The sequence below is a fragment of the Ipomoea nil genome, unplaced genomic scaffold (genome assembly GCF_001879475.1).
Source record: "Ipomoea nil cultivar Tokyo-kokei standard unplaced genomic scaffold, Asagao_1.1 scaffold2833, whole genome shotgun sequence".
Lineage (NCBI taxonomy): Eukaryota > Viridiplantae > Streptophyta > Magnoliopsida > Solanales > Convolvulaceae > Ipomoea > Ipomoea nil.
In genome coordinates, this window is record NW_017619261.1 from 695,477 (window position 1) to 767,565 (window position 72,089).

General features: G+C 39.2%; 4 protein-coding genes across 4 annotated transcripts; 3 read left to right on the top strand and 1 right to left on the bottom strand.

Annotated features, from left to right (window-relative positions):
• Window positions 1–20,961: 20,961 nt before the first annotated feature.
• On the top strand, window positions 20,962–21,625 carry LOC109159511 (40S ribosomal protein S16). The gene has a single exon (XM_019307613.1). The coding sequence runs from the start codon at window positions 21,034–21,036 to the stop codon at window positions 21,469–21,471; it is 438 nt and encodes a 145-aa protein (XP_019163158.1). The 5' UTR covers window positions 20,962–21,033; the 3' UTR covers window positions 21,472–21,625.
• A 16,930-nt stretch (window positions 21,626–38,555) lies between these two features.
• LOC109159529 lies at window positions 38,556–43,938 on the top strand. Its single transcript, XM_019307631.1, has 4 exons — window positions 38,556–39,524; window positions 39,644–40,080; window positions 42,597–42,780; window positions 42,934–43,938. Exons 1-4 carry the CDS (start codon window positions 38,556–38,558, stop codon window positions 43,936–43,938), a joined length of 2,595 nt encoding a protein of 864 aa, XP_019163176.1.
• A 12-nt stretch (window positions 43,939–43,950) lies between these two features.
• Window positions 43,951–45,018, top strand: LOC109159530. Its single transcript, XM_019307632.1, has one exon. The coding sequence runs from the start codon at window positions 43,951–43,953 to the stop codon at window positions 45,016–45,018; it is 1,068 nt and encodes a 355-aa protein (XP_019163177.1).
• A 16,254-nt stretch (window positions 45,019–61,272) lies between these two features.
• LOC109159531 lies at window positions 61,273–63,717 on the bottom strand. Its single transcript, XM_019307633.1, has one exon. It carries the CDS (start codon window positions 63,715–63,717, stop codon window positions 61,273–61,275), a length of 2,445 nt encoding a protein of 814 aa, XP_019163178.1.
• Between the last annotated feature and the right edge of the window lie 8,372 nt (window positions 63,718–72,089).

Genomic DNA, 72,089 nt, shown 5'->3' on the forward strand with positions numbered 1-72,089 from the left:
ATCGTGGTCCACCCAGGTCTGCCTGAATGTTGATCATGGATTCATGGATATCAAAAAGATAAAAAGAAACCCAGCGCATGGTTCGTTGGTGTGCTGGCTTCTCGGTAGGATGTCACCGGAGAGTAGCGTTACCGATCAGCTCCAATGACGGATGAAGGTCGGAAATAAAGGTCCGCTTCATCATAGCCTCTCGGGCAGTTGGGAGTCTTTTGAAAGAGCATAGTTATACATACACCGTTAATATAGCTATCCTAAATACAGAGCTATAGCTAAACAACTAGCACATACAATTTCAAATTTACATTCACAATTTACAACTTAAAATCCAACCACTATGCTGTAGCGTTTTGAGTTTAATTTTGCCTTTTCCTGCTGCAATGGTCAGATACGATAGGCGTCCGGTCAGATATTGACCTCCGGAACGCTTGCTTGATCAGATAATAGAGCAAGGGTCAGCGATCGGAACACGGGCAAGCCTTGTCCTTCCCGAACTGAAGCATGGAGTGCCATCGGATTAGGAATACGGATAAATCTGAGCGTTCATTGATCGGGAACCCGGGAAAACTGGTACAGTGCTCGGGTTGGCAGCTGGATGAGCCTGGGGCGATCATTGCCGCTCGGGAATGTGCTTGGCCATTAGAGGGATGGATTTGGAATCAGCGGATCGACACGCCAATTGACATCAGTATGGAGGGGTGAAGGCGGGAGTGATCACAGCTGCTCGGGCAGCCTGAAACTTCGACCGGTCTGATCTGTTAAGACTTAGTCTATCTGGTAGTTTGTTACTAGCCTAGTCTTATGGATTACTGTTATTAGCTTCCTTTTGTTATGCTCTGTATACTATTTATATGCTTGTTTTCACAGTGAATAAATCATTCCTGTTACCACTCTCACATGGTATCAGAGCCAGGTTCCGTAGCAGCAGTAGGTATATTCGCCGGAGTGGACACCACAGCCGTGGGAGGCAAAGCATCGGCTACAGCTGGCAGCTGATCTGGAACACCCACCGTCTCTTGGGGGCTTGCACACCTGTCCGTAACCTCTGGAACACCACCTGGCAGACTACACACAGAACTGGGCAAGAGATTTAACAGAGTAGTGCCTTCTCGGTTAGAAGTAGTATGAGGTGGCGTCGCCCACTGAATGTCATTGGCAAGCTGTGAAACGAATTTTGCGCTACTTGAAGGGAACTCTGTATTTCGGCTTACATTTTCGCCGCAGCTGCTCTCTTTCACTTTTGGCTTACTCGGACTCAGACTGGGGCGGTATCCGTGATGGGGGTCGTTCTACTACGGCGTACTGTGTGTTTTTCGGGTCTAATATTGTTGCCTGGAAATCTGCGAAACAACGCTCGGTGTCTCGGTCTTCCACGGAAGCCGAATTTCGAGCACTGGCCAATTCCGCTGCTGAAGTTATGTGGATCCAGAATTTGTTACTAGAGATTGGAGTTCGCATGCCGACTACACCGATTCTAGTCACTGATAATCTGAGTGCCACATATGTTTGCAAAAATCCTGTGTTTCATTCTCGGATGAAACACTTGGCTCTAGATTATTTCTTTGTTCGTGAACAGGTCACCTCGGGCTCCCTGCGATTTAGGCATGTTAAGTCGTCTGAGCAGGTTTCTGATCTCTTGACCAAACCATTGGGTCATCGTCTGTTTTCTGGGTTTCGTAACAAGCTTGGTCTCGCGGATGGAGACTCAATCTTGCGGGGGCGTGTTAAGACTTAGTCTATCTGGTAGTTTGTTACTAGCCTAGTCTTATGGATTACTGTTATTAGCTTCCTTTTGTTATGCTCTGTATACTATTTATATGCTTGTTTTCACAGTGAATAAATCATTCCTGTTACCACTCTCACATGATCATAGTTGTCTGACCAGTCAGGAAACTGTAAAAGGGGCCGGACAGCTCAAAATTCGTCGCGTTCGGTGGTGCGCGGGTGGTTGTTGCTGATAAGCCCGGGGAATGGTTTCACATGCCTGATTGCGTAGGTTTCAGATTGGGAAATGGTTATTACAGCTCAGCGGTCGTCAATTAGAGCATTGATCACTGAGTCGGTTTTCCAACTATAACTAAACGACTAATACAACTTACACTTCTATGTTTACATTCATAGTTTACAACTGAAATTTCGAACGACATGCTCGTAGCTATATCCAAAACGCACTAAGTTAGGTGTCCTGGAAATTCCTGATCGGTGCGAAATTCTCGATCGGCAGATTTGACTGGCTTCCCCGCTTGGTGGGTCGGGAACCAGGTAAGTGGTTCGTCACGATGTCAAACTCCGGGCACAAATATATGAAGCACGCAGTCCATCTCTATTCTATAAAAGTTTGATTGGTCATCAACTCAGAGATCGGTAGTGCTGCCTGATCATCCAATTTGCTTAACCCGATCGCGAATTTTGGAAACGGTGCGAAGCTCGAGGTGGATCACTGAAGTCGGGCATGGTCGGATTACAGTACAGTTTACGAGCGGTATGGACTGTGGCATCGAACACCGAGTGCATGCACGCATTTTTCCCTTTCTAGATATATTTTACATTTCTTTCCACTGTATTAGTCTCTGCGCACCGCCATCATCCACCAATGAGAAGAAGGCTTCAGCACTAAAATCTTTTTATTTTATTTTATTTTTTTTGTACCACCGCCACTGTCTTCCAATAGAATTACATGCAAATGTTTTATTTTTTTTTTACTTTTCTCTTTGTCAGCAGCAAGAACCAGTGATAGCTCAACACTCCAGGTTCAAGAAGTCTAAAATCAGAAGTGCTGCTCTATTAATTTTGCTACTGTAAATATCTTCTTATTTTTACGCATAATTTGTTCATAGCAGTTGCATCATCCTCCATCTATAAATAAGGATCAACTGCGTTTGTAATAAGAACTTGATTCAACACATTCTTTACATGAAATATTTCTCTTTTCTCTTTCTGCATCTGTTTACCTTCTTCTCCCTTTTTTTCTATTGTGCTCCGGTGGTGCCGCTGCTCTGAAATTGACATGGTATCAGAGCCTTGCTCTAGAGTACGAGCTTGGATCAATGGCGTGGCCTCCTCCAAATGCTAATTCTGCACGAACACAAGCTCCACCGCCAGTAGTTCCTGCTATGGCAACTGGATCAGTTCCGGCGGCGACTTCGACGGCGGCTCCGACGGCAGCAAATGCAAACAGTAATACTCAGGTTTCGATCATTGATTTTAATCCCTCCGATGCAGGTAATCCTTACTACTTGCATCCTAATGAGAGTCCGGCCTTGGTGCTTGTTTCGCCGGCCTTAGATGGTTCAAACTACTATCCTTGGGCAGGAGCTATGAAGATAGCTCTATCAACCAAAAATAAACTAGCATTTATTGATGGTAGAATACCTATACCTAGCAAAGATGAACAAAGGTACATGGTTTGGGAACGGTGTAATAACATAGTTGTTTCCTGGATTGTAAGATCCATCTCACCTGAGATTGCACAGAGTGTGCTTTGGTTACAATCTGCCATTGCTATATGGAAGCATTTAGAGGAGAGGTTCAGTGAGGGGGATATCTTTAGGATTTCACAGATTCAAGGACAAGCTTATCAGCTTAAACAGGGGATTTTAAGTGTGGATCAATATTTCACACAGATGAAATTGCTTTGGGATGAATTACTTGTGTTAAGACCTTTGCCTGTGTGTGCTTGTACTCCTAAGTGCAATTGTGGAAGATATGAGAAGTTCTAAACTTATGTAGAAAATGATCATTTGTCAATGTTTTTGAGAGGATTGAATGAAAACTATACAAGTACTAAATCGCAAATTATGTTGATGAGCCCTCTCCCTACAGTTGGAAGGGCATCTTCCTTGGTGAAACAGCAAGAAAGAGAGGTTTATGGTGGGATTCTCAGTGCTACTCCCACACCACAGATGCAGGGGCCCTCTCAGCAGATGAGTCCTACTGTTGGACATGCATTCCTGGCTAGTTTTCCTCAGAACAACAACTAACAATTGGAACAAGAAACCAGGACCAATTTGCAGCCATTGTGGATATACTGGCCACACAGTGGATAAATGCTACAAACTCCATGGTTACCCGCCGGGTTATGTACCCAGGTCTAAAGGTGCAGGAGCAGTAAACCAAGTCCAAGGTCCTTTGCTGCAATCCAGTGTCACACAATTTGGAGGTCAGAACCAATTTCAATCCCAAGGCTTTGTTGAACAAATCCAAAACACTGCAGGGAATTTTGTGACAATTTCTCAAGAGGAATATAGTAGGTTGCTTGGCCCTAAGCAGAATGAGACAAAGCAGAATACAGTCAATACACCTCTTGATTTCACTCCTCAAGCAAATATAGTTTCGGTCAGTGTTGTCTCACCTGCAAACTTTGAAGGTAAGCCTTCTTGTTCTAAAACCATTTGGATTCTTGAAACTGGTGCTACACACCATATTGTCTGCAGTATAGATCTTTTGTCTAATGTTAGAAGCACAACTGGTATGCATGTTGCATTGCCCAATGGTCAACAGGCACATATAACCCATGTTGGTACAGTTTTTCTATCTGATGACATTGTGTTGGAGAATGTTCTTTGTGTGCCTGTATTTCAATATAATTTGATTTCTGTCAGTGAGCTGGTCAAGAATTCCAAGTACAGTATATCCTTCCGATCTGACAAGTGTGTTATACAGGATCTGGACTGTGGGAAGACGATTGGGACAGCTAGAATTAATGGAGGCTTATATCATTTGTGTTTGTCAACTTCTACAACTCCTTCTTGCATGATTGTGAATAAGAGTAGTATTAGTCTGAATAATGTTTGGCATGCTAGACTTGGACATGCTTCTAATAACAAGATTAAGCTCTTGAAAGTGTTAAATCGTGATATTACTGTCAGTGATAATTTTGTATGTGACTGTTGCCATTTGGCCAAACAAAAGAGGTTACCTTTTGGAGTTAGTAAATCATACACAACTGCTTGTTTTGAACTTGTTCATTTTGACATTTAGGGGAGTTATGTTGTTCCCACAATATATGGCCATCATTATTTTTTAACAGTAGTTGATGATTATAGTAGAGCCACTTGGATCTACTTAATGAAAGGAAAACATGAAGCAAGAAAATTGGTTCAAGCTTTTTGCATTCTAATACAAACACAGTTTGGAAAATCCATTAAAATTGTTAGAACAGATAATGGGAAGGAGTTTGATATGCCAGAATTTTATCAAGACAGAGGAATAATTCATCAGAGATCATGTGTCTATACCCCGCAACAAAACAGCATAGTTGAGAGAAAACATGGTCATATCCTGTCCATAGCAAGAGCTTTGAAATTTCAGGCTAGCCTTCCTGATCCTTTTTGGGGTGATTGTGTTATGCAAGCTGTTCATATAATTAATAGACTACCTTCTGCAGCATTACAAGGCCAAGTTCCTTATCAATTGTTATTCTCAAAGGCTCCTCAATACGGGCATCTCAAAGTTTTTGGTTGCTTAGCTTTTGCTGCTGTACATGGGGTTCATATGACAAAATTTGCTCCAAGAGCAAGAAAGTGTGTGTTCATTGGCTATACAGGTGGCTTTAAAGGGTACAAGCTGTATGATCTGAAGACAAGGGAAGTGTTTATCTCTAGAGATGTGTCCTTCTATGAAGGTGTTTTCCCCTTTTCTCAAACCAAAGATGAAGAACTCATTGTCTCTGTACCGGTGTTACCTGCTAACAATACTATTTGTCCCGAAGAACCTGATCAGTTAGAGAATTCATATCAAAATGATATGCCACAGTTTGCGGATACTTACGATGGGGCAGAACCTCTTGTAGAGTCCCATAACCAATCTAGAAGATCTAGTAGAGAAAAAAGCAACCCAGCTTACTTAAATGATTATGTGTGTGCAGATAATATTCCCAGAACCAAGAGAACTTCTCCTCGTTCTCTCTCGGCTGTTTTGGATTATGGCAGGTTATCTACAAAACATAAGGCCTTTGCTGTCAATGTGTTGACAATTAAGGAACCTACTACATATGCAGAAGTAGTAAAGCATGAGTGTTGGAGACAAGCTATGGCAGCTGAATCTGCAGCCTTGCAAGCTAATCATACTTGGATGTTAACTGATCTTCCTGCCTCTAAACAACCAATTGGCTGCAAATGGGTTTTCAAAGTTAAGCATAGAGCGGACGGATCTGTGGAGAGGTATAAAGCTCGATTGGTAGCAAAGGGGTACACTCAAACTCCTGTGCTTGATTACCTAGATACTTTTAGCCCAGTAGTAAAAATCACTACTATTAGAGTATTACTTGCTTGTGCAGCTGCTAAAGGTTGGGAATTACATCAGCTTGATGTGAACAATGCTTTCCTACATGGTGATCTACAAGAGGAAGTTTATATGACTTTGCCTCCTGGGTTTACTCCACAAAGGCCTGGACAAGTGTGTAAGCTTCTCAAATCATTATATGGACTTAAACAAGCTAGTAGACAATGGAATGCAAAACTTACGACTGAGTTGTTAAGCATGGGTTTTAAACAGACTACGGCTGACCACTCCTTGTTTACTAGGGGTACTGGAGCCTCCTTTGTTGCATTACTCGTCTATGTTGATGATGTGGTTGTTGCTAGTAGTGATAGAACTCAAATCATGGATATCAAGTCCCATTTACATGCTAAGTTCCAGATTAAAGACTTGGGACACCTAAAGTATTTTTTGGGGTTGGAAGTGGCCAGAAACAGGTCTGGAATAAGTGTTTGTCAGCGAAAATATGTTTTGGAACTTTTAGAGCAGGCTGGTTTCATTGACAGTAAGCCAGTCAATAGTCCTATGGTGCCTTCCACTAAGCTCACTCATAGTGACAGTCCTTCTTTGAAAGATGTCACTTCATACAGGAGGATCATAGGTAAACTGTTATATCTTACTATTACTAGGCCGGACATCTCTTTCGCAACACAACAACTCTCTCAATTCTTGGATTGCCCCACTGAATTTCATCTAAGAGCTGCACATAGAGTTCTTAGATATCTCAAGGCATCACCTGGGCAGGGGCTGTTCTTCTCTGCCAATCCAACTCTTCATCTTAAGGGGTTTACTGACTCAGATTGGGCTTCTTGTCCTGAGACTAGGAAGTCAGTAACAGGCTATTGCATGTTTCTGGATAATGCCTTAGTATCTTGGAAATCCAAGAAACAAAACACAGTTACCAGGTCCTCTAGTGAAGCTGAGTATAGAGCTATTGCTACTGCTACGGCTGAGCTTCAATGGCTTACTTATTTGTTAACAGAGTTTGAAGTTCACTCTTCTACACCTGCTGTGTTGTATTCTGATAGTCAATCTGCTATAGCCATAGCCCAAAATCTGGTGTTTCATGAACGCACGAAACATATTGAAATAGACTGTCACTTTGTAAGGGAAAAATTACAAAAGAACTTGCTGAAATTACTCCATGTTCCCACTACACATCAATTGGCAGATGTTTTCACAAAGCCTCATGCTCCAGCTTCTCTCCCAGGTTTCGTCTCTAAGCTTGGTCTATACAATATGTATAGTCCAGCTTGCGGGGGGGTGTCAGCAGCAAGAACCAGTGATAGCTCAACACTCCAGGTTCAAGAAGTCTAAAATCAGAAGTGCTGCTCTATTAATTTTGCTACTGTAAATATCTTCCTATTTTTACGCATAATCTGTTCATAGCAGTTGCATCATCCTCCATCTATAAATAAGGATCAACTGCCTTTGTAATAAGAACTTGATTCAACACATTCTCTACATGAAATATTTCTCTTTTCTCTTTCTGCATCTGTTTACCTTCTTCTCCCTTTTTTTCTATTGTGCTCCGGTGGTGCCGCTGCTCTGAAAATTGACACTCTTTCCTCTGTGTCTGACCCACCTTCATTGTTGACTTCATCACTTAATTTGCATGCATTGAAATGTTGAGCGATGGGCAAATCTTCAAAAGATCCATCTTGAGATGGAAAAGGCTGAGTTGCTTTGCTATATCCCTCTACCCCACCTTCAAGTTGGGTGTTCTGCATCAAAAATAGGAAGGAACACACAAGACAGCATGCATGACATCTCGTTGACGGTGGAGAGTTTGTAGAACTGCAAACCGTGGTGTGGGCATGAGAGGAAGGAACGATGGCATGACTGGATCTGCCGTTGAAACCCATTTCTTGAAACTTTTTGCTGGAGTTCACACTGTTTTTATTAGGACTCTATTATCCATATTAGACTAGGACTATATTATTCGTGTTAGACTAGGATTCTATCTAGCATCTCTATATATTCGCTCCCTGTACTCTCAGACATTATTATTGAATACAACACAATTATATTCTCATCTGGTATCAGTTAGCCAGGGTCTTCTTTTCCAACATCCATGTTCCTCACTTCGTAGCAGTAGCCGATGGCATCAAACCAAGATACATCGTATCAAAAGCGGTCCGGTCAACGACGTGACGTTGATGATCCGTGTCAAATTTGTAAAGGTTTTGGCCACACGGGAGCCAATTGTTATTAGATGATACAAGTATATAAACTGCCAGGCTATTATGTAATAGGGGCTTTCTTGTACTTTCTCCTCCTGGCAGTTATAACCGCTAGCCAGCTTGCATTTATATTCTCAGTTGTATCTTCTTTGTTGATAACAATCATCAGAATAATAAATCCAGTTCTTCTTTCTTCTCTCTTCAATGTAATCCGTCATGGTATCAGAGCCGCGACACTCTTATGCCGCCGTCGTCACCGGCGCCGGCAGCTCCAGTCAGGGAGGACAGACAGCTACGCCTCTCGTCCAATCGCCGATTCAAACAACTCCTGAGGTGATTCCGCAGAGGAGTCCATCATCTCGAGCTCGGAGGAATTTCAATACGGAGGATCTGGAGAATCCTCTATTTCTCAGTGCAAATGACAGTCTGTCTCTCGTCCTTGTGAGTCCACCATTAACAGGCAGCTCGAATTACGGCACATGGAGCATATCGATGCGGAAAGCGCTCGAAGTCAAAAATAAATGGACCTTGGTGGACGGGAGCACCACGCCGCCGAACAGGGAGCAAGCTCAGTACGCCGCATAGAGGCGGTGCAACCTTATGATCTGTGCTTGGATCTTCAAGTCCGTCCACTCATCCATAGCACAGAGTATTATGCACCTCGACAGGGCTGATGACGTCTGGGAGGATTTGAGAAGAAGGTTCTCACAAAGGGACGCACAACGCATATCGATTTTGCAAAGTGAGATTAATAATCTACGCCAAGGTTCTCTCTCGGTTAATGAGTACTACACAAAATGCAGAACTCTATGGGAAGAAATGAACACCTTAAGGCCGATTCCTCTGTGTAAGTGCACTCCCAGATGTTCTTGTGATTTGGTTGAAACAATCCGGAAGGAAAAGGAGATTGATCAGGTAATCTTATTTCTGCAAGGCTTGAATGAGGACTATAACAACTTGAAATCGAGTGTTCTAGTGTTAGAGCCTCTACCTGAGGTCTATAAGGTGTTTGTGATGTCTGAAAAATTAGAAAGGCAGATTATGACATCTCATTTGAATTTAGGAAGCCTGGATATAAAGCAATCTAATGCTGTTCAAACATGCATGAATGAAGATACTGTTGCTGCTTTGAATTTCTATAATGGCAGGAAAAATAACAATGTGAAAGCCAAGTGTACCTATTGTGGTATGAACGGACACACAGTTGATAGATGCTACAAGAAACACGGGTATCCACCCGGTTGGGTGCAAGGTTTTAAATCGAAAGGGAAACAACAAGGAACAGCCGCACCTGTCAACAATCCTAATGATCTGGGAATGTCCTCTGAACAATTGCACAAATTAATCTCATTCCTTCAGACACAGGCGGACCAAACATCTGGACCTTCCAGTTCAAATAGCCCCCCTGGATCACATGTCACAGCTGCAACTGCCTTGATTCCAAAGTTTGAAAAATCCCACAGCCCTGAAGAAGGCAAGTTCTCTGTATGTTCATCAAATTTAAATTCATGCACCTGGATTCTTGATTCAGGGGCCACAAATCACATTGTGTGTTCCCTTGGTTCCCTAGTTAATCATCACACAGTTAACAATGTTGAAGTCAATCTCCCTACGGGGCAGTCCATTACAGTTGAAAATATAGGTGATGCTAGGCTATTCAATGGAAATCTATGGCTGAAAGAGGCATTACATATCCCTTCTTTCAAATTTAATATTATATCTGTGAGCAAGTTAATTCAAGATGATGCTTATAAGCTAACCTTCATGTCAAAGCAGTGCATGATTCAAGGGAGTCATGGTCAGATAGTTGGTTTAGCTAAGGAAGAAAAGGGGCTCTATCTAATGAAGGAACCACAAGAAGAGCAGAATGGACAGTTTGTTTTGCAGTGCAGTAAGTCTGAGGTCTGGCATCGAAGGCTGGGACATTTCCCAATCAACAAGTTGCATCTCATTTGTGATATTGATGTTACTAGAAACAATAATAACAAGGCTTGTGATGTATGTCATTTGGCTAAACACAAGCGTTCCCCCTTCCCAATAAGTGTTACTAGTTCACATTCCTGCTTTGAATTAATACACATTGATATTTGGGGGCCTTTCCCGGTTTGCTCCTTGAAAGGGGAATACTATTTTCTTATTGTGGTTGATGATTATTCGAGATTTACATGGCTTCATTTGATGAAAACCAAAGCTGAAACAAGGTCGTTTGTAAAAAGGTTTCATGCTTATGTTCTTACCCAATTTGGGATCTTGATTAAAACCATTCGCAGTGATAATGGTCCTGAGTTCAAGATGGATGACTTCTTCCTTGACAATGGTATCATCCATCAGCGCTCTTGTGTTAATACCCCACAACAAAACACAATAGTTGAACGTAAGCATCAACACATTTTAAACGTTGCTAGATCTCTTCGTTTTCAAGCCTGCCTTCCTCTAGAATTTTGGGGACATTGTGTCATGCATGCGGTGTTCATCATAAACAGGCTTCCCTCTCCTGTTATTGATCTCTCTAGTCCTTATGAAAGGCTATATGGAAGAGCTCCAGACATCAATAACCTAAAAGTTTTTGGTTGCTTATGCTATGCAGCAACTCTGTCAAATGCAAGAAATAAGATGGCACCAAGAGGAAGAAGATGCATGTTCATTGGTGTTCCAGCTAGGATTAAAGGTCATCTGCTGTATGATTTAGAAGATGGTTCGACATTTATATCACGAGATGTTACATTCTATGAATCTTAGTTTCCAATGGCAGTGGAGGATTATTCTAAACAGATTCAGTCTCTTACTGAACCTCCTTTACCTAACATCCCTATTTCTATGGACCAGGTGTTACTTGATCACTCTCCAGTTCACTCTGGACACAGAAGCCAAACTCACAGCCTAGCAGAAGACAGCATGCCATCATCACAAGAGGTTGATGATAACCAACCTCATAATTCTGAAGAAGAGTACCATTATGAACATGCAGAACACACTCAAGAACCTGTGGAGTCTGCCTTGCCCATAGAAGACGAAGATAATCCCAGTGATAATAGAAGCGTCCAGAATCAGCCCCGACGCTCTAATAGAAGCCGGATTATTCCAAACAAACTGCTCGATTATTACTGTGATACTGTGAGCAGAAAGGGATCATCTCCTCATTTGTTGACCAAGGTCATCTCTTATGAGCATCTTTCCACCCCTCACATGAAGTTCGCCATGGCAGTCAGCGCTCTCAACGAGCCACGCTCCTACAACCAAGCTATACAACATGACTGCTGGAAAGATGCAATGGCAGCAGAAATAAAGGCTTTACAAGACAACAAGACATGGGCCTTAGTTGATCTTCCACACGGAAAAGTGCCAATCAGTTGTAAGTGGGCATTCAAGACAAAACTGAGGGCGGATGGTACTATGGAACGGCATAAAGCTAGGCTAGTAGCCAAAGGCTACACCCAACAATTGGGAGTGGATTACATTGACACTTTCTCCCCAATTGCTAGAATCACCACCATTCGCACTCTTCTGGCCGTGGCTGCAACTCTGTCTTGGCACACTCATCAACTTGACGTGAATAACGCATTCCTCCATGGGGATTTAGACAAAGAAGTCTACATGGTCCTACCTCCAGGCTTTCAAGGGAAGAAACCGGGTCAAGTATGCAAGCTTTTGAGATCCCTATACGGCTTGAAACAAGCTAGCAGGCAGTGGAACTCCAAGTTAAGTACTGCCCTTCTCCGCAAAAGGCTTTACACAATCTCAGTCCGATCTCTCTTTATTCATTAAAGGCCGTGGCGCATCTTTTATTGCTCTACTTATATACATAGACGACATTCTAATAACTAGTCCGAATCTGCCTCTCATCCAAGAATTCAAGTCCTCTTTGAATGATATCTTTCGAATCAAAGATCTAGGATGCTTGGGGTATTTTTTGGGAATTGAGGTAAGGATAGATAACTCCGGTTTAAATCTCTGCCAACGTAAATATGCACTGGATATCTTGGCAGAAGCAGGCTTCCTTGATTGTAAGCCGATTAACACTCCTCTTGTTCCTGGACATCATCTAAGCAGAGACAGAGGAACTCCTCTTGATGACATCTCCAGTTACAGACGATTGGTAGGCCGGTTACTTTACCTTACTGCAACAAGGCCTGGCATTGCATATGCCACTCAACAACTCAGTCAATTCATAGATACCCCAACAACTGAACACATGATGGCAGCTCACAGGGTCCTTCGTTACATTAAGAAAGCTCCCGGCCAAGGACTATTCTATCCCAAACACAATGATATGCAGTTGAATGTGTTCTCCGATTCCGATTGGGCAGCCTACACTGAAACTCGACGGTCCATTACTGGCTTCTGTGTGTTCTTAGGGTCTGCTCTAATATCGTGGAAGTCGAAGAAACAAGTGACAGTTTCTCGCTCATCCTCCGAGGCCGAATATCGTGCCCTTGCTACTACTGCATGCGAACTTCAATGGATCACTTCTTTGATCCGAGAATTGCAGGTTCCACTGGACAAACCGGCAGCCCTGTTCTGTGATAGCAAGTCCACTATCGCCATAGCCGAGAATCCCGTCTTCCACGAACGAACAAAGCACATAGACATCGACTGTCATATTGTTCGAGAAAGGCTCAACCAAGGTTTATTCAAACTTTTGCCCGTATCCACTTCTGCACAAACAGCTGATGGCTTCACCAAAGCTCTTCCCACCTCAGCCTTTCAGCAATTCACATCTAAACTGGGCATTCAAGATCTCCATGCCCCAGTTTACGGGGGGGTATTAGATGATACAAGTATATAAACTGCCAGGCTATTATGTAATAGGGGCTTTCTTGTACTTTCTCCTCCTGGTAGTTATAACCGCTAGCCAGCTTGCATTTATATTCTCAGTTGTATCTTCTTCGTTGATAACAATCATCAGAATAATAAATCCAGTTCTTCTTTCTTCTCTCTTCAATGTAATCCGTCAATTGTGTTTGGCGTTATGATGATCCGTGTTAAATTTGTAACCGTTTTGGTCACACGGGAGCCAATTGTTTTTAACGCTATGATGATCCATGTCAAATTTGTAACCGTTTTGGTCACATGGGAGCCAACTGTTTTCGGCGTTATTCAGGGGCTCCGGGTTTTCAGGCTAATGTGGCCGTCTCTGGTGATAATGGTGATTCCAACGGTCCTCATCAGTGGTTCCCTGACACTGGTGCTACAAATCATGCTACGCCTGATTCTTCTTTGATGACTTCTGCGAAAAGTTATGATGGCCCGGAGACTCTGCGAGTCGGCAATGGTACAGGTTTGCCTATTGTTAATGTTGGTTCTGCTTCGTTAGCTACTGATTCTATGTCTTTTAAGTTACATGATGTTTTGCATGTCCCTGGTCTCTCTTCTTCTCTATTATCTGTCCAGCGTTTTGCAAAGGACAATAATGTTTTCTTTGAGTTCCACCCTCTTTGTTTCTATGTGAAAAACATTTTGACCAAGAAGGTTCTTTTTAAGGGACATGCGTCTGGGGGTCTCTACACATGGCCTGCGTCTTCTGCTTCCCCTGCTGCATTTGTTGCTGCACGGTCATCTTACGTTTGGCGCATGCGGTTGGGGCAGCCTCATTCTCGAGTCTTACGTAAAATTTTAGCAGCGTCTTCGTCTGTTGGTACATTTAATTCTAGTGATCTTCCCAATGTCTGTTCCTCTTGTCAATTAGGAAAATCTTCTCGTTTTCCTTTGTCTCGTGTCGAAACTACTAGTACGCATCCTTTGGAATTAATTTATTCAGATATTTGGGGCCCTGCGTCATTACTTTATGCGTCTGGCTTTAAATATTTTGTGTTGTTTGTGGATGATTACACTCGTTATATGTGGTATTATCCCATGCGTGCTAAATCCGATTTGTATGCTATATTTGATAAGTTTCGGTCACTAGTTGAACGTTCCTTTTCTCACAAGATTATTTCTTTTCAATATGATTTAGGGGGAGAATATAAAAAGCTTGGTTCCACTCTTGCGTCCTTAGGTATTCGTCACAGGCAATCCTGTGTGTATACTCATGAACAAAATGGCAGGGTAGAACGTAAGCATAGGCATGTTGTTGAAACAGGACTAGCATTAATGGCTCAATCATCTGTTCCGTCTCGTTTTTGGGATTATGCTTTTGAAACTGCGGTTTATCTAATCAATAATATGCCCACTCTTGTCTTATCTGATAAATCTCCTCATTATCTTTTGCATCGGTCTCCTCCATCTTATTCATATCTGCGTGTTTTTGGGTGTTTATGCTTTCCAAATCTGCGTCCCTATAATCGCAACAAACTACAATTTCGGTCATCCCCTTGTGTTTTTCTAGGATATCCTCCATCTTTTCGTGGCTATCGTTGTTTAGACACTAACACTAACAAGGTTTTTATCTGTCGCCATGTGTGATTCGATGAGGCTGTCTTTCCTTTTGTTGCTTCTGTGGATTCGCAGGTTCCAAAACCACGCCCGGAGCCGTGGGGTGTTACACCAATTGTTTCTGGTGGTGATCCGACTATTGTCACGGCTCGTGACCATCCTGCTGCGCCCATAGCCGCTTCTAACCACCACCACCAGCAGCCTGCTACTGCCGAGCCTGTGACTGAGTCCGAGCGGACAGTCACGGACCAGCCGGCTCCTCGGCCAAGAGGCCGGCCTCATGGTCGGTCTCGTCCCGCGCCCTCACCCGTTCGCTCTCATGGAATGAATACGAGAAGTTCGGGACCACATGATCATGTTGCTTTATCTGCTGCTGCTGTTACTCCTGAACCTACATGTTTTACTCAAGCGGTTAAATTTCCTGAATGGTGGGATGCAATGGATTTGGAATTTAATGCCTTGGTGCACAACAATATATGGAGGCTTGTTCCCTTTAAATTAGGTATGAATGTAGTTGGATGTAAGTGGGTGTTTAGAACCAAGAGAAAGGCTGATGGTTCGATTGAGCGTTACAAGGCTTAGTTAGTTGCCAAGGGATGCAATCAGATTGCCAATGAGGATTTCTTTGAGACCTTTAGTCCCGTTGTTAAACCGACTACGGTACGTCTTCTCTTATCCCTAGCTATTTCTCGTAGATGGACTATTCGACAGCTAGACATAGACAATGCTTTCCTAAACGGAAATCTCGCTGAGACAGTTTATATGCACCAGCCCCCTGGCTATGAAGACAAAACGATGCTCAAGCACGTTTGTCTCCTTCAACGTTCTTTGTATGGGCTTAAGCAAGCTCCCCGTGCTTGGTTCACTCGTTTTCATGATTTTCTGGTTTCTGCTGGTTTCTCACCTTCCAAGACGGATGTCTCTCTATTTATATATTCACATGGCAATACTTGTCTATATTTTCTGGTTTATGTGGATGATATTTCAGTTATGGGATCTGATCCGGCTCATGTGACTGCTCTTATTGACAAGTTGGCTCTTGAGTTTAAAGTTCGTGATATGGGTGTGCCCTCGTTCTTTCTGGGTATTGAGACCGTTCCGTTGTCTGATGGCATGTTTTTGTCTCAACAACGGTACATGAAGGATATTCTAAAACGGGCAGGTATGGTTGATTGTAAGCCCGTGGCTACTCTGGTTTCAACCACAAAGGCCGAGATTGATGCCATGGTACCATACACTGATCCCACTCAGTATCGCAGCTTTGCAGGTGCTCTGCAATATCTTACGGTAACTCGGCCTGATATTTCCTATGCAGACAATCGTTTGTGTCAACACATGCACTCTCCCTCTACTGCGGATTGGGCGACTCTCAAGAGGGTGTTACGGAAAGTAAATGGGACACTACATCTCGGTCTTAAGATTACTTCTTCTCCTTCTCTAGATATTCATGCATATTCTGATTCGGATTGGGCTGGCAATCCTGATGATCGAAAATCTACTAGTGGTTTTGCTGTATTTTTGAGGACCAATCTGGTCTCATGGGTTTGTCAAAAACAACGTACTGTGGCTCGTTCCTCAACTGAGGCTGAATACAAAGGACTGGCTGATTTCTCTGCAGAGGTTACTTGGCTCGTCTCTCTGATGAAGGAAATTGGGTTTGCGCCACCTTCTGTGCCCAAACTCTGGTGTGACAATCTGGGAGCTAATCTGTGTGATAATCCGATTTTTCATGCTCGCACCAAGCACATTGAGATCAACTACCACTTTGTTCGTGATAAAGTCGCGAAGAAGGAATTACAAGTCAATTTTATTTCTACCAAAGATCAGATAGCGAATATTTTTACTAAGTCTCTTTCGTCTGTACGTTTTAATTTACTCCGTTGCAAGCTCAATGTTTTGGCTGACCAACCTTGTGCTTGAGGGGGAGTATTAGAACTCTATTATCCATATTAGACTAGGACTATATTATTCGTGTTAGACTAGGATTCTATCTAGCATCTCTATATATTCACTCCCTGTACTCTCTAACATTATTATTGAATACAACACGATTATATTCTCATCGTTTTCTTGGGTAAATCTTGGAGCTCTCATCTTGATCATCTTGTGGGCCTCACGCAAGCTAACCGCGGTACTGCATCAGCATTTCTACTCCGAAAGTGGAGCTAGCACCCAGCGGGACCCTCCGGTGAGCAGCGTGGATTGCATGCAGGGCATTTCTTGAAGTGGTGATGAAGGTGACGATACTCCAGTATGCGCAGAGAAGTGTATGAGCGTGGAGTAAATGGATCCATTGCAAAGTGATCTGCAATAGACACAAAGAAGGGAACAAGAAGCAGAGTGGTAGAGTGGTTGGGGTACCAACCTAGCAGCTTGAACATCTGAGTTCAAATCTCTCTAACATTTATCCAATTTCCAGCATTTCTTCAAATTTTCCAGAATCTTTTCCATAGCCTTTGCGTAGATGGTAGGAGCGTAAATCGATTGTATGTACTAGAAGATGTATATATGTGTATATGAATGTATGAACAAGAAGGAAAAACACAAGAAATAGCTTAATCCTCTTTTTATTCATCTTTCTTCTTTGTGCTTGTATCATGTATGATTTAGAGAGAAGTAGGAGCTTAAGAGAGAGAGTCGAGAGATGGCCAAATGGCCTCCCCCAAGGCCAAGGGCTAGAGGCCCTTTTATAGGTTCAACCGAGGTGGCGGGTTTGACCCATCTCGGGTTTGACCCGCCACCTTTGACCCCGACCCATAGGCCAAGACCCGAACCGCGAGACCCCGACCCGACTGTAAGCGATGGCACGGACCCGGGGTATATAACTTATCAATGATTATGCTCTATTGATAAGAAAAGATTAAATGTTTAAAGGGTTTATGTTATATGCCAATTATCTGCTCCTATGTGCTATGTGCAAAAATGTTTTACGGGGTGAAGTAGATCTTACAAGCTTAATGTTGAATCTGTGTGTTTCTTTGTTTTCTATTCTTTAATTATTTTGCAGGTACATCTTGAATGACATTTGAAGCATGAGAGCGATTCACCATCCTAATTTTAAGTTTAGAAGGTTTATATCATTTTAGAAAAATTTAGAAGTTAATTTTTAGACAATTGTATTTGATGCTTTGTAATAGAATTAATTTTGGGTTGTTTTTAGTAGTATTGGTTTTAGCCTATGCGTTTAGATATGATATCTAAACGTGGCGGTAGCATCCCCTAATCCCTCTTTTTGTTTTTAGCTTCCGCAATTTAAACAATGTTTTATAATTAAATAAAAGAAAAAAATTAAAATTTTAAGGAAATTTCAGCTTTGAAAAATGGGGGTGTTACAGGTTCATTCACACTATGGTGAAGTTCCTACCTCCTCCATTTATAAAGAAAGAAGTGAGTCATTGCGACTCTAAGAAAAGAAAGAAGTGAGTCATTGCGACTCAAAAAAAAAGAAAGAAAGAAAGCAAGTCTGAATGATTAACCGAGTTTGTTTATTGAGTATGATTGCTTAGTTGCATTTTGAAATCTTAGATATCCAATTTGCATGATGAGAACTTGAAAGCATGAAGATAACTTTTGTATTGATTATTAGTATGAAATTACTTGTAAGCATGAGTTCGTTTTGATAAGTTTGTTGTGATATTTATGTGTTGGATTATTTATGTTGTTGAGTCATTTGTATTGAAGCATGCCTGTTGATATTATAGGTTGCAAGCATATAGAAAGTCAGTGATGTATCTACAGTTGTCTATGTGATGAGATTGTTGATTGTGAATGTGAACAAATGTTTTTCCAAAGTATATTCTATAGTACTTTACAGGGTTGAGTGTGGTTATACTTAGTTTCGTGCTAACGGGTGTTTTCCTATTTGTCTATGTGTTGTTTGAAAAACCCCTTTCAGGTGGGCCCAACGTGTGAGAGATGATCGAGTTAGACTAGTCTAGTAGATCTAGTAGTCTAAACTCTTAGTACTTTTATCATGATGTTATTTGTCGGATTTATAGACTTTTGTTGTTGATGAAGTTTGATGATTTAGACATTGGGGTGTGTTTTTCCCCCTTATGACTTTTGATTAAGTTTTGTGGATGTTAGTTATTTTATTTTTATTCTAGTTCCTTCCCTAGCCTGTGCAATCACCACGGAGTGGTGGTTGTGGCGGTGACATTCCCACTAGTTTACTTATTAAGTTGTTTATCCGCTGCTTAGTTTATGTTAATTGTGGTTTAGAATTGTAAATAAGATTTAGAAAAGTGGGGTGTTACATGTTGGCTTCCATTTTGTTGTATCCCCGAGTATTTGCGTGTATTTATTGATGTCTCGTAAGTCTAGAGCGGTGTATTATGAACCCTATGATTAGGTTATGAGTCTTGAATTGTGGTTATAATCCAATATTGTTATTCGTTGGATTTTGATGAAGTCTATGATATTCGTATGAACCCTAATGTTTACCTTGTTGGCTTGCATGCTAGTTACATTGTTTATTGGTACTAATGTGTGATTTCCTTGTGTTAACCTTCTTGATTCTTGATTGAATTGATACTTGAGCCTATTTATTCATTGTAACCATTCGATTGGAATCCTTTGATATCGTGGTATTGCCTTTGGGAATATCTTCTTCGTATCTCTTCTTCGTATTCCTTTAACTTGGATCTATCGTTGTGTGCTTGTACATCGTTGTACCTTATCTTGAGGATTCTTTGATTGAGCTATTGTTTGAGCTTATCCGTTGTTGTATACACTTCTTGTGGAATCTATGCCTTTGCTTTGTATCTTTAGATTCCTTGTGTATTGAACTCTTGTGGTGATGATTGAGTTGGTGTGATGGACAGTTGGGACTTTTCCTACCGGAATTCGAGATAATGGTATTATTGAATCGGGACTCAGTCCCCGCGGAATTATTGAATCGGGTCCTCTGACCCCGCTGAAACCATAATCAGGTCTTAGTGACCCCGCGGAATCCATGCTAGGGTCTTTGACCCCACCGTACATATTAATTTGAGGTCCCTCATACTGATCCACTATGATTCGAGTCGTTGCGATGACTCTGCGGTGAATGACTTGGTTTGGCTATGTCCTTTGAGGATTTAGAACCTTGTCGGTGATTGATTGTGTAAATATGATTAGAACCACCTTGTTGTTGATTGTGATTATCCTACCTTGCTTGTTATCCTTATTCCATTATCATCGTCTTGTTGGGTTTATTCTATTGATATTCTTGTCTATTGGTTGGTATTGTCGAGTACATCCCTCGAAGAGTAGTGTATTGCTTCTATTCCTCATGATTTATAAAGCTAGTGTTGCTTAGTGATATACTTATGTATCCCAAGACTCAAAATAGTTTTTCTATAAAGTATATGAATATGTATTTCAACGCGTTGGAGTTGGGTTACATAGCAATATTCGCTAACGGTTATTATATCATGTTTTTTAAGTATGGTTAGTCGGTCCAAGAACGCGATAGATGAAGCCCCGGTTTAGACTAGCGACCTTTCTAGCTTTAGATGTTTTGACCTGTGAGCCGTTATGGGACAAAGTAGATTTTAGTTATTGTTTTGTTTAAACCAGTGCATCTAGGTTTGGATGGCCTAGATGTGGCATGACATCCCCTTACGATTTTGTTAGCTTCCGCAACTTCTATATTATGATGATTAGACTTTGTCCTTATTTTGCTAAGTTTGAATGCTTTAAATTATGTCTAGTTTTAGGGGTGTTACAGTATGAGTTGGAAGCAATTATTTGACGAGTAATGTGTCTTGCTGGTTGTGTTGTTGTTGTCGCGAACTTGTTCTTCATGGAGTTTTCTAGTTTGAATTTCGAATTATGCGAATGAATGTAGTGTGGAAGAATATGACTTTGCTTTTATATTAAAAAAAAAAAAAATGTAACAAGATTTGGCAACGGAAGGAGTACCTATCCGGTCAAATTCCACTTAACTATCATCACAAAATGACGTCCTGTAGGACCACTGCGGACCCTGGTTTACGATATAAGCATTGGACTACTAACGTTACACGTATATGAGCCCAGCCCAAAAAAAAAAAAAAAAAAAAAAAAACAAAACAAAAAAACCTTTTTTTTGGAAAAAAAAAAAAAAAACCTTAGATGTCTATTTGGGCCAGACCAACCCTAATCAACCTTAACCCTATATGTTATATTTTGTTTTCCCTTCCCTATGTTCATTTAGTCTCGCTGCACTGAGTTTTAGAAGCTTAGGGTTTTTGGAGTAAACATGGCGACTGCGGCGGTAGAATCGGTTCAGTGTTTCGGACGGAAAAAGACTGCAGTTGCCGTTACCCACTGCAAACGCGGTCGTGGCCTCATAAAGATCAATGGCGTTCCAATCGAGCTCATCCAGCCGGAGATTCTCCGCTACAAGGCCTTCGAGCCCATCCTCCTTTTGGGGCGCCACAGATTCGCCGGAGTGGACATGCGAATCCGCGTCAAGGGCGGCGGTCACACCTCCCAAATATACGCCATCCGCCAGTCTATTGCCAAGGCCCTCGTCGCCTTTTACCAGAAGTACGTCGACGAACAGTCGAAGAAGGAGATAAAGGACATACTCGTGCGCTACGACAGGACGTTGCTCGTTGCCGACCCCAGGCGCTGCGAGCCCAAGAAGTTCGGTGGTCGCGGTGCTCGTGCCAGGTTCCAGAAGTCTTACCGTTGAAAATTTTTCTTTTTTTTTTTGCTCAATATTTTTATTTTTGCTACCTTAATTATTGAACTATTATGTGCTCTTCTCAATTTCCCATTTGGATTGAAGGATTATTTTGTCTCACTTGTTTTTTTATTAAATATAATTTCAGAAGCCTTCAATTCTTTCGTCCCCATAACTCGGCTTTATGATCATTTCTGAAATTAGCGATTTATCTTAGTTAATTTAGTATTAAAAGCTTTTACTTTCTGAGATTATGTGCGTTGCTGCATCTCTCTTGTGTTGAATAGATGTGGTTAGGTTTAACCTGTGGCAGGTATTCACAGAGTGATTTGTTGAAATTACTGTAGAGGTGCTTAAATGTACTTGGTACAATTTGGTTGTTAATCCGAAGGTAGGATTCCTCGCAAATGGTGGATGTGGCTTGTTGGTTTTTTGCCATGAAGGCACAATGCCTCCATTGATGTTTGAGTACTGAATATGCTTAAGTGCCCCCATGGTTGAGCTTTCTTGAAACATGGTTCCCTTTTTAAATTAAAAAGGGCCTAAGCGGCTAAGCCTTTGAATCTCCTGGGGAAAAAGGGGTGGGTCTGTTTATACATATAGTCCACTAGTCTTGTTTGGGCAGCGAAACACCAATTAAATTGGAGATTTAGTCTTTATACATAATGTTGAATTTGAGGATGTTTAGGCATTCTTAGAGTGGAATTTCAGTTGATTCTAGTGCTGCTGCAAGGTTGTTCAAATGTGCAGAAAAGAGAAATAAAGCAGGGATTTAGGACTTTGTGTGAAATGAGAGTGGGTGGTATGCATAATATTCTTCATTCAGATGTTCTTATGCATAGGAATACCCCAGCCCTTTCATTATAAAGTTGAAACTTGGAGCCTGGCAAGCAGGCTTTCAACACCCGCCTGCCATATGCTGTGCTCAACAAGTTCGCTAGCCGCCATATGCTGTGCTCAACAAGTTAGCTAGCAGTTGTAGGTCCAAGGCATTTATCTTAAGGTTGAACCCCAATCCCCAGTCTTGTACCCAAGGCATTTATCTTAAGGCTGAACCCCAATCCCCAGGCTTGTACCCAGGTTGGTCTTGTAAAACAATCGTTACCTTGTAAGGTGAATACAGTTCTATGTTCATAATTACTGAACTATATGTTCATAATTATAAAGCTGTATATTCATAATTTTTGAACTTCATATTCATAATTATTGAACTCTATATTCACAATTATTGAACTCTATGTTCAGAATTACTGAATTATATGTTCATAATTATAAAGCTATATATTCATAATTTTTGAACTTCATATTAACAATTATTGAATCTCTATATTCATAATTACATAACTATATGTTTATAATTATATTCACAACTCTATGTTCATAATTATAGAACTCTATGTTTATAATTTTTGAACTATATATTTATAATTATGAATAATTTTGGAACTGTGTCCACCTTGCAAGGTGGACACGGTTCCAAGCATAATTTGCCCTTGTAAAAGGGGTAAGCTTTTTATTCTTAAGGTAAGGTTGAAGCCCAATTCTTAGGGCACCACTAATCTATTCTCAGGGCCTAGAGTTGAGGACTTGAGGGGTGAACATGGTGAGATAATTTTTTTAGTGAACCAATTCAAAACTTTTACTAGTAGGAATTGAACATCACTCCTCACCTCATTCATTGTATGTTGGATCAAGGCATACCAAATAAGGTTGATTTAACCCAAAGCATGAGAAGAGAGCATACTTGTCATAAATCAGCTTCTGTTCTTAGTAGATTGGACACTATTAACTTCATCTATATAATTCTAATGCTTTATCTTAGATATGGTATTTTGAATTAAAAAAATATTGATATTGATTGGGTTAAATTTCTTGTCTTGTAGTCCATTGTTAATCCACTCCCAATTCATTTTTGGCCTTGAGGGATTACAATTCAACTAGTCCAGAATTTACTCCAGTCTTATAATAATAAATTAAAAAATTGACTGTAAATGTGAGGTTGTGTTTAGTTTAGTTATATTCGTAAACACACCCTAAATCACTAAGGGTGTGTTTGTTTTGCACATGGGAATTGGTATCAAATACTTGGTAATGGTAATGGGTTTTAGTGAAAGGATTTTTCATGTTTGGTAGTAGGGTGGAGTGGGAATGATCATCAATAATGTTGTTTGGTTATGTATGATCCAATAATGGGAATAAAGATTTTGAAAATACAAGAACATAAAATCAAGACAATTGATTCTAATATAAAGACATCCAAAACACCAATATGAACAAAAAAATAAAAACAAAAATTTAAAAGCACTAATCGAAGGGGATGAGAAGGAATAAGGGAATGAAAGAGGATGATACCTTTATTTTATTTGGGTATGGGTTTTTCAATTAAGGGGATATTTGAAACCCATAATAGTGTTCTAAAAACCTATCAACCAAACAATACCAATCACTTTGATACCCATTCCTTAGAGTTAAACCTGTCAACCAAACACACCCTAAGTATAAACACCCTCAAATTAAGACGAAATAGATCAGACCGGTGAGTGCATGAATACTATGATCTGATTGATGAGTTGTTTGCGCGACTTATGAAATACCTTCGCAATGGCTCTAGACAAATTATTGTATGGACCATGGTCCACACAATGTTATGTGGACCATAACAAAAAGTACATTTTTAATATACTAAATGTACATTATTTTTGTACTGAATGTACATTATACAATATAATGTACACTCAGAACAAAAATAATGTATATCCCCTGTATATAATATACATTATTTTTGTACTGAATGTACATTATTTTATAGTAGACAAAATATGATCCACACAACTTGTGTGGACCATGGTCTACACAATAATGATTGATGGCTCTATGGGTGGGGTCATGTGGGCTTTAATTTGGCAAAGTTGGGATTACTATTTATTTATTTACCAGCTAAAAAAAAAGGCGTAAATCTTCACATAGTAAATTGCAAATTTTTATACCCTACTTTCAATTTATCGATGATCATCTTTGATTTTTAATTTGATCATAAACTGGGCATTTGGTTGGAAGGACGGAATTAGTGGGAAAATGAATTGTAATTCCGTGAGAATTTAAATTACATTATTTGGTAGGATGGAATAAAATGATTACGAATTTAAAGGGAAGAAGTTTATAAAGACTAAAATACCCTTGTTTAATAATAATAATAATATAATAATAGAATGATAAAATGATAATTTATCATGGTATTACAATTGCACAAAGTGTGGAATTGCAATTCTTAGGGTCCTAGTAATTGTAATTCCATGGTTGGAAGAAATTGTAATTTTGTGAAATTGTAATTCTCTTATTAGGCAAATTATTGTGTGGATCATGGTCCATACAGTGATGTGTGGATCATAACAAAATGTACATTTTTAATATACTAAATATATATTATTTGTGTACTGAATGTACATTATATATTATAATTTAATGTACACTCAGTACACAAATAATGTACATCCCCTGAATACAATGTATATTTTTAATATATTAAAAGTACATTATTTTTGTACTGAATGTACATTATTTTACAGTATACAAAATATAGTCCACACAATTTCTGTGGACTATGATCAGCACAATAATGATTGCCCTTCAATCAAACCATGTAATTGCAATTTCATGGAGTTTGGTAGGAATGGAATTGCAATTCCATCCTACTAACCACTCCAAAATGGTTTATTGAATTTTGATTTTTATTCAAAATTTGTTCATCTAGTTAAATATCTATTTAGTAAACATTAAAATCATGACTTTTGTGGACTTTTAAAATGATAGATTTTAATAAACTTTAATTGATTTTTATAGAGCCGTTCGAAACTTTTTAAAACATTGTAAGAGTCTACAAAAGTTTATATAAAAAACATTCATAAACTTTTATAAAACTTTTTTATTTTAAAAAGTCTACAAAAATCATTGAAATTCTAAATTGAGTAAATTCTTACAAACTTTCAATGATTTCTATTCTTTATATTTATAATTTTCTTACAAGACATTTATAATATGTCATAAAATTCTTCTTATTATATAGTTCTTCATCAACATCAACATTCTCAACATTATTATTTTTATCCATAGTATGGTGAGACTTATATGCTAATTACTTGCACCGTCTGGTACTGCACCGGTTGATGTCACTCAGTTTCGACGTCTCCTTAGCTTGTTGCAGTACCTGGTCATCACTAGGCCAGATGTATCCTATGCGGTCAATCGTCTTTCGCATTTCACACCTACGGAGCTGCACTAATAGGCTGCTAAACGGTTGTTGTGCTATCTGAAGGGAACAGTTTGTCATGGCCTGTTCCTCCGTACTGGGCAACCACTATCGCTAAGTGTGTATACGGATGCTGATTGGGGTGGCTGCACTACTGATGGCCGTTCCACCAACGCGTACTTAGTGTATCTTAGTTCCAATCTCATCTCTTGGAAGTCTGCTCACCAGAAGTCCGTATCGTGCTCTTCCACGGAGTCTAAATACCGAGCCTTGGCAAACGCTGCTGTAGAAGTCCTGTGGGTAAAGAATTTGTTTCGCGGGCTTCGGTTGCAACTGGTGAAACCTTCGCTTCTGTTTTGCAACAATCTTAGCGCGACATATGTGTGCAAGAATCCGGTGTTCCATTTGTGTATGAAGCATCTGGCACTCGATTACTTCTTTGTTCGTGACTTGGTTGCTGATGGTTCACTGGTGGTTCGCCACATCCCTTCAAAAGATCAGCTAGCTGACTTCCTTACCAAGCCCTTGGGTCGTTTTATATTTCTTCTCTTCCGGTCCAAGATTGGAGTCTCCAACGGATCCTCAATCTTGCGGCGGGGGCGTATTAAGGACATATGTGGCTGACATATTCCATCTCTATTTGTTCTAGTTTAGCTCCTGTTGAATAGCTATGTATGATAGATTTTTTGTTGTAACTTCTTACTAGCTTCTCTCCTCTGAACACTATTTATACCTGCTTGGGTTTATATCAATATATTCATTAAGTTCATAATCTTCACATAATTCCTATTTGTTTGTCACTGTAACAAATACTGCATCATTTTCCCTACCTGGGAATGCTTTTTAAGGTGACAGCCCTGCATAATGTGCAACTTTTGTTAGACTAAATAATCAAATGCATCATATAATATGTGATAACAGGACCGACTAACCTCCAGCCATAGTTCTTGAGACGGTTGAGCGATCCGGACTGCTGCAGAGATAACGAGTATTTTGTCTCTCACTTTACTCAGTTCTCTCTAGATGGTGTATGAGGTATGTAGTGTGAGCAGTGAGAGGACTAGGGGCCATCATTGTGGTTGATTGTCTTTAGGTCTCCTAAACCCTAACCAGATTCCTAATCATAATGGTAGTCTAGCTATTAGGTTATTAGTGTTGCACCACATATCAAACACTGAATATTATCATAACTTATCCTAATGTTATAATAATAGTAACGGATAAAACGTTACATTCTCCCACTTGGTGCAAGCACTACCACTTAATAACATAAAAACACCAACCATAATGATATGTTCTCATTAGCGTGAGTAGTATCCATTATGATCAAATGCAAACTACCATTGAGCACTTAATTAGGAAACAAAACCCAACGAAATAAACCCTATGTTTATTCCAAGTCCCTGAAGTACATTTTCTCATCAATATAAAGCAGATGAAGGTGTACACATTTAATTGAGAAAATGTCTGAATGCCAAAGAATTTTATTAAAACTGAATGTATATATACAAATTACAAATTGGGCGAAAGTCCCATTTTCTGAACCAGATCCTTGAACTTAAATGGTGGCATGCCTTTAGTCAAGGGATCTGCTAACATCAACTTAGTACTAATGTGTTCAATGAATACAATTTTATTTTTGACATACGCTCCCTAATTGCTAAGAACTTGATTTCGATGTGCTTAGTTCGATTGCCACTTTTGTCGTTCTTAGCTAGGAAGACTGCAGCTGAGTTGTCAGAGTAGACTTTCAATGGCTTAGATATATAATCCATAATTCTAAGCCCAGAGATAAAATTCTTTAGCCAAACACCCTGTGAAGTAGCCTCGAAACAGGAAACGAACTCGGCTTCCATGGTAGAAGTAGCTATTAAGGACTGTTTAACACTTCTCCATGAGATAGCCCCACCAGCCATAATGAAGATATGACCTAATCTCCTTTCTTTGACTTGTTTGTCTGCTTACCCTTAATGCAGTCAATGCAAGTCTCAAAATCAGTATAGTCTAGAGTAGAAAGTACTCCATCCTTTACCAACCTTTTAATACGCTCAAGGGAGATATGACCTAATCTCCGATGCCACAACATTGAGAAATTGTCGTTAATACTACACCGTTTGGTGCCGTTTTGAACATGTAAAGAATTGTAAACTGAATCATTCTTTAATTTAAGACAGAAAAGACCATCAGACAATGTACCAACACCAACACAAGTAGAATAATGAAATAACTTGAAATCATTGGCATTAAATTCAAAAGAATATCCGAAGGGTACAAGTCTAGATACTAAAACTAAGTTCCTAGAAAAACTAGGAACATAAAATGTCTTTTCTAACGTCAATACAAAACCATTGTCCAAAACTAAATTGCAAACTTCGACAGCTTCTACTGGTGATGCAATCTTGTTTCCAGAGAAGATGCGACACTCAGTTCCCGACGGCTGTCTCAGTTTTGTCATATCCTGCAAAAAGTTTGCAATGTGGATTGTTGAACCAGAGTCAACCCACCAGGAATTAGTATTAACTTCTGACATATTAGATTCGAAACAAACAAAAGAAGATGAAATGTTACCTTTTTGGGACATCCATTTCTTAAACTTGATACAATCTTTCTTCATGTGTCCCTTCTTTTTGCAAAAGAAACACTTTTGTATCTTCTTAATGTCTGCTTTAGGGGTTAGCTTCCCCTTAGCAGCCATGGTCCCTTAGGTTTTTCAGACTTTCTTCTAGGCCTTGTTGTGGCCATAAAAGCACTTTCCCCAAGCTCAATCATAAGCCGTGTTTCCTCTTGAGTACACATGGTAATCAATTCATTGATAGACCATTCTTCCATATGTGTATTATAGGAAATTTTAAATGCGCTATATTCCTGAGATAGGGTATTTAGTGCAAAGTGCACCACAAAGGCATCTGGAAGAATAATTTTCAACTTCTTCAATTGAGCCGCAATGTCCCTGAGTTGCATGATGTGTTTCCGCGTTCCCTTGACAGTGGAAAGACGCATATCGATAAACTTCATTATCAGGGTACTTGCCAAAGATTTATTCGCGTTAACAAATTGCTCATCGATGGCTGTGAGTAATAGCTTAATTTCCTCAATATCATCGATGGGACCACGAATCTCTCTGGCAATTTTGGACTTAATGAGGAATACGCCTAAGCGATTGGCTGTTGCCCATCGCTCGTATAACGTTTTTTGTTCCTCAATGCTTTCCGTAGTAAGCTCAACCGGCTTCTCATTGCGAATAGCATAATCAAACCCTAATATTCCCAATTCAATAGAACATCGTCTTTCCACTCTTTGTGATTATCATAAGTAAGGATATGAATATCGATAGTTATTGATTGAGTGATTAGAAGAGTGACAGTAAAAGAAAATTGAAAGCTTAGTTAGAATTTTTTCGAGGCACAAAATTAGAGAGAGATACTGAAGTACATAATATTACCAATGTAAAATTATGCAAAAGATAAATTCGGATGCCATAAAAATTGCCTGTGGGCTAAATTTTTACGCATAATGAATTTACCAAAAACTGAATGGTGGAAACGGAATGGGTGCGATTTTAGTTTTCCACCCTTAATGACAAAACTACCAAAACTATATGCCGATACATAATCCCTGTGGGCAAATTATGATCATAATATGGTATTTCATCCTAATTAACTATACAAATATAACAAAATTGCCTGTGGGTTAAATTTTGCCATATCACGCAGAATTAACTACAATATTCTTCCTTTGACTTTTATGTGAGTAAAACTTAATATGTAATTTTGATAAATTAAAGATGCGGTGGCTACAAATATAATCACATTAGCAAGAAAGCCTAATAAACAAACAGATTAAACAAAAATATGATAAACAATCCTTAGGTATACTCCCAGGAAAGTTGGTCGAGACGAAGCTCGGTTAAAAACCAACTCCTTAGACAGAGTAGTGTCGCGAGGGGACTAGTAGCAACAAGGCTTTTAAGCGAGGGCCATAGAACTAGTATTCCTCCCCGAGAAACTTTCCTAATTCATGTGTTCTCATTTTTGAAGTAAAATCGTTTGAGAGATCTAAAGAGTTGTAGTTTCACCTATGGATAAGGCTTTGAATAGGATAAACTACGAAGAATTGTTTATGTATTTTATGTGCTCTAGGAACTTTATAAAACACGAGTGGAGTAATAACATAAGAGTAGAGTAATAACTGAAGAGTAGAGTAATAATATGCATAAGCTAACCTGAAAGGCACTAATTCACCTAAAATGCACTAAATCATGCAAAGCATATAATTCAGACCTAAAAGGCTCTAAATTTTTCTTAATGAACATGCTTTTCTACAGGCATAATTATAATAACAGTCAAATAATTATTGCAATAAAGAGATAAATAGCATGCTCAGATTATGCATATTACTCACAAAGTACTCCACAATTAAATTGCAACACTTAATACAATTTAAACTGAAAAACATTATTAAATTAAAATTCAACTGAAAAATTTAAACTGAATAATTATTCAAAGTTCAATAATAATTTAATAATAGACTTAATAAAAAAAATTTTAATTGGATAATTTAATTAGAAGAAGTCCAAATATGATGAAGATATTAAACTGAATGAATTGATGTAGTCCAAATATCAATTCAAGTTTGACCCAAAACCAAAACAAGCCCAGTAATTTTTTTTTTTTTTTTTTAATATGAGCCCAGGTCTTGCCCAATTGGGTTAAACCCGGCCCAATGACTTAATCCATCATTTATCATCTTCTTCGTTATTCGTTAACGCAAGAGTAGCAGCAACGGACAGAGGCAAGCCAGCAACGAACAGAAGCGGACCCGCGACGGAGACCGGCGACGAACAGTAGCCAAAGAACGCCGGAAGGAGAGCAGACAGTAGCACCGTCGCCGGGAAACCGAGCGCCGCCGCTGCCTAGCCGCCACCCAACGCCAACATTGTTCGCCTGTCAAGTCACGAACCAGTCCGACTGAAACTTCCTTTGCGTCGCCATCACCATTGCCGAAGCTCCATTGTTGACAGTCACTGAAGGGAGAATGGCGAACGTATGAGCAATCGTCGTCTCCTTCAACAATGGTTGCCGGCGAGCTCGTAATCCGGCGATCGGATTACAAAAAAAAAAAAAAAAACGGTGAAGCAGCAGCCAAACCAAAATAAAATATCCATTTTTTTTTTATTTTCTTAATGCGGAAAAAGAAACACCAAATTTTCAGTGACCCAGATAATTTAATTGCGAATTCAAGAATAATCACATAATCTCAATTATATAACGAAGTATATAACATATGCAAATATTTAAGCAATTAAAAAAAGAGAGACTAGGCAGAGATTATTTATGGCGACTGATACCAAACGTTACAACTTTGCCTCTCTATCATGTGTTGCTCTATTTCTTCACTAGGCCAGGAGGGAAAAATACATTCTCATCAGTTACTTTTCAAATTAAATTGAAACATAGTACAAATTGATGGATGTGTTCTCTCTCAACTAAAAATTTAAGCCAGTAATAGTGAAATTACACATTTATATCTAAAACAAAGTCTCAATCAAAATTGCATCCCTAATTTATGCCCATGTTTTTAGTGCTAATCACTTTGTACATTGTGGTTTTAGAATAGCACTATATAATTTTTTTGACACAAATACCCATACTGTTATAATTTTCGTTATGTTTTCCATTATTGTTACCATGCAATGCATCCACCATATATTTTCTTATATTCTTTAATAATAATAATAATAATATTTATTTGTAGACATTATATATTAGATTAATATAATAAATAAATTTGATTTCATATAGATTTTAATTAATAAAAATTTGTTAGTTATTTTTAAAAATATAAATATTGAGCATATGTTTTTGTGCATCGCCCATAAAAAAAAAAGACTAGGTTTATATATATGAGTTAATTCCAGGAATGATTCGCGGAGTTGATCTTTACCAATTTGTACCCTTAGCTTTTAATTTAACCTTAATTGGTTCATGACTATTGATTTTGTTTCAAATTTGATTCTCGGGTTAAATATCTAAAAACATAATAAGCCTCAATTAAGGTTATATCCTTGATTTATGTCCCTCTTTTTGTATGCAAATAAATGTGTACATTCAACTTTAAATGTTGTACATTTCAATGTTATTAGACAAAACTACCCTTACACCGTTATAACACCGTTAGTTTTTTAATTCTAACATTGATAACACATCATTATTACCATACACCTATATCTATCATATCTTTTTCCTATTTTTTAATTACCATTTTATTAAAATCATTATATATTAATTTAATGTATAATTATATTTTAATTAAATTTCTATGAATGATAAATTATATATGTGTGTGTACAAAATACATATATTATTTGTGTATATATAATTCAAATTATAATTTTTAATTATTTGTATTTATCAATGTTTTAATATTGGGCATAAATTTTCGCGCATCGCGCGTACAAAATGCTAGTTTGTTTAATAAGTGTTTAATTTGAGGGTAAGAATGTAAAAATTAGCTAGCATAATCGCCTCGCCAGATTTATGTATTTAAGGTTGTGTTGAAACAAAGGATATAATCGCATCAAATTTGGAGCAGAGACTTATAAGTAGTCTGGTCCGGATGGGCTTACGCATCAAATTTCTTTATATCCCCACTAATGATGAACCTAAGTTTATGAACCCAATTTGCCTATCTCACTAACAAGCTAATTTTTACCTTCTTATTTTTAAATTTAATGCTTACTAAATGAATTTTTAACTAGAAGACCAACTCTATATCTAGAACAAAATTAATAGTTAAAGGATCATTTATGGTGAAATTGAAAGTCGATGAATAAAATCGATAAATGTCAATAGTTAAGGGGCTTGTTGGGCAGAGCTCTAAAGGGTCAAGTCCAACACTTCCTTGCCTCTCGAAAATGTGGTGGTATAAATTAAAGAAATAATGTTGCTTCTTTACTACTAGCTATAACTTTTGACATATTAGTAAACATTTGATCCTAACAAGTGATATCAGAGCGCGCTATATAGGCGTATTGGTAAGCCAGTAAGAAACTACCTTCCATTCTCAGGACTCTCTTCATCTTCCTGCAACATGCAGAGCAGTCCAGGTTGATCCGCAGCTCCATGCAGTAGACTGGCAAATTATGCTGTGGAACCGTGTCCACCTTGCAAGGTGGACATGGTTCCAAAATTGTTTATCATTATGAATATATAGTTCAAAAATTATGAACATATAGTTCTATAATTATGAACATAGAGTTGTGAACATAATTATGAACATATAATTCTTTAATTATGAATATAGACATTCAATAATTGTGAATATGAAGTTAAAAAATTATGAATATATTGCTTTATAATTATAAACATATAGTTCAGTAATTATGAACATAGAGTTCTATAATTGTGAATGTAGAGTTCAATGATTATGAATATGAAGTTCAAAAATTTTGAATATATAACTCCATAATTATGAACATATAGTTAAGGAGTTAATACCTAAAATGGTCCCTCGACTATGCCATAATTACCAATTTGGTCCTCAACTACCATTCTTACCCAATTAAGTCCTCAACTATGTAACTTTTACTCAATTAAGTCCTCAACTATACAATTCTTACCATATTTAGTCCTCAACTATACAATTCTTACCCAATTTAGTCCTCTGTATTAATTTGACTATTTGTTGACTGTCAAAAGTCGGGATAAAATTATAATTTTACAAGATTTCTCCTTCCTCTCCATTTAGCAGCGCCAAACCATGCAGCAATACACTCCGATCAGATTTCGATCGTCAAAAAATCGTTGAAAATCAAATTCATGGGCTATCCGATGCACAACCACTACTTCGATACTGACAGGTTTAGAACCCAACAGGAGCTTATTGCTACATGGTTTAGCGCTGCTAAATGCGGAGGAAGGAGAAAACTTGTAAAATTACAACTTTATTTCCACTTTTGACAGTCAACAAACAGTCAAATTGACAAAGGACTAAATTGAGTAAAATTGTATAGTTGAGGACTTAATTGGGTAAGAATGATAGTCGAGGACCAAATTGGTAATTACGACATAGTCGAGGGACTATTTTGGGTATTAACTCTATAGTTAAGTAATTATGAACATAGAACCAAGGTGGACACGGTTCCACAACATAACCATTGGCAGCAAAAGACAGCATTGAAATTCTTGAATGATTTTTAGATTTTGAAGGAATAATACATAAAACAGATGAATGTGAAGGTATGTAATAAGATGTTGGAAATCATCACCTGCCCAGACATTAATCCGGAGGAATGAGAGGTACCCAGATTTATGAATTATGAATGATTCCCTTAATTGTAATGAAAAGTAATTGATCAATCAGAAAGTGAAAATTTCAGGTTTGTGACTTTTGTAGTTGAGAATGGAAGATTATGGGAAGACAGATACTTTAATGTCTGCAGAATAGGAAACTCCTTTGTGTCAACAAGGAATCTACGTACTATACATGGGTTTAGGTTAAGGAGCCTTAGAGCATCAAATTCTTTCCAAGTTCTTTCTACATTAATTCTCTCAAGTTAAGGTGTATAGCTAATGTGGAAATAGATTAATTCAAAAAGAGTACTCCTGCAAAATGTGAAATAATATCAAATTTAATAAAATAATAATAATAAAAAAAGAAGGCAGTGAGACGCAGTTGCGTCTCACTACCCACCCAGCAGGCGCGTGTGTGCCACGCGCCCGGCTGGGCGATTGCCACTCTCAATTTAATGAATTCTGGCCGTTGCTGGCCGAGCAACGGCCAGAATTCTATCCGTTGCCAGCAACGGCCACATTTCCGGCCATTGCTGGCAACGACTAGTTTTTTTTTTTTTTTTTTTTTTTTTTTTTTAAATTAAATTAAATTCTTAACAATTTTTATGTAAAATGTGTATCTATAAACATCACTTGTCTTCACAATTTCTTGACATTTTATCCCACCCTCAATTTATTTATATTATTCTATCAATTTCTACTCAATTTCTTTTATCACAATGGAAAAAGACAATTCTACCAATCAAAATTCACAATCCAATTTTCTTTTTTCTCAACCATCTTCCCAAAATTCTCAATTTCAAACAAATTTTGAATTTTTATAAAACTCTCAATTTCTACAAAATGTCGAACTTCCGGAGGTTAATGATTGTTGAGGATGAAGGTGAGCACGTAACTACTTGGGTGGACGAAGAAAATAAAGCAACAACAGAAACATCCCAAGGATCAACTGAAGAGTTTCAACACTATTTAGAAAGAAATGCCGAGTTACATTACTCGCAATTGCATCATCAACTCCGCGCGGATTTGGTTGAGCATATATGGAGCAACAACGGCAATTAATTTAACCGCTTTGTATTTTAATCTTTATGTACTTTAATTTATTTTAACCGCTTTGTAATTGATTTATATTGAACTGCGTTGTAGTTTAATTTTTAAGTAATTAATTTTAGTTATCTTTTTATTTTATTTTGTTTTAACAATTACTCCAGTATCCATATTTCGTAATTCCAGTATGCATGTTGCGGTTGACATAATTCCATAATTTCATGTTTCATTAAAATTATAAATTTATAAATAAAATAGATAAAGAAATAATTAAAATATAGTAGGTTAAATAGTGGGTCCACAAAAAACTGAGAAAAAACTTAAAACTGATGTGGAGAAGAGTTATTTGTGATTGAGTGAGATAGTGGAGAATGAGGTAGATGCTGGGGCAATTTATATCCTACACCACGGCGCGCGTTGCACTATGCGCCCAGATGCAAAACGACGTCGTTTTAATTTTTTTTTTTTGAAATTTCCCGCCCAGTGAATGGCAGTTATTTTTTCTTTAAAAAAAACCCCTGTTCAAAAATGTACATAATGTTATACTAGAATACACATAATTATATACATGAATGTACATAATTATATAACAAAACATACATACTCTTTTTAAAAGATAATACACATAATCTAACATAATACATAATAAACATAAACTTTTAACATAATACACATCAACTCTTAACATAATACACACAAATTTTCTTATTCGGATGTACATAATTGTATAAAAAGAATGTACATAATTATATAAAAAATGTACATAACTGTATGAGCAAATATACATAACTGTATGAACAAATATACATAATTGAATGAAAAAATATACATAATTGTGTGAACAAATATACATAATCACAACAACTTCCTACCGCGCCTCCCAAAACGACCCCAAAACGACGTCGTTTTGGGAGGCGCACGGCGCACAATGCTATGCGTGCCGTGGTGTAGGGTATAGCGATTGAGATGCTGGGGCCTACAAATAACTCATAAAAAACTCCAACTGATAAGAGCATCCACAATAGAAGAGAAAGTGAAGTTATTTCAGAATTAATTCTCCCCAAGGTGAAAGCATAACTGATGTAGAGGAAGGAAATAATTGAGAAAGAATTTGATTGCAAATGTAAAAATAATGTCAGAAGTTAAAAAAAAAAAAATTAAGGTTGTGCGCGTTTCGCGCACAGCTGGAGAAAAGCCTGGCGCGTCACGTGCACGGTGGCGCGTCAGCCGCGCCTGACAACATCATTTTTAAAATTTTTTTTTAAAAAAAATCAATTTTCTCTCTTTTTTTTTTTTTTTTTTTTCCTACATTCCCTTTCCTAATTACTTTTACATTATCCCCACATTCTTCCCAACTGATACGGATGCTCTTAGAAAAATGGTAATCCTTTGTCGGAATAAAGTAATCTTTTCAATCATTATTCATCACTGTCTTGTTACACCTGCAAAACCATTATTTTCTTTACTATAAAGACAAGTTGTTGAACTCAAAGCTTCTATCATCCACACCAACCATTGTAACTAAAAATATATTATTGATTTCAGACCTTGCAAAAGATCTATAATTTAAATTTTTTTTTTTTGGCAATAGAAAAATACTTCAATCTAATTTCTATATATACTCGTCCAAAAACTGCTGGTAAGTGCCCAGCAAATTAAAAGTTTTATGTTAATCCCTTTTGTAGTAAGTAATCAGCTACTATATATATCTTTCGCGTGTGATGCAAGATTTGGCTAGTATATTTTCAAAGAAAAGATGGAGAAAAAGAAGAAACATCCCATCAACAAGCAGCAGTTTGACAAGTTATGTTGAGTTAGGGTGTCGTCAACCCAGTCAATATACCACTTGCTAAATGATGTAGAAAAAGAAAATAAATTTCTTTTTTTTATTGTACATGTGGTTAGCAAGCTTGCATGTGTTGCAAACTTGTTATTAATGTTTTTTTTTTTTTTTTTTAGTTAATACCTAATGTTACATATATTAAATTCTTAAAGTGATGTGAAATTGGGGCAGACTTATGAAAGTTGATTGGATTTGCAATAATGTAATGTGAATAGTAAATGAATTGCAAATTTAGTAATGTAGAAGGAAAACCCACTTTTAAAAGTGAGAGAGTATTGCGGGGATAATAAGGACACCCTTATGCCCTTATAATAGGGTTCTCGTGTATAAAGTGAAAATGGATTGTAGTATCCCATTAAATTTTATCTATTGTTGAAACTTCTAGTAAAAAAATGATTAATTTTATAATTATTACAAAATTTAAGTTTGTAATAATTAACTTACCCGTCCCATGATATTGAATGTTCTCTCCCTGGCTTCTAGGGTTCCGATATCTATCCCTGATTTCTAGGGTTTCTACGGCGATGAACCATCGGAGCTTTCTTTTGTTTACGTGTTTGCGACCGGCGATATTGATGTACAAGGCATTATTGATAGCACGGCTGGTATCACTTTGGAGGATGAGGACTTGGGAGTCCGTTTCGAGGATGAGCCGGCGGGGGGTGTCGATCACGGTGATGTGCGACGAACGTGGTCTGTAGTCGGCCGGTTCTTAACTGACCGGAATCTGAAGGTGGAGATGATGAAGAGGGTTATGGCGTCTGCATGGCGTCTGCATGGCGTCCGCGGATGGGGATAGAGATAACTGATGTAAACCCCGGGCTCTATTTGTTTACTTTTTTTTTTTTTTTTTTTTTATGAAGCAGATCGCCGCCGTGTTTTGGAGGAAGGGCCGTGGGCCTTTGAGAATGCATTGTTCCTCTGTCAGCCTCTTGAGGGAGATGATAATCCAGCTTTGTTGGAGTTGAACACTGTCGACCTTTGGGTGGAGGTGTTTAATCTACCAATCGGCTACCGTACGGAGAAGGTGTTGGAGAAGGTAGGTGATTTTGTTGGGGTGTTTCTGCGGGTAGATGATCGGAATTTTGTGCGCTCCTGGACTGCGTTTTATAGAGTTCATGTTCGCCATGACATCTCAAATCTTCTAAAACGACGCATGAAGATGATCTTACGTGATGGGTCTTGGGTGTGGATTGATTTCAAGTATGAACGGCTGAATGTGTTCTGCTTCTTTTGTGGTAGGGTGGGGCATATTGACAAGTTTTGCTTGGAGGCACGTAGGTCCACGTTGAGTCCAGCTAAGGTTTTGAGGGATAAGTGGTTTCAGCTTGGGCAGGAGAGAAGGAGGGAGATAGGCTATGGGGGTGTTCCGATGGGAGGTGGTCAGGTTGGGGAGTTACGGTCTGGAGGAGCCGGTGGGGTGGAGGGTGACGGTGTGGTTGCAGGTTTAGGTGTAGTACCGGAGACACCGGTGGCAGCAATGGCCATTGGTGCCGTGGGGGAGGATTTTGGTCTACGAGCTGATCCGAAGCGTAGGAGGGGGGCGGATGGTGTGGTGGTGAATGAGGGAGGAGGGGAGATGCAGGTGGATTCTGGTTTTTTAAATTTGGTGGGACATGGGGACCAGGCCCGCCGCTCTCAATGAGTACCTTATTCTGGAACTGCCATGGCTTGGGGCAATCTCTGGATGGTTCAGGAGGTGGTGGACTTAGTGTCCAAGAAGAAGCCCGAGTTCGTGTTTTTAATGGAAACGATGGTTGACGGGAGCCATGCTGAGAGGCTCCGTGTAAAGCTGGGTTTTGAGGGGTGTTTTGCGGTGGATAGTGAGCGTCAGAGGGGTGGAATGTGTTTTTTAGGGGCAAAGAATAATTGTGCACGTTTGATTAAGTATTCGCACAATCATATTGTTTTAAAGGTGTCATTATCGAATAGGCCACTTTGGAGGTTAACGTGCTATTATGGGTATCCGCAGAGAGACATGAGGAGGGTTGCATGGGATTTCATAAGATCTCTCAGGGGGGTGACTGATCTTCCCTGGGTAGTCTTGGGGGACTTTAATGATTTGTTGATGCAGACAGATAAGAGGGGAAGGTTGCCACATCCGGATGGTTTGATTGAGGGTTTTGGTGAGGCTTTGGATGACTGTGGTTTGATGACGCTGCCCATGATTGGTTATCCCTTCACGTGGGAGCGTGGTAGAGGGACTGCTCGCTGGGTAGAGGAGCGTTTGGATAGGGTGGCGGCGAATATGGACCGGCTTGAGGAGTATGACAGGGCGAGATTGTTTAATATTCGAACTAACTCGTCGGATCATAACGCACTATTTCTGGATATATGTGGGATGGTTCATGTTCCAAGGTCCCGGGGCTTCCGGTTTGAGAATGCGTGGCTTCTGGACGGTGGTTGTAGGGAGGTGGTTGAGAGGGAGTGGGCCAGTACGGCTAGACTTGATGTATGTGGTCGGGGTATGAGGAGGTGCGGTGGGGACCGCTATCATAGATATGGTAAACGGATAGAGGGTATCCAAAAGGAAATGAATGCCTTACGAGGTGGCCGTGACCCTGTTTCTTTGGCTTACGAGGTGGCCGTGAGCCTGCTTCTTTGGCTCGGTTTAGGCAGCTTGATGAGCAGTTGGGTATTGTTCTTGCCCAGGAGGAGGCGTTCTGGAGGCAACGTGTTAAGCAGCACTGGCTTCAGGGGGCTGACAGGAATACAAAGTTTTTTCACAAGTATGCTACATACTGGAAAAAGTAGAATGTGATCCTGAAGCTAAAAGATGATAATGGTGTTTGGAGGGAGAGTAGTGCTTTGGACTCGGTGGTTACCAGCTATTATAAGCATATCTTTGCATCGGGCGGAAGTCCAGGGGTTTTCAATGTGGATACCATGCGGTCGTGTGTAACCAGGGTACAGAATGAGGATTTGTTGCGACCTTTTGAGCCGGATGAGGTGCGGAATGCTTTGTTTTCTATGGGCAAGGATAAATCCCCGGGACCGGACGGCATGAACCCAGGCTTCTATCAGTCCTTCTGGGATGTTATTGGTAAGGATGTTACTGATATTGTTCTTCATTGTTTATCTGAGAAGTCTTTTCCTGCTAATTTGAATGATGCCAATACTGTCTTGATTCCAAAGAAGTGTTCCCCTGTGTCTGTGTCTAATTTAAGGCCAATAGCTTTATGTAATGTGCTGTATAAGATAATGGCTAAAATGATTGCTAATCGTATGAAACCGCTGCTTGAGTGTAACACCCCCCAAACATGCTATATAAAAAGCCTTAACACATGCAGATAACACAACAAAACACTAGCACAGCGGAAGATAAAAAGGTAACTGGATAAAAGTAAATCCAAAACAGGGGTGTTATGCCACGTTTACAAACAATGATAAACGCTACGGCGGTCAAATCTGCATTGTGTACACAACTATCCCAAAATCACAAGTCTATCTCTACATCGGCTCACAGGCCATAAAGCAAAGGAAAGGTACTAAATTATCGGGCACTAGACATCGCGCTCGTCTAGACATCACCTGAAAGAACACAATAAAACATGGGACGACGCCCTGTCAGCGAATAATGCTGGTAACCCACCAACACGCGTTAAGTATCATAATATACATAGATATAATCAAAACCATTTAGAACTGGGAATACAGTATATAACATTTAAAGCCGAGAGAGGAAACATCAATAGACTTATCAATCACTCACAACAAAGGTCAAAGACCAACATACTCAACAAGACAACAGAACCACAAGCAACAAGCTCAACAGCAAGGTACAACATACAATACACAATGAAGGACTCACAATAGACATGTTCTTAAGCAATGGAAGGCCAGATTCACACTATAACGAGTTCCAAGTCCACATAGGACACTATCACACCAAGTCATATACCGTGGAGTCAGCACCACGGCTCGATTCATAGTGGATCAGTGTGGAGGGCTCCAAATCATCAACAATCATGCTTCACGTGGTCATCGCAACGACCCGGATCACATGCAAGTGTCATCGCAATGACAAGGACCGCAGCCCAATGGAAACAGAGCTAGCAACTTTAAGTGTATACACCCCCTATTGAGATTCCAAGCTCAACGGGTTAGTTACCATCTCTGGCAACGGGGATAAGTTTCCCATGTTGCCCACAAGTAAAGTATCCAACGGCCATCCGGAGCTACACTACCGGTCCGTTCACACATAAGTCCCCACACTGTCCACTTTACCAGCTCAAACATCTCATCACATCAATCCATGGCCACCACGAGGACCACATCTATACCTTGGTGATTAATGTCCCATACCATTAACCGTGCAATCAAGGTACAGCTAGACACACAACACCATCATAGGGATCAATCAACGGATCACAACGAAGATATGAAACCGTACTCAACAAGGAAGGATTACAATCCGACACCAACAATGGTCAACACAAGTTGCCACCCTCAATAGGAAAGAACAAACCACACACACTAGCATTTCAACATCAAACTAGCATGCATATCAAACGGGTAAACCAAAATAGTTCCAATGAACCACAAAGACTCAACATCAATCCAACGAATCACAAGGTTGGATCATAAGCACGATTCAAGATACCAAATCCTAACATGGATACTTAAGACATCGCTCTAGACATACGTAATAACAAGGAGACACACAAAAGCTCAACAATCCAATCAAACGGGGGCCAAAGAATCACACACGAATGGGCGAAAGGGTGGGAAAACAACCCCAAACCATTTCTCAAACATGTTCCCGCGGGTAGGGCCACGGGTAGGGCTCCACCCGCGGGTACGTCCTGCACCCAAAAATCAGCATTCGCGAAAAATCACTTTTCAGGCCAAGTTCAAGTCCAAATGACCCCAAATCTTCCACTCAACAAAGATATGACTTGAACCTATGAATAACTCATAAAATAGCATCCAAAAACCCAAAACACAAGCTCTAAAAATGCATTATCACAAGATCATGCATCAATTACTCAAACACATCAAGAATTTCACATAGAAGCCAATAATCATTATTATCAAGTGAAAATAGGTTTTGTGAAGCATGGGTTACCTCTTGTAGACCAAGAACACTTTCTTCAACCTCAAAGCAAGACCAAAGCTCTTCTAGAACAACCTAGCACTTCACCCACCACTAGATTTTCTACAAACTCCCAAAACCCACAAGGTAGAAAAAAGATTTAGAGAAAAGATGGAGGAATCTTGTAAGGAAAAGATGGGGAAGGATAGATCTTAACATTCCTAGCCTTGTAGAGTTGGAAAGGTGGAATCTTGGCTTGGGATTCCTTGAAGAACTTGTGAGGATGAACCCTAGGATTTCCTAGAGAGAAGGAGGAGTAGGGAACAAGAAACAGATGTAGAGAGAAGGGAAATCCTGAAAAGTCATTTGGATTTCCTTGGTTAGGGTAGGGTTTTAATGCTTGCATTGTGTGAAATGACCAAAAGGGCCCCTTCCCCCCAAAACTTGTTAGGAGAAATGCAAAGTCTAAGGTACAAGGTCTAAAGCCCAATGTACAACTCATTGACCAAATTAAAAGAGTAAGGGATTTGGTCAAATTTGGTCCCTCAACTAATTTCAAAGGGAATTTAAGATAAGATCACAAGGAATTAATTCGGGATTAAGGCACGAATTTTCGGGGTGTCACATTGAGTGTATGATTTCAGTTTCCCAAAGTGCTTTTTTACCTGGTAGGTTGATCTCAGATAATATACTTATTGCATATGAGGTTGGTCATTATTTGAGGAGGAAACAGTTGGGGCAGGTTGGTTGGGCAGCCTTAAAGCTGGATATGGCTAAGGCTTATGATAGGATGGAGTGGCCTTTTGTGCGTCAGATGATGATTGGTTTGGGTTTTGATGACAAATGGGTTCAGTTGGTAATGATGTGTGTGCAAACGGTGCGGTACAGGGTGCTGGTCAATGGAAAACCGACAGAGGAAATAGTACCGACGAGGGGCCTCAGATAAGGGGACCCTTTGTCTCCGTATTTGTTTATTATCTGTGCTGAAGGCTTATCATTGTTGTTGCAGGACTCACAGGCTAAAGGGCTTTTACATGGGTGTAGAGTGGCCAGGGGGGCTCCATCGATCTCACACTTGTTTTTTGCAGATGACAGTCTGCTTTTCTTTAAAGCTAATCTCCAGGAAGCATTGGAAGTGAAGAAATGTCTGGGAATTTATGAGTCTTTCTCAGGTCAGGCGGTTAATTTCCAAAAGTCAAGTATTACGTTTAGTCGTAATACAGTTGTGGAAGATAGGGATCTTGTGGCGGATGCTTTAGGTGTTGGCCAAGCTGATGATTTTGGAAAATATCTTGGTTTGCCTTCTGTTGTAGGCAGGAATAGGAAAGCGGTTTTTGCCTATGTTGAGCAGAAGCTGAAGCAAAAGTTTGGCTCGTGGAATAAAAGACTGTTATCCAGGGCTGGAAAGGAGGTGCTTTTGAAAAGTGTTGCTCAGGCAATGCCCACCTATACGATGACCATTTATTTACTTCATAAAACTTTATTTAATGCCTTAGAAAGATTGATGAATAGGTACTGGTGGGGGCAGAAATGCTCAGAGGGTAGCATTCATTGGATGTCCTGGGACAGAATGTGTGTGCCAAAGAAGTTTGGAGGTTTGGGTTTTAAGCGCCTGCACGAGTTTAATCTTGTGTTTTTGGCTATACAAGGGTGGCGTTTGCTAACCAACCCGGGGTCTCTAATGGCTTGGGTTTTCAAGGCCAGGTATTACCCTACTACTACGTTTTATGAGGCTTCTATGGGTGGTAACCCGAGTTACGCGTGGAGGAGTATTTTCGCAGGTCAGGCTTTGCTCAGATCTGGATGCAGGCGTAGAATTGGTAATGGCAGGACCACAAGGGTTTGGTCTCATCCTTGGCTCCCTGATGCACATGATCCCTATGTGGGACCTATTCAACCGGGTTTGAATCAGGACCTTCTTGTTTCTAACCTGATTGATAATTCCACCAATGGGTGGAAAGATGATTTTATTCAACAACATTTTGCCCCACGAGATGTGCTGCTCATCAAATAGCTGCCAATAAGTATGGAGTATGATGATATGTGGTATTCGGATAGGGATTTGAGGGGTTGCTATTCAGTTAAGGATGGTTACAGGAAGTTAGGGGAGTTGAATGGACCATGCTTGCCAGTATGGGGAAATCTTTGGAAACTACAGGTGCCCCCGAAATGGAAGAACTTTCTGTGGAGAGCTCTATCAGTAAATTTGCCTACTCTTAATAATCTTATTAAGAGAAGGGTGGAGCTTATTAATATTTGCCCGGCATGTGGAACGGATGAGGAGAATGTCATGCATATTTTATGTTCTTGTTATTTTGCTACACATGTATGGAACATTTCTCAACTGCCTATTCCCTCTTTTGACGGCATGAATTTTGTGCAATGGATGGAGTTGTGGCTTGGTGTCTCGGCCGCCTATAATACAGAAGCACATGGGAGGATTTGTGGATTGCTATATGATATTTGGTCTGCCAGGAATGAGGCGGTATGGGAAGGCTGTCTGCCGGTTCTGTATGTGTTGTTGCAACGGTTCTCGGCTAGGTGGGCGACGTGGATCGCAAGTGAGCAGCAGCGCAGCATCAGCCGTGTACCGCATGCACCCCCAACGCCGAATCCACTTCTACCGCCACCGACTGGTGTGATCTGCCGGGTTGATGCAGGCTTTCATGGACCGACTCGTGTTCCAGCTTATGGTATTATTGTGCAGGAAGCAGATGGATCTTTTGTGGCAGCAGGGAATGGACCGCTTATTTGCTCGTATGACCCCATTTTGGCGGAAGCGTTAGCAATGTGTGAGGCTCTATCGTGGTTAAGGAATAATGGCTTCTCAATGATCACAGTTTACACGGATAGCTCGATTTTAGTCTCTAGTCTTAGCCATGCATGTTCTTTTCGTACTTATCTTGGTTATGTTTTGCTTTCTTGTAAACATTTACTTTCCACTATGTCTAGTTCGGTAGTAAATCATGTTTGTAGGGATGCTGTACAGGCGGCCCACGTTATGGCAAAGCATGTAAGTGCCACGTTGGCACGTTCACAATGGAGGGATGTTCCTCATCCTTTTCTTGAGCCTGATGTGGCTAATGCAATCTGAGGTTGTTGGCTTTCAAAAAACTTACCCGTCCCATTTTCCTATTATTTTTCATTAACTTTTAATCCTTGATAATCAAAATGGATGAATTAGATCAAGTTTGGCCTATTAAGACTAGTATTAAGACTCTTTGTATTTGAGTCACATTATAACTCCCAGTCCAAGTCTTCCTATAATTCCTTTTGTATATATTCCCTCGTCTGTACAGTTGTTATTACATTCATTCAATACAATTCTATCAATTCTGGTATGAGTTAGTTAGGATTTCTGTTTAAAATTCGCCAATGCCATAGTCCTGCAGCCAACCCCAAGCTACGTCTTCGACAGATCAGAAGGATTTCTAGCCTTTGGCCGGCTAATCAAAACGGCGGAGTCAACTTACTAAGGAATCAAATTCTGGGTTTATATGATCTGCTTTAATACGTTTGATAATTATTAAGTTTGTCAAATTGGCCATGACGTGTCCTTTTCTCATAGATTGCCAAAATTAATTGCAGTCGATGATAATGGAAGCCAAAATAGGGTTGTTTGGTCAAAACCGTGGAGGCTGGCAACGTGGTGGTGATGAAAATCGAGGTAGTAGCCGTCTGCACCGAGATCAGTAGCGTGGCGGATGTGGCTTTAATGTTCAGTGTCAAATTTGGGATGATTTCGGTCACACGGGGGCCAATTGTTTTCGGCGTTTTAATGTTCAGTGTCAAATTATTTGTGATGGTTTTGGTCACATGGGAGTCAAATGTTTTCGGCGTTTTTATGAACAATGTCAAATTTGTAATGGATTGGTCACACGGGAGCCAATTGTTTTCGACGCTATGATGAACATTGTCAAATTTGTAATGGCTTCGGTCACATAGGAGGCAATTGTTTTCGGTGTTATTCAGGAGCTCCGGGTTCTGAGGCTAATTTGGTGTTTAGGGATGGTTTGGGTGCAAACCTCGTCAAACTCTCATACTTGGATTTCGGACACTGGAGCCACAAATCATGCAACTTCAGACATAGCTGCCCTTTCTACCTCGGAGAAGTACACTGGTAATGACACTTTATGTGTTGGTAATGGTATGAGCCTGTCTATTAGTCGTGTTGGTCATGTTACTTTTGATACACCTTTTAGGTCTTTTACGATGTCTGATATATTGCATGTTCTTGGTCTGTCTACCTCTTTATTATTTGTTCAACGTTTTGCTACAGATAACAATGTGTTCTTTGAGTTTCATCCTTCTTTTTTTTCTTGTGAAAGATATCACCACCAAGGAAATCCTCCTACGGGGTAGTAGTTCGGGTGGCCTTTACACTTTGCCTGTTCCAAATTCGTTTCCTTCCATGTTTCTCTCTGCTCGTGCTTCCGCTTCGGTTTGGCATGTCGTTTCGATCATCCTCATCAGCGTGTCCTTAGTCAAGTTCTTCAGTCTTGTCCGGTTCATGGCTCTAGTCGTACTATTCGTTGTAATTCCAGTTTATGTTAAGCATGTCAATTGGGAAAATCTGCACGCTTTCCTTTATCACGTGTTGAGTCTAATAGTTCCGATGTTCTTGATTTGATATACACTGATATTTGGGGACCAGCTCATTTGCTATCCTCCAATGGTTATCGTTATTTTGTCATCTTTGTTGATGATTATTCTCGTTGCACCTGGTATTTTCCTATGAAGCAGAAATATGATCTTTATGTCATATTTAATCAATTTTGTGCTTTAGTTGAGCGTTCATTTAATAGTAAAATCAAGTCCATTCAATATGATCTAGGAGCTGAATATAAGAAATTACATTATTTGTTTTTGCAACGAGGCATTAATCATAGGCAGTCATGAGCCTACACTCATGAACAAAACGGTCGTGTCGAACGAAAGCATAGACACATAGTTGAAACGGGTTTAGCTCTCCTAGCATGTCCCTCTGCTCCATATAAATTCTGGGATTTTACCTTTGAAACTGTAGTTTATTTAATCAACAAAATGTCATTTGTTGTATTAAATAACTCCAGTCCTCATTTAAAATTGCATAACTCCCATATCTCCTACTCTTTTTTTCGTGTCTTTGGGTGTCTATGTTATCCGTATCTTAGCACCATATAATCGTCACAAAATGTCATATCGTTCCTCTCCATGTGTCTTCTTAGGATATCCTAAGTCGTTCCAGGGGTATAGGTGCATGGACTTACAGACTAACAAGATTTATGTGTTCAGGCATGTGCGGTTTGATGAGACAGTATATCCCTTTGCTACTAAAAATAATTTGCAGACATCTCCTCCAATATAGATCACTCCATGGGCTGAATCAATTTTTTACCAGGCAGTGATCATCACTCCCCCGCCTGGGCAGCCCCACTGCAGCATCGACGCCGCCTCCAGCGACGATACCGCTGCACTGCCGTCGTAGCAACCGCCTGCCACCCAGTCAGTCGGTTTGTCCGAACACGAGCCTACGGATCACACCATACAGCCGGTTGCCAGGCCTCGTGGTTGACATCGGGGTAAGTAGTACAACACCAACAAGTGCTCCGCATGACATATGATTTTACAACGGATGAATAAAATGGCTTGTGTGATATTATTACGATGTATATTTATTAAAATTATAAATATTATTTTTCAAAAGGCAGAGAGTACAACATAAACAAGTGGTCCCCGTGCAATATGCTTTTACAACGGAGGAATAAAATAACTTTAACGGAGAAATAAAATAACTTTAATGATATTACTATGTACATTTATTGGAATTATAACTACTGTTTTTTTAAAAAAGAACAACTAATTATAAACTATAAACACAACTTCTATTTGTTATTAGATATATATCAGCTTAATCTACTCACTCGAGACATAAATTTTTTGGGTTTTTCTGAAGCAAAGACTAAGGAATTCTTATTTGTTTTTGTTTTGCTTTTCTCAAGAAAATGGAGGGTTTTTCTGGAAATATCCGATCAAGGAAGGAAATGGAGAAACACAACCGAGGTTCATGGCATCCCAACATCAAATTCGATAGGTAAAACTACCTACGACATATCATCTCCTGCTCAATCAATTGTGGGTTGCTTATAAACATGGTCAAGAGATGAGGATCTATCAAATCATTTTGGGCAAGCCGGATAAGTGTAGCTATGTCAACAATTAATGCAGGATCAATTTGAAATCCTGTATATGATGGTATGGTAGGATTTCCATGGATGATTGATGTGCTCTCTTTTCTGCAACTGGTTGTGAAGAAGAAGCACAGATTTTGCACGGAGGTTGCACTTCTGCCTCCTCTAGTTCTTCTATTGGATTTAGGGACACATGATGATGAAAAATGTACCTGTCATCCTGGGATTGGTCCTCCAAGTCCAACACAACAGAAGGGTTGTATATATGGGTATGGGAGAAATTTGGATTTTATTATGATCAAGTAAAGTGATGAAGATTGTGATAAGATCATAATATGTTTGTCTAATATATACAGGTGTTCTGAATATTTTTCTAATTTATATGATTTTAATGTATTTCTTCATTTCCTTGTAGAGTAGTTTCTTATGTTTATGTATTATATATAGTCTCAAAAAACAAAGAAATTAAAGAACGGTTGGGCGGCTCTTATATAGGGAAGAAAATATAATGTTGTGTCCGAACGCATTTATTTTTACCTTAAAATTTGAGATTTATTAAATTTAATTTAGATTATGAAAGTAATTTTAAATTTATGATCGAATATAGGGTTGAGGTTAATAATAAATGTATTACTAATCTAGTTTGGGTGGCTAAGACATTGTGGTCTAATGACACCCGGGTTGCACTCCCATATGAAGGGAGTGGGTTCAAGCCTCAATAGAGGACACAAAGATTCATCACACAACAAAGAGTCAATGATGCCTCCGTTGATGCTCGAACCCACTCTTTTCTATATGGGAGTGCAACCCGGGTGCCATTAGACCACAAGGTCTTGGCCACCCAAATTAGATTAGTAATACATTTATTATTTATGCATGAAAATTTTACATTTTCCTTTTTATTTAAAAAAATCAAAATTGTGGGCCTTCTAGTGTTTTCAAGTCATCATCAGTGTGATTCCTTACTTTTTTTAAAAAAAAAAAAAAAAAAAAAATCTAATTCTCTAATTATTTCATAATCAAGCATATAACACTACGACTAACTTTATATTTTTTTAAGGATAATTAGAGAACTAGATTTCAAAAATTAAAAAATAAAATTATATTGACAATTTAGAAACAATTATTATTTTTTCAAAGTATATTATCATTTATTGTATACTAGCTAATGACATACTTTTGGAATGTAAAATAATTTTTCTTGAAATCATAAATTAATTTATATGAATGTATAATAACAATGTAAATATAGATTAATTTATCATATTACGTGTCTATATATATAGTGACCCGTCCTTGACCCACAGTGGGGCGGGTCAATCGGTGGTGGGCCAAACCCTTTATATGTATAAACAAAAATATACTGAGTATATGTTATTAATTTGTAATATTGTAATGTATTTATTTTTATTCTTTAAAAAGAATTTTATGCTTATTTACCAATCGTGATTTGAATTGTTACTTTTTTTTTTTAATTTTTATTTTAAGTTAATCATATTTGTCCAACCCATGGGGTCCACCAACCGAGATGGGATATGTTAGGATTACTTGAACCCTAGCTTGTGAGTTTTTTAGTTCTGGTTTTCAAAAATTCAAAATATTTAAGCCTGATGTGTGACGGGTCAGCCTGCTTTAACAAGAATATATTTAGAACCTTGAAAATCATTGTTATCGAACACTTAAGAACCAAGTAATTTATTATCATAATCTTATTAGCAACAAAGGCATAATCTTATCATAATCGAAAGCAAGTCAAGCACTACAATGACTACATAAATACGTTCATAAAAAATGAATTTGTTGGAACTAACTACTACACTTCAAAAAATAAAAATAAAAATAATAACAAAAACGGTAGGTAGTACAACACCAACAAGTGCTCCGCTTGACATATGATTTTACAACGGATGAATAAAATGACTTGTGTGATATTATTACGATGTATATTTATTAAAATTATAAATATTGTTTTTCAAAAGGCAGTGAGTACAACATAAACAAGTAGTCCCCGTGAAATATGTTTTTACAACGGAGGAATAAAATAACTTTAACGGAGGAATAAAATAACTTTAATGATATTGCTATGTACATTTATTTGAATTATAACTATTGTTTTTTGAAAAAGAACAACTAATTTGAATTGAACCCCCCAAAAAAAATCCACCCTACAAGTACTTCACATGTTAAAACACAACAATATGTTGTAGTTAGTCCATCTAGAAAGATTAAATAAAAACGTATTAAATTAATAAAAAATTAATAAATTACTAAAATTTAACAAAATTAAATTTTCATATGATATGCTTATCAAATTTATATGAAATTGATATTATAACATTGATTAGAATACAAAAATAAAACAAATCAAGTTATTATTTTGAATTACAAACACAAATTATATATAAATAACTTAAGCAATATAGTAAATACATAAGTAAATTGATAAATTAATAAATTGTTGATAATTTATCAAATTGAATAAAATTCTCATATATGCTTATAAAAAATATAGAAATTTAATAAAAAAAGCATTATAGTAATTAATATATAATAACCAATTACTATATATTCATATATAGAAGTAATTAATATTATATTATTATACATTTGTAAATCTCGAACTCTTAATTAGTATTTCAAAAAATAATTAATTATCAAAATTTTATTAGAAATCTATACGTATTTACTATTATTGTTTATTAAAATTAATGAATTCAATCATCTATATTCACCTCACTAAATCTATATACAAATTCTATGCCTCAAGACCATCAACTCTCACGCTAGGCAATTTAAGTTCCAATAGCAAAAGTGTTCCTCAGGTTTTATGGTATATATGGTGGCGCTGAGTTGTTATAAACTATAACACGACTTCTGTTTTTTATTAGATATATATCACCTTAATCTACTCACTCGAGACATAAGTTTTTTTGGGTTTTTCTGAAGCAAAGACTAAGGAATTCTTCTTTGTTTTTGTTTTGCTTTTCTCAAGAAAATGGAGGGTTTTTTCTAGAAACATCCGATCAAGGAAGGAAATGGAGAAACACAACCGAGGTTCATGACATCCCAACATCAAATTCGATAGGTAAAACTACCTACGACATATCATCTACTGCTCAATCAATTGTGGGTTGCTTATAAACACGGTCAAGAGATGAAGATCTATCAAATCATTTTGGGCAAGCCGGACAAGTGCAGCTATGTCAACAATTAATGCAGGATCAATTTGAAATCCTGTATATGATGGTATGGTAGGATTTCCATGGATGATTGATGTGCTCTCTTTTGCTGCAACTGGTTGTGAAGAAGAAGCACATATTTTGCATGGAGGTTGCACTTCTCCCTCTTCTAGTTCTTCTATTGGATTTAGGGACACATGATGACGAAAAATGTGTTGGAAAAAATAGCTTAAAATGGCATATTAAGTGGCTATTTTTTGGTACAATTATCAGTGGGGTCCACTTCCGATTTGGGTCGGGTCAAAGTGGATTCGGGTTCTTCGTAGCGAGACGAAGAGATTGATATATTGTATGCTCAAAACGGATAATGGATGAATGAGATATTGATTCTCAAAGTAGACCCATTTGAGTTGGAAAATGAAGGGAAAAGTGAGCTTTTGTCCCACATTGGTTTGGGAAGAGGATTTGCCCCACTATTTATACAAGAGCTCTTTTTAAGCTTATTGAATTGTATAACATAGATGCTTTCTCTTGCGGGGGGGGGGGGGGGGGGGGCGTTGCAAATCAAAGCCCCACGAATGTCGTCTGGAAATTGGCAGGCCTTGCGGGCTAAAACACTTCGGTATTCATTTTCCGACACTTCCACTGGAGAACACGAAACTTTGTGATGATTTCGTGGGGGTTAGTGTGCAAGTTTCATCCAAGTGGCCGAAACTTTGTTTGGGCCAAGTTTCGGCCAAAGCCAAAGGCCGAAACTGTGCTGGCCAAGCACAGTTTTGCAGCATCCCTGTTGTGACCGTTGGGGTCTAATTCATCAGCTGTTACTGGAGTTAATTTTTTAATTAATTCCAATTTCAATTTTGAATTAAAACCTATGTAAATGGTGGATGTTATAGGAGTTGTAGGGATGCCCCTAAATGCCATAATAATGGCTATTCACTCCTCACTCCCTATATAAGAAGGAGTTGAGCAGTAGCTTTTGAACACACAAGAAAAAAATAATTTTTCCAGCCTCAAAATACTTCTGCTTCTACTCCTTTCTTGAAGCTGTGTTTTGCCCGTGCTTTTGTTCGCCGGGTTTGTTCGTTTGAGTGCTCAAACGTCGAACCGTTGTACGTTTTATCTTGGGAAACCTAGGCCACAACACTCCTAGCACTTTTGGGAGGTGGCAAATAAGGTTTTAAGGAAAGAAAGGCACTCGCCTAACTCGTACATTTCTTTCTTCCTTCTCCTTCTTTCTTGTTTTGGATTATGCTTTTAAGCAAAAATCCGTTCTCCCTCTTTTGATATATTAGTTGGATTGGACTTATAATCTGAGGATTATTAGTTTCAATTTTGGTTGATATATGTTAAACAATGAACTAACTTGTATATATTTCTGTATGTTCTGTGTGTTAATGTACAAGGAAGTATAAAGCTATTTATATTAGACAAGAACTAATCCTAGCCATAGGTTTCAAATACCTAAAACTAAGGCTAAGAGAGATCCTCTAAACTAACACCCTATTTCTCTAGCACTCCCCCTTAAGTTGGAGCATCCAACTTGTTACATATATATCACATGAACCATAGGACTCCACACCTAGACTCATAAGCCCAAGTCTTGAACCACTCGAACAACCTTCGAACCACGCTGTGCGAAACCAGTCCACAACGCACCTTGTCGCATCAACAATGCTTCTACGGAGCCAACAAAAGCTAGTCCAATCACCACAGCGCCGCACCTGCCTCTCACTCCACAAACCCTTAGCGCTGCTAGACCACAGTGCACCTGTCCCTCTCACCATGCACCCTTATCAACGCTGCCTAACACTACAGCGTTTCCCTGGTGCATGTACGTAAACTGATTCACTCTGAATCATTCTTCAGCCGTCCGCCTCCCCCGCGGCATATGCCAGGTCCACCCCACTCCTGGCACCTGTGCTATCCACTCCTGCAGCACACCTGTTTACGCACACTGAACAAGCTGCACTTGACTCAACTCAGACCTTAGAATTGTCCCATACCAAATTAATTTAGAGCGACAAACTATGATAAACAAAATACAAAGGTCAAGACTTATTAATACGAACACGATAAACAAAAGAAAACTACGTCAAACTACTGCCTAATTATTTCTCAGCTTCGTGGACCTCGGACCACCCAGCTTCGTGGACCTCCCCTACCATCTCTCTTGGTTGTCTCTCTTTCTCGGCTGACACCAGACTGGTGAACAAACAAATCCTCGCTGCCGTCATCGGGGGTTATGAACCCAAACCCCTCACTGAACCACTCGACGCAGCCCTCCATCCTCTGCTCACTCTCCTCAGCCATAACAAACAAAACAGACCAACCCGAAAACGCAGCAGTCCAAAAATGCAGCAGTCCACAACGCAGCAGTCCAAAAAATGCAGCAGTCCAACACGTAGCAGTCCAAAACGCAGTAGCCCTTCACAACACCGGAGTACACCACCACTGCAGACGCGTTGGGTGTTCAGAGACGAGCCCAACGGTACCGGCCGCGACGGAGAAGACGCCAGAGAACTGCCCATGCGCCGGCATGTGGCGTCGGAACCCTAGGACTGTGCTGGCGCGTGAGGACTCCGGTGGCTGCTCCGCCTCTCCCGCCGGCGTCGCCTCCTCTTTCCGACCAACACCCACTAGTCACTTTCAATCTCGCTCTGATGCCATGTTAAACAATGAACTAACTTGTATATATTTCTGTATGTTCTGTGTGTCAATGTACAAGGAAGTATAGAGCTATTTATATTAGACAAGAACTAATCCTAGCCATAGGTTTCAAATACCTAAAACTAAGGCTAAGAGAGATCCTCTCAACTAACACCCTATTTCTCGAACAATATATATTGGTATATCTTTTTCGTAGATATACATGTATATATAACCTTTGAATCTGTTTTATAAATATTTGTGTGTATATATATATTTCGGATAAATATCCAATAATACTTTATATACTTGTGTGTGTATATATAAATATTATTTTTGGGATATTAAATCGATTGTGGTTCATTATCACCAACAATCTTAAAACCTTATTTCTTTTGATAATGAACAAGTCGATGGATTCCAAAAGTGTTGGATCCGTGAATGTTGCCGGAGGTGCACATTCAAATGGTCGGAACGGCAACGATGTTGCACATTCCGTGATGCCGGTTGACGGCGGCAACATTGGAAATAATATTTCCATGGGAGTTGCAAAAGCACACAATGGTGCTCCGGAGAACGGTGGTTCACGATCCGGTAGACCTGTGGCTAATGGCACACAATTGGTACCTATTGTGTTGCCTAACGGATCGGCTAAAAGCCACGAAGGATCCTATGATGGTGTAATGACTACATGGTCTGAGGACTATTGTAGTGTGGCCAATATCTTCAACAATAATCAAAGGAAAGGCAACCGGAAGCTTAGCTTTCGAGAAGATTATGAGAAGAAGGAAAAATGCCACTACAAAGCGAAACGTCATCCTGGTGAAAAGGTTGAGGACAATTTCGCTATGTTTAAAACATGTGGATGGTTGGACGAGTTAGGTCACAACCGAGGTACCCCCGATGTGCGCTATGGACCACCCTTCGTGGAGTGGACGGTTGGAAAATGGAACAAGGCACACGGGTTGAAGGACTACTACGAGATAGGAATAAGGAATTTATTTCCAATGTAGTTTTTCCTATTTATTTATTTTGAATAAATATTGTAGTATCCGTGTAATATTTTTATTTGAATAAAAATATAATTGTTCCATTGAGTTGAATTTTGGTACATACGAATTATTTGTTAGAATAATGTCAAATGTATGAAATAATTCAATATGGGTGCGTAGTGCATCACGGAGCATTATGTGGAAAATGCTAAAATGGCTTAACGGCCGGAACGAAATATAACAAGCGTGTTACATGTTTGAAATCCCGTAAAAGGACTTTGGTTCTAGTTGATGTTGAACGATACAGATTTCAAAGTAGGATCAATTTGTCAAAAATTGGGATAACTATATAATCGTGAGCGTCACAGCTCAAGTGTTGAATATTTTATATAATATTCTAAGAACGATTATATGAGTTTGATTCAACTAGTCGGAAATTTGGTTGATCTGTTCTTGTTAATTGTGTTATAATTAACTTGATCAAAAGTCCAAATTATACTAGTATGAAAGGTGATTTGAGACAAATTGTTGGGACATTAAAATTAAGCTTGAGCTTAACGAAAAATGCTAACTAAACTTAGCATTGTTGAAGTGCTAATTGTGGTGCTAATAGCACTGGACGTCCAAAATGTTGAATTAGCACTATGCAAGAGGCTAATTAAATTTAGCATTGTAAAAAGTGTTATGTGATTAGCACGAAAGGAGGTTTGGTTAATTGTGTAATTAACTAATAATCCTAGTGCTAAGTAGCACTGAAATTATAAATTAAGCAACCGAATGTTGCTAGAAGTTTATAATTTAAAGCAATAGAGATTGCTTGGGAATCGGCGCGTTAGTTTGGGAGCAATGATTCGTGCTTGGAATAGCATGTTTCGTGCTTCATTACTAAGCACTGATTCGTGTTTCAATTTTTGGAAGCAATGATTCGGGTTTGTGGCCTTCGGTTAAAAATCGAATGGATTTGTAAAGGCTAATCTATTAGCTTCTATGAGATGTGCTAACGAGTAGCACATGTTTATTCTTTATTAGAATAAAAGAGAAAAACCAAATTAATCGTGGATTAATGCGGTTACGAACGATCGATGTGGTGAACATGAAACACCGATTGGTGATTTTGGCGCAAGCATTGGTATCGTACTCGAGCGTACGACACGGTATTCACCTCAATCGAACGTTGTTGCCGAATATAAATATCAAGACGTTGATAAGTTCGGGTCTACCTTAAAGTGTCAGGGATAAGACAATACTTTGGACAAGTAAGTACCTTTTAAATAAGGTTACCCGCATGAAATTCTTACGAACTGTGGATACGTAGGAAGCTTTCCTACTAATGCCTGAAATGTGGGGGCGTCTTGCCAAAAGTGTGTATTGGTTCTTAGTACACGAGTCCTATAGTTTGGATGTACATAAGAACACGATAAATTGAATCAAGAAATTTATTGTTCTTTAGAAGATATATCTCTATGAAGGTTCAATATCGGACCTAGCACGTTGAAATGAAATTTCGACGTAGCTATGGTTGAAGGGTATGAAAGTGAACCCGAGCTCAAAGCTAGACGTAGCAAGAGAGCTAGGATTGAAAAATCCTTTGGTCCAGATTTTCTGACGGACATGTTAGAATGTGATGCACACAGTCTAACTTGTTTACTAGGAAATAAATTGGATTTTCTGACATGGTTGTTAGAAAATGAGCCTCGAACATATGTAGAAGTGGTGACTTCTACAGATGGACCAACCCGAGAGAGGCTACCGAGAGTAAAATAGATTCTATCTTAGAGAATCATACTTGGAACTGGTTGTTCTTCCTTCAGGTTGTAAAACCTCGGGATCCTAAACAGATCACTAGTCGAAAGATAAAACCGGTTGGTTATAATGAAGTAAAATGGTCGGGCTTGTAATTGTAGATTACATGCAGCGCGAGTGCCACTGTTACTTCGATATAAATATTCTCTTGTGATGAGAATGAAATCCATTAGGATGATACTTGCCAATAGCCGTTTGGTGAGACTTGGAAGTTCATCAAAATGGATGTATTGCTTTCTTAATAGACCTGGAACGACCTGAGGGTTTGTGGTTCCATACTGTGAAAAGAAAGTGTGTAATTGGTGAGATCGTTGTATGGTTCAAAACAATTGCCTGAGTATTTGGCGTGTAAGTTTTGATCACACAATGATGAGTAACGAGTTTAGTATAAACAAAGGTGACAAATGTCTACGTAATGCATACGATAGACGAGGTTATCACTATTTGTCTATACACGATAAACTCAACGTGGGTAGTAACGATCACATGATCAATTCTACTAGGGTCATGTTAAATTTGAAATTTGACATGAGATGAGTGAGTTTGGCAGATTTAATCTTCGAGATTGAAATCGTGGGAAGTATGGTCTCGTGTTAATCTCACCGAGTTGATTGAATCCTTGTAAAGGAATGATAATCAAGTGGCTTAGACGCCGTTAGATACTAACGTACAACTTGCCGATAATCACGGAGATTGTATTTCTCACGGAAAATACATTTAGATTATCAGTAGTTTAATTGTATCAAATGGGTTGTACTAGGCCGGATATTGCCTTTGCGGTTAACGAACTCGGTAGACATACGAGTAGCCCTAGTGTTGCGCACTAGAAGGCAATAGCAGTTATGAGATACTTAAGGTATGCTCGTGACTTTGGACTGCACAACGTGGGATATCTAGCCGTACTTGGAAAGTATAACACGGATATCAAAGGACGCTAAGTCCATCAAAGGCTACGTCTTTACGTAGGCCAGTGCAGTCGGTTGGATGGAAATTCTCGAAATGAATTTGTGATAGCTAAGATCCGACAGGATCAAAGCTGAGAGCCTTACACTCGTGTCGCGAGCGAGTAGGCTGAATGGCTATGCCATTATTTTGAGAATGTTCCTAGTGGTGAACTCTTACCTCCAATTTGTGTGCATTGCGACAGTCAAGTCAAAAATTGGTTAAGTATAGAGTTAAATGTGGTATGGTAAGTCTAGACTTATAAGTCGTAGATATAATACCATTAAACAATTTCTCACAACGGGGGTTACCTCTATTGACTACGTGATGTCAAAAGATAACGTAGCGGTCGCTAACTCGCTAACCCGAGGGTAAGCAAATGGTTGTGGAGAAGTTGGAACGAGGTTTGGGTCTAAAGCCCGTGGACTAAAAGTTCTATAGTGGATACCCAACCTAGCAAGCACCTAGGTTCAATGGGACAACTAAATTATGGAACGAAGCGTGTCACTGTGGGGGTCTCGGACTCCCCACCACTCTTCGTTAGAAACAGTGGCTCCCGCGCAAGGTTAGCATGTTGATGCTTTAATGATTCGAATGTCGATTGACATGTGTGAGTATGCGGGATACTCGGAAAAGAATCACTTATGTGAGAGAGAAGTGAGGGTCGCTTCAAAGGAGAATTGATGGGCACAATTCTTCACAAACTCTAGCAGAACCAGGACGGTGACCCACGACCAAAATGGGCACACTCATGAGAACAGAGCATGGTTGGGAGGTTCCTGTGTGAGATATGTCATCGTCTACACAAACGGCAGTCGGTTCAAAGACATCGCGTTCTACCATACAGCCAGTAGAGTAAACATATCTTTACAAGGGAAGGTTCAAAGGGTATAGTGATCCCTACCTATCCTATGCAGGGATCGACCGTTGAACACAGTTTGTTTCCGATTTCAAAATACCCTGAAAATCAATTTTTCATTCATGTGGGGGATTGTTGGAAAAAATAGCTTAAAATGGCATAAAATGACATATTAAGTGGCTATTTTGTGGTACAATTATAGTGGGGTCCACTTCCGATTTGGGTCGGGTCAAAGTGGATTCGGGTTCTTCGTAGTGAGACGAAGAGATTGATATATTGTACGCTCAAAACGGATAATGGGTGAATGAGATATTGATTCTCAAAGTAGACCCATTTGAGTTGGAAAATGAAGGGAAAAGTGAGCTTTTGTCCCACATTGGTTTGGGAAGAGGATTTGCCCCACTATTTATACAAGAGCTCTTTTTAAGTTTATTGAATTGTATAGCATAAAGGCTCTCTTTCGCGCGCAGGGGGGGGGGGGGGTGCAAATCAAATCCCAGAATGAGATCGAAAAGGCTTGGGTCAAACTTCGGTATTCATTTTTCGACACAGCCACTGGAGAACACGAAACTTTGTGATGATTTCATGGGGGTTAGTGTGCAAGTTTCGGCCACTTGGCCGAAACTTTGTTTGGGCCAAATGGATGGCCCAAACTTTGCAATTGCAAAGTTTCGGCCAAAGCCAGTTTCGGCCTTTGGCCGAAACTGTGCTGGCCAAGCACAGTTTTGCAGCATCCCTGTTGTGACCGTTGGGGTCTAATTCATTAGCTGTTACTGGAGTTAATTTTTTAATTAATTCCAATTTCAATTTTGAATTAAAACCTATGTAATGGTGGATGTTATAAGAGTTGTAGGGATGCCCCTAAATGCCATAATAAAGGCTATTCACTCCTCACTCCCTATATAAGAAGGAGTTGAGCAGTAGCTTTTGAACACACAAGAAAAAAATAATTTTTCCAGCCTCAAAATACTTCTGCTTCTACTCCTTTCTTGAAGCTGTGTTTTGCCCGTGCTCTTGTTCGCCGGGTTCGTTCGTTTGGGTGCTCAAACGTCGAACCGTTGTACGTTTTATCTTGGGAAACCTAGGCCACAACGCTCCTAGCACTTTTGGGAGGTGGCAAATAAGGTTTTAAGGAAAGAAAGGCACTCGCCTAACTCGTACATTTCTTTCTTCCTTCTCCTTCTTTCTTGTTTTGGATTATGCTTTTAAGCAAAAAACCGTTCTCCCTCTTTTGATATATTAGTTGGATTGGACTTATAATCTGAGGATTATTAGTTTCAATTTTGGTTGATATATATTGGTATATCTTTTTCGTAGATATACATGTATATATAACCTTTGAATCCGTTTTATACACATTTGTGTGTATATATATATATTTCGGATAAATATCCAATAATATTTTATATACTTGTGTGTGTATATATAAATTATATTTTTGGGATATTAAATCGATTGTGGTTCATTATCACCAACTAAATGCACTTGTCATCCTGGGTTTGGTCCTCTAAGTCCAACAGAACAGAAAAGGGTTTGTAATTTTGCATTCCCTCTTTTTAAACAGATTAACTGGATTAATCAACTGATGAAAAGTACTGATTTAGCGATGAAGTCAGTCAGTAATAATAAATCATAGAGACGATTAAAGAGAAGAGAATAACACAAAGCCAAAGACACAAAATGTTTACCCAGTTCGATACAGTGTGTATCTACGTCTGGGGGACGATCACATAGGCGTCCAATCCACTAAATCATAATCCAATGTACAAAGGGAGATATACAATAATCTTACCCATGTGCCCCACACAAGGTACATACCCAGTCTACACAGGTTTAGTGGATTGTTGAAGATGGAGAGCCATGCATAATGAAGTCCAATGAAATCCCTTCACTTGGAGAGCCCACTCTGATGCAGTCCACTTCAATGACGCTCTGTACAGTTGTTCCCACAACAGTGTGATCACAGTGTCCTTTCGTTTAAGCAGCACTGATTCTTCTCAAGTTCATCATCTTAATCACCAGGAACATATTGTATTGAGAAGATGCATGACAATCAAAGATCTAGTCTCATATAGCAGATGTGGAGTGTTTCTTCTTGCGTAAGGCGTAACCCTAATTCTCTTAGAATGATGGTACTTATAGATCCGTCGATAGAACACTCCTTCCAAAGATGTCTTTGATTGTAGATGGTAGGACAATATTTGAAGAAAGTAATCTTAAAGATTCGGTCCATACCTTTCCAAAGCAGATACGCTGATCTTCCTTCCAAATCTGTCTCCTGTAAACCGCGTACAGCTTTTAAGTCAAAACCTTCTTAAATCAGATCTTCAATGTCAGTCCTTCTGTTGTTGCTTCTGATTGATCAGTCGTATGTAGAGCTGGACGGACACAAGCTAAACCTATCTTAGTATGCCATAATAATATTGCCAATTATAAGATGGGGTTTTTGAACAATTAAAAACACTAACAAACTCCCCCTTTGGCTATTATTTGGCAAAACAACTCGACTATATAGATAGACAAAAACATAAAGAACTAAGATAGGTTATTATAAAGAAACAACCCATGAGTCAGATCTGATTACATAGCAGAACGAAAACAAAACAAAAGATCAAAACACAGTTTAAGATCAATCTTCAAAAACATGCAGTGGTGCCATCAAAACAACGCCCAGCCAGGGCCAGAAGGTACACAAACACAAAAACTCCCCCTGAGTTCATACTACTCCTCCTTTTTGCCAATGAGAGCCAAAGATCAAGCATTGGAGGGAGCGTCACTGCCGGACTTCGCAGGTTCAGCAGCAGCAGCTTCAGACAGGCTCAAATGATGAAGAACGGTTGCCAGCTCAGTATGGGCTCCTGTCAGTTGTTTAGCAATAATGCTGTGAACTGTCTCAAGGTTAGAGACCTTTGCTTTCAACTGAATGGAGAGTTGAAGATCCCTTGCATGGGGCGAGTCATCAGCCACAGTATAAGGTTCAGAATTGGAGGGGGCAGTCACCGGAATAACATCGCAAATGTGATCTCCAGTCAGAAGACGCTTATCAACAGTATAGAGCAGAGTTGGACTGATCACTTCACTCGGCACAGGCTCAAGACCCTGAGATGTAAGAATGCCATAAATCAGATTCAGGATGGGTAGCCTTACCTTCTGCTCTCGTGGGTGAATCATGGTGAGGATGTGGTGGTAAATCCAGTTCCCCAAATCAATCGGCATCTTTGCTCCAATTTGAAACAAGAAACCTGCCAGATGCTTGCCAACCGTGTGGAAATGAGCTGATGGGAGCCAGTTGTGAAGAGCCAGGCGATGCAGAATAACATATCTGGATGTGAGTTGAGAGCTCTGCAGATAATCCTTATCACCCGTAGGCCAGGCTTCAATTTGTCCACCCGTAAGAATTTTGGCCACCAAGTTCCAGTCTGTGATCGCCTCTTCTTGCATAGTAGTCAGTCCATAGTATTCATTGATCATGTCAGGCCCAAAAAAGTACCACTTCTCTCTGATGAAAATCTGCATTGGTCGTGGCCCGGTTAAGATGTCAATCTCTTCATTGAGATTACAGTAGAATTCATACGTGAGGAGCTTTGAGTAAGGGCAGATGGCAGTGACAGTCTTCAGCAATCCTACTTCATTCAGTAGAGGTAGAATATCACATACGGAGTTCAGCTGGTTCTCATCCACAGATCGTTGAACAATAAGGTCTCTTCTGACCATAGTAGACCATTTGGCCTGAGCAGCAGGAGATACAAACTGAGGCTTGTAAACAGATGTGTCAGATCCTTTAACAGGTTGAACTTCAGGAGTTATGCTTCGACCTCTGGAACGTGTGGATGGTTTCTTTCTGGTAGATGATGTAGGTACAGCAGCAGGTTGAACAGCCGTAGGGCCCTTTTGTTTAACAGAAGATCGCAGTGTCTTGAAAACTTGTTGGATAGGTGGATTAGCTTCAGATTTGACTGTTTCACTAGACTTCCTTTTCTTCTCAGGTTGATCTACATCAGCACTGTCATCACCTGTCTCAACAACAACTTTCACAGGAACATTCTTCTTTTTAGACCTTCTAGTTTCTTTGGTTGGGGATTGAACAGGAGTCACAGAATGACTGGAATCAGATACTTGAGCAGAAGAGCCACCAAGCAGATTAGTAACCTCTCGTATTTTGAATTTTGTGGAGTCAGGATGAGCAGTGGCCTCAACGGTTGGAATGTCAGATGGAGGTGCTTGAGACCCATAAACTTCAGCCAGAATCTTATCATCTTCGCTGGAGGATTCAGATGGGTGAATCACTCGATACGGTTGAGGAATCGAAGCAGACGGTAGGCCAGCAAAATGTCGCACATGTTCCAGACTTTCACCTAACGATGTGGCAGTGTAGACTAGGATTCCACCTGTTTTCTCAGACTTATGGGGGCTTGTGAGGTCAACAGACTCAACATTAGCAGGTAAAACAGAAGGATCAACAGCAGGGCAAATTTCTTTTGGATTAACGGCAATCTCAGCAGGAGGCAGAACAATATTATCAGAAGAGAATACAACTAAACTCAGATTATTGGGCTCATCAGATGATTTTTCTTTCTCATCAGACACATGCAAGACATCATTTTTCACACAATCAGACTCACTCAACGGCAGGGATGAAGGATCAACATTTACATGGGGTTTCTCAGAGTTCAAAGCAGATAAGTTTTCAGTATTAACAGGCACACAAGACGGAGTAATAGAATCATCAGGTTTATCTGGTGAAATTTCAATAGGAGAATCAGAATTGTTTGACCTGTTTCGGAGGATCTCCAGTCTGTGTCTTATCTCTTTTTGAGCAGCTTCGAGATACAGGGGCTGCGACTCTGCTCGCCGTCGAGAGACCTCAGCAGATTCTAGGGCTCGTTGTGTAAAATGTCGAAGAAATGCCCCTGCCCGATTTCCATCCGAGGGTTCTGGAATAGATACTGGAGAAACCTCATCACTGGCTTCAGAAATCATCATCAGCAGTTCAGTTGCATCGTCTTCAGACCATTCAACATAAAACTCTGGGTAGTTCGTCATAACAGTTACCAATATCTCATTACGAAGTAGAGGATCAAGCTTGAGTTTCTTCTTCATAGCAAACTGTAATAGCGTCTGAATATGCTTAAGAGCCACCTCTGGAGAACATGTCTTGCTTCCGAGTTTGATGATGATATTTCTTACTGGGTCCGCCATTGGAGATGTTTGTGAGAGGAGAAGAGCAAATCAAGGAAGGCAAGGATGCAGAGATAGAGAAAGTCTGAGTGCTGAGATACTCGTAGATATTTTTCTTCTTGGCCCAGTAACAAATAGACTTAAGGGTGATGAACCCTTATCAATGTGGCTAGCCAAATAGCATGCAGACGCGATTGATTGACACAACGATACAACTTTTTTTTAGGAAGGAAACGGAACCCAAGGAAATTTGAATTTCGAAAAAGGATTAGGGATCTTTAAGATATCTTTAAGATATAATATGTTATAGAAACCACTTAACAAAATAGAGATGAGTCTTAAAAGGAAGTCGAACCAAAAGACTGACCCGTATAAATAATCCTTCACTCCTCTCTGACTGACCAACTGCTTTATTAGTCAATTCTGCAAATTCCCAGAGCAGACCTGAGAGTTTCAAAACGATTTGCGTCTAGTGGCTTAATCAGAATATCCGCCAGTTGTTTGTCAGTTTGAATATATTCCAATTCAATCTCCTTGGATTCAACCAGGTCTTTGATGTAATGATGCCTGATATCAATATGCTTCGTTCTGGAATGTTGAACTGGATTCTTGGAGATATTAATAGCACTGACGTTGTCACAATAGAGTGTCATAATCCCTTGAGTAAGACCATAGTCCAGCAACATCTGTTTCATCCATACCAACTGAGTACAACATCCACCAGCAGTTATGTATTCTGCCTCTGCAGTGCTTAATGAAATTGAATTTTGTTTCTTACTTAGCCACGATACCAAGTTCTTACCAACAAAGAAGCATCCTCCAGATGTACTCTTTCGATCATCAATGTTTCCTGCCCAATCAGCATCACAGTATGCAACAAGACTCAGTTCACTGTCCTTGGAGTACCAGAAGCCATACTGCATCGTTCCCTTTACATAATTCAGAATGCGTTTTGCAGCTATCAGGTGTGATTCCTTTGGATCTAATTGATACCTTGCACAGATTCCAACACTGAACATTATGTCTAGTCGACTAGCTGTTAAATACAACAGACTGCCTATCAGGCTTCGATAGACTGTGTTATCCACTGATACACCGGTTTCATCTTTTGATACTTTTGTGGAGGTAGAGATTGGTGTCCTGGATGGTTTACATGATTCCAGATCAAACTTCTTGACTAGATTTTTAGCATACTTTTCTTGTGAGATAAAGTATCCTTCAGGGCTTTGCTTGACTTGTAGTCCTACAAAGTACGTCAGTTAACCAACCATGGACATTTCAAATTCTTCCTTCATGACTTTTACTAACTCGTCAGTGTATCTTTGTAAAGTTGACCCAAAAACAATGTCATCAACATAGATTTGGGCAATGGTTACATGACTTCCAGTAGTCTTCACAAACAAGGTTTTGTCGACACTTCCACGTTTATACCCCAGCTGGAGCAGATACTGTGTCAATCGTTCATACCATGCCTGTGGGGCTTGTTTGAGACCATAGAGAGCTTTTCGAAGCTTATAGACATATGATGGATGGTCTGGATCTTCGAAACCTTTAGGTTGAGCCACATAGATATCTTCGTGCAGATAGCCATTCAGGAATGCTGTCTTAACATCCATCTGAAACAGTGTGAATCCCAAACTACATGCGACAACCAACAGAATCTTGATTGACTCGAGTCTTGCTACAGGAGCAAATGTCTCATCATAGTCAATCCCTTCGATCTGAGTGTACCCTTGAGCCACTAGCCGAGCTTTGTTCCTGGCTATATTCCCAGCTTCATCAGTTTTATTTTTGAAGATCCACTTTGTTCCAATTATGTTGACACCATCAGGTCTTGAAACTAGATCCAAAACATGATTTCGATCAAACTGATGTAGCTCTTTCTGCATTGCCTTGATCCACAAATCATCCTGTAAAGCTTCATTAACATTCCTGGGTTCTATCTTTAAGGCATAGCAAGCAGACCCAGATATTTCTATTAGATTATTTCTTATTCTGCTCCTAGCCTTCATCCCATCTGTTGGATTTCCAATGATGTTATCTGATGGGTGATTTTTCTGAGTTCTGGTGGGTTTGTCTTTACCAGTATCATTTATGAGATTTGTCTCCTGTTCCGAACTTTCTTGATCTTCATATGAGGATTCTTGTGATTTGGGCTGACTGTTGCTATCTGCAGTATTTGGTTCACTGAGAGGAAGCTTTGTCACTGGATCTGTCACTGTTGTGTCTACTGATTCTTCTGGACTGTCATCTATAACCACATTTACTGATTCCATCACAGATTGAGTTCTCTTGTTGTAGACTCTATAGGCACGACTGTTTGGAGAGTATCCAAGGAAGATGCTCTCATCACTCTTAGGTTCAAACTTCCCTCTTTGTTCTCTATCAGCCAGCACATAACACTTTGTCCCGAACACATGAAAATACTTCAGGTTTGGCTTCTTTCCCTTCCAGATCTCATATGGTGTTTTGGTTGTTCCTGGTCTAAGATAGACCCTATTTACAGTATGACAGGCTGTGTGTACTGCTTCAGCCCAGAAGCGCTGCGGCAGATGAGAGGCATGTAGCACAACTCTAGCCATTTCTTGTAATGTTCGATTCTTTCTTTCCACCACACCATTCTGTTGAGCAGTTCTAGGGGCTGAGAACTCATGTGATATACCGTGCTCGGAGCAGAAATCTGAATATAGTGAATTCTCAAATTCTTTTCCATGATCACTCCTCAATCTCTGAACTTTTATTATAGACTCATTCTTTTCCTTCTGAACCCTTATGCACAGAGTTTTAAAGGCCTTGAATGCTTCTGATTTTTCTCTTAAAAAGTATACCCAGCTGTATCGAGAGAAATCATCTACACACACAAATATGTATTTCTTTCCCCCAATGCTTTTAGTTTGTGTTGGCCCCATGAGGTCTATGTGAACGAGATCTAGACACTTCTCAGTGGTGATGCCTCTTACTGCTTTGTGCGGAGTTCTGATTTGTTTCCCAATAGCACATGCACCACAGACTTTTTCCAGATCTATTATGATCTTAGGTACACCTTTCACAGCTTCCAGTTTTATCAGCTTATCTATATCTCTGAAGTTTTCGTGACCCAGTCGTCTATGCCAGAGTTTTGATTCATCAGATTTGGATAGGTGACATGCAGTTTCATTTTCCAACACATAACAATTGTCTGAGGACCGGGTTCCTTCCATGACAAGTTGATTAGCTTTGTCACTAACTCTGCAGCAGTTACGATCAAAGCACACATTCCAATTTTGATCACACAACTGACTGATGCTAATCAGATTAGCTTTCAACCCACTGACTAACAGAACTTCTTCTAATTGAGGCAGACCTGGTACAATCAGGGTACCTTTTCCAACTATTTTCCCTTTTTGTCCATCTCCATATGTTACAGCTCCACTGCTAGGTTGAACCGCCATCAGACACTTTACATTTCCAGTCATATGTCTGGAACAGCCACTGTCGAAATACCATCTAGCTTCAGTTGTAGACGTAGTCAGAACTATAGTGGGGTAGCATATAACTTCTGACTTTCTGACCCAAACCTGTCTAGTAAACGGTGTGATAGTCTTGTTCTGATATTTTTCCTTCCTTTGATCTCTGTAGAAAAAATAACATTCAGGCCGAGTATGACCTTTTGTTTGACAGTAGTGACAAATAGGAGTGTATTGTCTAACTCTGACAAGCTTATTTTTGAACCTTGAATAATGAGATTGATGCGTTACTTTGGCAAGGTCAGTATCTGCAGTCTGATCATATCTCCTTCTCTTGTCATTTTTCTGCACTGACCGAGATGACTGTCCTTGTTCAAAGCTGTGAACTGCTGTGGTCATAAACATACCCTCTTTGACAAACATAGGTGCATTATTCGAAGATTCACCTCGTTCAAATCGTAGACCCTTTTTATCATTAGGATTTCTGCCAGAGTCTAGAATCTTATCTATGGTTGATGTGGTGTCCATCATCTGGATATTTTTCTTCAGACTCTCCAATTCCTTTATCAGTTTTCCTTCTCTGGATCTTATCTGAGTGATGAGATCTTCCTTTATGACAAGGTCTGTGTTCAGTTTTTTTAGAAGATCATCCCTTTGCTTCAACTCGTCATTCAGATTTTTATTGACTTTCACAAGTTGTTCTCAGCTTGCAACAAGTTTAGCAAATTCTATTTCAAGTTGAGTATGTCTCTCTTCAAAATCATCAGTTGATATGTAAGATTCTTCATCTGATTGGTTTCCGTCTGACTGAATGTCTGTAGATGTAAAGAAGGCTACAAAGTTTTCCCACATTATCATCTGACTGATCATTGGATGTTTCCTCCTCATCATCACTTAAAGTAGCTACTGACATAGCTTTTTTCCTCTTGAGATACGTTGCACATTTAGCCTGTATGTGTCCATACCCTTCACATTCTCTACACTGCACTGACCGGTTGAGGGACTTCCTTGTATCTGTGGAGCTGTTTCTGTTCTGTCTTGTTCGACCAGTCTGAGATTGATTGTTCTGTGAAAAAGGTGTTGTTTTAGCTTTCTGATATGAGGAGTTATTGCCTTTGTATTGTGTCCTGGTGGGCTGACCTTGACTTTTTCTGTTGAAACCTTTTAAGATTTTCTTGAAATTCTTGGTTAGAAGTGCCAAAGTTTCATCATCTATATCGTCTGTGTCAGATCCTCGATCAGCCTCAGCCACAAAAGCCACTGACTTTCATTTTCTGTTGCTTGCAAGATCATCATCAGCAAGCACTTCTAGTTCATATGTGTGTAAGCTTCCCATAAGTTCTCCGACAGTCTTCTTTTCCCAACCTGTGTGTTCCTGAATAGCAGTTACTTTCATCCGGAAGCGTTTAGGCAAAGATCGAAGGATCTTTTTGACTACTCTCTCATCAGTGAAAGGTTCACCAAAAATTGAGGCTCTGTTCATCAGATTCTGAACCCTACTGTGGAAGGTCGAAATGGTTTCCTCTTCATTCATTCTAAGGGCTTCGAATTTTGACAGTACCATTTGTAGCTTTGACTGCTTAACATCACTAGTTCCTTCAAATTTGGTTTCAAGAATTTCCCATACACGTTTAGCTTCTTTTACCCCGGTGACAAGAGTAAAAACTGATTCATGCAGAGATCCTACAATCGAGTTCAAAGCTTTGTTGTTTAGATCAGAGGCATTCATTTCATTGTCTGTCCAAGTCTCCATGGGCTTATCTTCAGTGGTTCCATCAGCATTCTGAACCGTTGGACGGCTCGACCCAGTTAGGACAGTACGATAAACCCTGGTACCTTGTGCTTGGAGATATATCTCCATGCGAGCCTTCCAGAAGGAATAGTTGTGACCATCAAGTTCTGGTGGTTTCATACTTGCATCCATCCTGAACACAAATAACCAGCCAACGAACACACACAGAGGCAATTCCAAAAGACAGAGAACAATGCAAAACTAAAAACAACCCGTACGGATCAAGTCACTATGTAGACTTAAAAGCTCTGATACCACATGTAATTTTGCATTCCCTCTTTTTAAACAGATTAACTGGATTAATAAACTGATGAAAAGTACTGACTGATTTAGCGATGAAGTCAGTCAGTAATAATAAATCATAGAGACGATTAAAGAGAAGAGAACAACACAAAGCCAAAGACACAGAATGTTTACCCAGTTCGATACAGTGTGTATCTACGTCTGGGGGACGATCACATAGGCGTCCAATCTACTAAATCATAATCCAATGTACAAAGGTAGATATACAATAATCTTACCCAAGTGCCCCACACAAGGTACATACCCAGTCTACACAGGTTTAGTGGATTGTTGAAGATGGAGAGCCATGCATACAGAAGTCCAATGAAGTCCCTTCACTTGGAGAGCCCACTCTGATGCAGTCCACTTCAATGATGCTCTGTACAGTTGTTCCCACAACAGTGTGATCACAGTGTCCTTTCGTTTAAGCATCAGTGATTCTTCTCAAGTTCATCATCTTAATCACCATGAACATATTGTATTGAGAAGATGCATGACAATCAAAGATCTAGTCTCATATAGCAGATGTGGAGTGTTTCTTCTTGCGTAAGGCATAACCCTAATTCTCTTAGAATGATGGTACTTATAGATCCGTCGATAGAACACTCCTTCCAAAGATGTCTTTGATTGTAGATGGTAGGACAATATATGAAGAAAGTAATCTTAAAGATTCGGTCCATACCTTTCCAAAGCAGATACGCTGATCTTCCTTCCAAATTTGTCTCCTGTAAACCGCGTACAGCTTTTAAGTCAAAACCTTCTGAAATCAGATCTTCAGTGTCAGTCCTTCTGTTGTTGCTTCTGATTGATCAGTCGTATGTAGAGCTGGACGGACACAAGCTAAACCTATCTTAGTATGCCATAATAATATTGCCAATTATAAGATGGGGTTTTTGAACAATTAAAAACACTAACATTGTTGTAGATATGGGTATGGGAGAAATTTGGATTATATTATGATCAAATAAAGTGATGAAGATTGTGATAAGATCATATTAAGTCTGTCTAATATATACAGGTGTTCTGAATATTTTTCTAATTTATATGATTTTTATGTATTTCTTCATTTCCTTGTAAAGTAGTTTCTTATGTTTATGTATTATATATAGTCTCAAAAAACAAAGAAATTAAAGAACGGTTGGGCGGCTCTTATATAGGGAAGAAAATATAATGTTGTGTCCGAACGCATTTATTTTTACCTTAAAATTTGAGATTTATTAAATTTAAATTAGATTATAAATGTATTACTAATCTAGTTTGGGTGGCTAAGACATTGTGGTCTAATGACACCCGGGTTGCACTCCCATATGAAGGGAGTGGGTTCAAGCCTCAATAAAGGACACAAAGAATCAATGATACCTCCGTTGATGCTCGAACCCACTTTTTTCCACATGGGAGTGCAACCCGGGTGCCATTAAACCACAAGATCTTGGCCACCCAAATTAGATTAGTAATACATTTATTATTTATGCATGAAAATTTTACATTTTTCTTTTTAATTAAAAAAATCAAAATTGTGGGCCTTCTAGTGTTTTCAAGTCATCAGTGTGATTCCTTATTTTTAAAAAAAAAATTTAATTCTCTAATTATTTCATAATCAAGCATATAACACTACGACTAACTTTATATTATTTTTTTAGGATAATTATTAACTAGATTTCAAAAATTTAAAAATAAAATTACATTGACAATTTAGAAACAATTATTATTGTTTCAAAGTATATTATCATTTATTGTATACTAGCTAATGACATACTTTTGTAACGTAAAATAATTTTTCACGAAATCATAAATTAATTTATATGAATGTATAATAACAATGTAAATATAGATTAATTTATCATATTACGTGTCTATATATATAGTGACCCGTCCTTGACCCACAGTGGGGCGGGTCAATCGGTGGTGGGCCAAACCCTTTATAAGTATAAACAAAAATATACTGAGTATATGTTATTAATTTGTAATCTTGTAATGTATTTATTTTTATTCTTTAAAAAAAAATTTATGCTTATTTACAAATCGTGATTTGAATTGTTACTTTTTTTTTTTTTAATTTTTATTTTAAGTTAAGCATATTTGTCAAACCCATGGGGTCCACCAACCTAGATGGGATATGTTAGGATTACTTGAACCCTAGCTTGTGAGTTTTGTAGTTCTGGTTTGCAAAAATTCAAAATATTTAAGCCTGATGTGTGACGGGTCAGCCTGCTTTAACAAGAATATATTTAGAACCTTGAAAATCATTGTTATCAATAACTTAAAAACCAAGTAATTTATTATCATAATATTATTAGCAACAAAGGCATAATCTTATCATAATCGAAAGCAAGTCAAGCACTACAATGACTACATAAATACGTTCATAAAAAATGAATTTGTTGGAACTAACTGTTGGGTAATAAGGTTGAAAAATCCCAAAAATAATAATCTTACGAAAAGATTAATATTATATGGGAAAACAGAAAATCTGGGAAGGAAAAGGTGGAGTGTTTGGATATAGGTTTAGCACGAGTTCGAACACAAAGTTCTTTTCCTTAAAACCTTATTTGCTACCTCCCACAAGTGCTAGGAGCGTTGTAGCCTAGGTTTCCCAGGATAAAACGTGCTACGATTCTTTGTTTAAGCACCTAAACAAAGAGCCCGGCAAACAAAGCACAGCAAGAACATTGGTTGGCTAAAGAAGAGAGTAGGAGCAGAAGTTTTGAAGCTAAACAGTATACTGGAATTCCTTAGTTTCGTGCTGTGTAAAATGCTTCTGCCCTACCTCTCTTTATATAGGGCTGTTGGAAGGGATAGCATTCAACATGGCCATTAATTGGTATTAAACCAATTGTATAACACCTGAACCTGCACCCCAACGGTCTGAAACC

Excerpts from the sequence above, each read along its gene's own strand:
- LOC109159511 (XM_019307613.1), top strand. The coding sequence starts at position 21,034 with ATGGCGACTGCGGCGGTAGAATCGGTTCAGTGTTTCGGACGGAAAAAG.
- LOC109159529 (XM_019307631.1), top strand. The coding sequence starts at position 38,556 with ATGGCTTGGGGCAATCTCTGGATGGTTCAGGAGGTGGTGGACTTAGTG. Across the intron at positions 39,525-39,643 it reads GCAGCTTGATGAGCAGTTGG|AATGTGATCCTGAAGCTAAA; the intron begins GTATTGTTCTTG and ends TGGAAAAAGTAG. Across the intron at positions 40,081-42,596 it reads ATAGCTTTATGTAATGTGCT|GTTGATCTCAGATAATATAC; the intron begins GTATAAGATAAT and ends TTTACCTGGTAG.
- LOC109159530 (XM_019307632.1), top strand. The coding sequence starts at position 43,951 with ATGGAGTATGATGATATGTGGTATTCGGATAGGGATTTGAGGGGTTGC.
- LOC109159531 (XM_019307633.1), bottom strand. The coding sequence starts at position 63,717 with ATGGCGGACCCAGTAAGAAATATCATCATCAAACTCGGAAGCAAGACA.